The sequence below is a fragment of the Ceratotherium simum genome, chromosome 3 (assembly GCF_057802395.1).
Source record: "Ceratotherium simum simum isolate JZ-2026a chromosome 3, ASM5780239v1, whole genome shotgun sequence".
NCBI classification, from domain to species: Eukaryota; Metazoa; Chordata; class Mammalia; order Perissodactyla; family Rhinocerotidae; genus Ceratotherium; species Ceratotherium simum.
In genome coordinates, this window is record NC_141902.1 from 71,060,164 (window position 1) to 71,132,252 (window position 72,089).

Genomic DNA, 72,089 nt, shown 5'->3' on the forward strand with positions numbered 1-72,089 from the left:
ATTGAAACATCTCCTTGATGCCTGCAAAGCCAAAGGGAAGGAGGTGATTATTATAACAACAGATAAATCATCTTCAGGCACCAAGACCACCAAACAGTATCTTAATATCCCTCCTTCACCCAAAGTAGAAGACAGACAGTCGCCTCCACTGTGTGCGTCTCCCTCGGATATTGAACTGAAGGCTACAGGCCTGGGCTCTCCACCCAGTGAGAAGGAAGATGACTTCTTCAGCCTCCAAACAGGGCACCCAAGTGGTTGCAACACCTCTAAAGCTCTTAATGAGCCCGGGTCACCCACCAGGAAAGCTGGGAACCTCAAAAGGGCCCGTCTGCCCCAACTGAAGAGGCTCCAGTCTGAACCCTGGGGCCTGATCGCACCCTCCGTGCTGGCAGCCTTCATGCGTCAGGATGAGACCCACAGTGCCAGCAATGACCATGAGGTCATCAAGAGCATTAGTGATGTGTCCTTCCCCAAAAGGGGGCCCCTTTCCAGAACCAACAGTATTGATGGCAAAGACCCCACCCTCTTCCCCACAGTCACGGAGCAGGTTCTGAAGATTTCAGCCTCTTCGGCATGCTGGAAGGCAGCCTATGAGAAAGGTCAGGCTTCCCACCCACGTCTGACCAGAAGAGGAACTCTCCCTGTTGACCAAGAGAAGGGTGGTGTCAGTCCATCTGGTCCCTCTGCACTCAAAGATGCAGCATCTCTCAAACGGCTGGAAAATGACCTCTACGATTTAGATTTGCAGCCAGGGGCTGACCCACCCAACTCCACTTCCCTTGAATCAGGTAAAGCACCCTTAGACAGAAAGAAGCTCAACAGCTCCCACTTGTCTCTTTTTCATGGCTCTCGGGAGTCCCTGGATGCCGTGCCCAGCACATCTCCCAGCTCAGCACGCCGCAGACCACCACATCTTCTAGAAAGACGAGGTTCTGGAACTTTGCTACTAGACCGAATTTCTCACACTAGGCCTGGCTTCCTTCCACCTTTAAATATCAATCTGAACCCACCTATCCCAGATATTAGATCTTGCAGCAAACCTTCCTCTCCACTTGCTAGTGGCTTAAAATCCATGGTTCCTGTTGCTCCAAGTTCACCAAAGAGAGTTGACTTGAGAAGTAAAAAGAAGCTCCTCAGACGGCATTCTATGCAAGTCGAACAAATGAAGCAGCTGTCTGATTTTGAAGATAGCATGACCTAGAAGCTTTGAGGGAAGGTGTTTTGTTTCTTTGGTTTTTTTTTTAATCTATATAGTTTATGAATGGTACCATACTCTAGACCAACACAGCCATGCTGATTCTCTGCATCCTGATCATTCCTTAATGTGGGAGTAAGGCTGCTTCAGAAGATAAGGAAACAAGATGCTGCTTCCCTTCAGAAATAATCTCTGGGTTTTTATAGGCCTGTTTGAAAACAGCTCAGGATAATTGGATTTTGAAGATTAAATTACAAAAAAAATTCTCCAAAGGAAAAAAACCTTTGGAGTTTGAAAGTAGCACAGCAAGTACAATGATCTAAGCTGTTGACATCAGTTATTTTCTATCAGACAAACAGGAATTTAAACCACAAGATGGTATTTGAAGTATGTCATTTGTAATAAATCTACAAAGTGCCTACGAAGAAAATGAGGCTTTAACATTTGTTAGAATGTGCAAAAGCTCAAAACCAACCCTAAGTTATGAAATCTGGGATTCTGAGTTACATTTGAAGGAGTGGAAACCGAATTTCCCCATCAGGAAGGTTCTGGCGTGTGGGTCCTGCCTCTTACCGTGTCATGGGGCACTGTCTAGAATGACATGGTTGAGATCTTCCAGAACTCCAGTAACATACTTTGCTCACACAGTAATTTGGATGTGCTATGATTCCCCAAATATCACATCTATACGTCCCCCAAATTCTCATGTGTCACAGTAGTGGTGCCACAGAGATGCATCTTGCCCCCAAAATGAAACTTGCCTCAGCCTTCTGTCCCGACACAGGCTCTGTAAAACAGTCGGGGTCTGTTAACTAATCTGGAGTTGAACGTGACACAATTTATAGAATAGACCTGTAAGAGGTGTTTCCTGATTATTCTTAAGAAAACTTGATGAGATTTCCCCAAACCAGAATGATAAATGATGATGGGATGTGCACGGATTAAAAGGTAAAGTGGATGGTTCTTAGGCCAGAAGTAGTGGGGACCATTTAATTTTGTAGCCTGAAAATTTTAGGGGATGCCAACAGTCATTTCTCCTTCGCTTAGCTAGGTAATTCAAGAAAAATCTGGTTTCCTCTTTGCCTGAATTATCCAGGAAATGGGAGATTTGTAGAAATAAACTGCACAACCCTTTTAACCACTTTGCACAAACCCAAGAAGGGACGCAGAGACTTAGCACATTTGGTATAATGTAGCCACATTTTAGATGAAGTTATTTTCCCATCTATTTTTCCTTTCATGCTGCTTAGATATATTTGCTCTATGGTTAAAAAAATTCAGCAGTCCTTGGGGATAACATCATGTAGAGGAAAGAGTAACGGCTCTGAGATTTGGGTTTGCATCTCAGTTTCATCATATACCTGCTGTGTGACCTTGAGGAAGTAGCTTAACTTCTCCAACCCTCCACTTCCTCATCTGTAAAATGGGGTTAGTAATGCTTCACCTTGCAAGGTTGTGTTGAGAACTAAATGAGACAATGTATGAAAGTGCCTGTTACAGTGTCTGGCCGGGGTAGAAGCAATTGGATAAGAAGTAACTAATCTTAATTTAATGATTCAGACCCCAGGAGCCTCAAAATCTCAAATAATACATAATATCCTACACAAAATGTAGCAAAATCTAGCTGAAAATTTCAAGTGTGCCCTTGAGATCCTCAGTGATTCTATAAATACTGAGCCCTATAACTCATTTGTAAGGTAAAATAAATTCTGCCACAGAAGATCTACGTATCACACTATTTCTATAATGACATTTGCTAGAAATTTTTCTGACTATCCCAAACAAAAGTGCTAATGACAGTTATAAATAAACCAAGTGTTTACTTTTTAATAATGCCTTTAGGGCAGGCACATACTCAACCTCAGCACTATTGACATTTTGGGCTGGATAATTCTTTGTTATGGGTGGCTGTTCTGTGCACTGTAGGTTGTTTAGCAGCATCTCTGGCCTCTACCCACCGGATACCAGTAGCATCCTCCTCCTAGTTGTCACAACCGAAAATGTCTCCAGACATGGCCAGACATCTCCTGAGGCAACATTACCTCGGTTGATCACCACTGTTTGACGAGAACAGCTGTGTACACGGTAGAACTATGTCAAGAGCAACAAAGCTGCATGGAGTTGTGGGTCTGGCTGGCTAGTCAGGCTCTCCTATTAACTTAAAGGCAATTCAAACTGTGCTTGAGTCAGATGACTAATTAATTTATAACATGGGCCTTCAGGATTCTTGGTAAACACACAAACATGAGTGCTACTGGCTTCTTGCACTTTGCAGGGAGGGAAGAAAACAAGGGCAGCACATAAGCTAGCGAAAATCCAGGGCTCATGAACTTGGTCTAGTGTGAACAATCTATATGCTTTCCAGAACCATTTAGTCATTCACAATTCTTACCAAGTGGTGTGATTACAGGCAAATAAACAACTCTCTAGTGCATTAAAGAGAGACTCATACAGACAACCATTGTTCTCAGCAGCTCCTTAAGTCCACGCACACTATACATTGTAAGTAGCATTCCAACTGATGTTAGCGCCAGTTAAAACTAACCTCTGCTAGTAATATCTAACTGTGGGGATAGCAAGATACTGCATAGCAGAATTTTTCCAAACCTTTATCTAAGACTTGAAAGCCTAATTTATCATAAGTAGTGAATGTGATACATTCATAGCAATTAGCTTAGGTGAAATACTAAACATGATGTGTTGCCCCTTTGGAATAGCCTGTCCATCACACAAATGCATAACATCAGGTACGCTCATGCCACTCATTGCCTGAATCAGTCAGTTGTGACTTTTCCATTGGCCTTTCTCTAGACAGTCACCAGGGTAGTACCTTATTTCATCACTACTTGGCAATGCATTAGCTGAATTAGACTGCTCCAAACTAATACAACAATCACAATACTTTATCACGGTTAATGCATAAATAGGCAATTTTGTCCGTGTTAACAAACATCACAAGACCACTTTTTTAAAAGCATATTTAGATTCAAACATGCTATCTAGATCAGAGATTAGCTTTTCTTTTTGGAATCTTAGAATCACTACAGAAGATAGCTGCAAACTATAGTTTCAGTAACCCATCTACTTAACACTTTCTAGAATGTTTATCAAAATATATCATAGAATGTGTGTCTGAAGTTTAAAGGTTGGAACTTTGGTTTAATTTCTACACCTTCCAAAGACTTCTTTTGTTTGTTTGTTTAAATCCATTGTCGATTCTCTTAGCGTTTTATCCAGTAAATGGTATCCTGCCAAATGCAGGCTGTCTGACCTTCCTCCTTCGTGTGTGTTGGTACTTCAGATGCATTGTGTGTGGCTTGAACTGGCTCTCTACAGTGTTACATCCTAGTCTCAAGCCGACGATGTGCTCAAGGATGTATCAAGCCCGTGTAATGGAACTATTTAGATATTTCTCATATGTCAATAAAAGATATATTGCAATCCTTCAATAGTGTTTCCCATTTCTCTTAGTGAGATCTCAATTATAAATATTACCTTTTCCTTAAGATGGGATCAACATGACTGCCTAGTGACATCAACCTTAGCAAACACCCAATATCTTATGTACACAAAATTTTAAAAATTAATTTTAGTTACACAACTATTATAGTTTCTCTTCTGGCTAAAAAAAAAGCAAAGAAGGAGAAGGTGCATTGCCACCATAAGAGGCGAGTTTCTTTACTTGACCCATGCTGCTCGGGCTCCCCCAGGGCTGCACCTGCTACCTGCTACAGGTGGGGACTTAATGATCACTGGATGTTCCCCCCTGGGCCCTATTTCTAATGTTGATGAGTGTTAATAATAAGCTGATTTCTCTTAGCTCTTACTCAAGGGCAGGGCAGTAAATATCAAAGGAACCAGCTGGAAGGTATCCCTTGTCTCTTAAACTCTCGAGTTCTGTAATTCAAATCTCATCCAGACTTCCTGATTCTCTGGACAGCTCCACACCTTACCCTATGGCTCTTTCCTAGACTGTTGAAACAAATTATATTGTTTTGTGCCCATCTCAGCCTATCAATAACCAATGTTATGGCTGGACCAGCCCTTGTGGTTCTTATTATGGTTGCAAGATGCCCGCAGCAGTAACCATCAGGAAACGTCAAAAAAAAAAGGTTTATTACTTATAAGTCATGGAAATTACATGGCACACCTGGGGCCACACAGCGAGGTCACAGGTAGGTAGAGAGAGAGAGAGAGAGAGAGAGAGAGAGAGAGAATGCACAAGCCTGGGTTTTGCTTTTATTGGGGTCAAGGGTGGGGCCTCGGGTTTCACAGGCTTACTCTTTATTGATGAAGTTAAAACACAAGAGCAGAAATTGAAAGTGTGGGAAGAGAAAAAACCAGCAGCCCAAATGGTCAGTTACTGAAATCAACCAAGGTCTCTGAAACAAAGGAGGGGGCAAGGCAGAGCCTGGTTCTTTATCTAGTTGTGTGGCTGGCAACGTGTTTATTTGAGATATCTATCTTTGAAGTGAATGCCTCTTTGTAGTGGATGCCTGGCAATCAAAAGCTAAGTCAGGCACTTGCGTTACAAAAAGAAAAGCCAACTGTCAAGCTTATACTACAGTTAAAAAAAAGAAAAAAAAAAGGACTATTTTCAGCATGTTTGTTCCCCACTTCTATATTCAGAAAAGGGAAGCTAATATTGTTTCCAATTCCTTTGAGGAGAGATTATGAGGGATGCTCCTGGAGAAGGAGAAAACCATGGGGGAGAGGGACAAGTGATGAGGGACAAGGCCAAAGTGGCAGACCTTGAGGGAGGGAGTACATTCCAAGAACGATAGAAGGCTCAAAAGGTTGGGGTCACTTGAGTGCAACTTGCTCCTTTCCAGAGCAAAACTTTGGAGAAGAGTGGCTAGATAGTGCATCTTGGGAAGCGGACCCTGGGTCAAGCTTGGCAGGAGGGCGCCTGAGCTACTTGCCTTGAAGAAATCCTGCCGCTTAGACAGTGAACGCATTAGCATGATGACTGGTGAGCATGAGGATCAAAGGGCTCCCTGAACCTGAATGCTGTGCACTGCTTAAGACCTCCACAGAACGGAGGTGGGAGAGCTCCACCATGCCGGAGATGGATTTTCTTGTCATCTTTGTGAAGGGGACGGAGGGGACTAGAATCAATTTTAATTTGATTTAGAAAAGTAAAGAAATGTGACGTTTCTTACATCCAAAGGTAATGTAGTGAAATTCATATCATTCCATGTATAGTCTGATAGATAAATGGCAAGCAATAGGATATATTGGAGCACATGAGGAAGCCATTTGGTGTAAAACTTTGGCCTGACCTTGTTTTTCCAAAAAGGGGCCTGTGGCCTCTGAACATTCATTGTGTACCTGCTTTAAGCAATTAACATGCCCCAAAGAGAAGAATAAATGTCCTAAGATAAGGATGCAACTTCCCCCACATTTGCATTTCCTTAAGGATAAGCATTTCTCCCTAGGCTAGGATCTGATTGCTGCACTCATCCTGTGACCAACCATCCAACACGAGACAATAGACCTGCCACCAGCCACGCCCATCGAGACAGCAGACCTGCTACCACTGTATCCATCAATAGCTATTCTGGCAGGGCAATCTGGCAGGGCGATCTTGTGGCTATTATAAAAGGGACACTGCAATGATATGTGATACATGCTCTTTGATGGTATATAACTGTTCTGTACACCCCACTTCTTTGGTGCCCTTCCTTCCTTAGGGAAGAAAGGCCCCAGGCTATGGTCCTCAAAAGTTGGCTCATAATAAAGTCACCCCAATTTTGATTTATAGATTGATTATGGATTATTTACATCTACAAGTGCAAGTTACAAAATGGTATGCATACAGTAGGAAGGAAAGAGCCTGCATCACACTTGGAATTTAGCTGGGGAAGACATCAAGAATAGGGTGTGGGTCTTAGGAAGTGAAAGGAGGTAAGTGTTTTACAGCTATAACGTAGTCATGTGTCACTTAGCAATGGAGATATGTTCCCAGAAATGCGTCATTAGGCGATTTCATCCTTGTGTGAACATCATAGAGTGTACTTACACAAACCTAGATGATATAGCCTACTACACACCTAGGCTATATGGTACTAATCTTATGGGGCCACTGTTGTGTATGTGGTCTTGTTACCGGATACCTACCCAGGTTCTTTACCCGCCACATAAGAGGGGCCAAATAAAACTGGAACACCAGGCTTATGGCAAGGAAGGAGTTTTTATTTTGGGTGACGTCGGCCGGGAGATGAGAGCTCTCAAACTTGTCCCATCTCCTTGAAAGATGGGAGGCAAGGGGTTTTAAAGGTTGTGAGGAATATAGCTGCTTGTAGGGAGGGAGAGCCTGTGGCCTTGCTGGTCAGCACTTTCCCATCAGCCTGCTTTTGGTCTTGTGAGGCTGCTGGCAGGGAGGACGATGGCGAGACAAGGGAATTGCAGGTGGGTGCCCTTCAACCATCTCTATCTCCATGGTGGATGGTGGATTCTGGTGCCAGGAAGCCAAGGAGTTGAGGTCTGAGAAGCTTTAGCTTCTTGATACCCATTTCCCTGTAACAAACCTCAAGAACTGGTAATTAGCCAGAACTTCGGTGTGTAACAATTCATTACCTCCATTTGCCTTGTGGAATTCAGGGATACAAAGGCTAAAACAACCAATATCTACATGTGAACGGACCTTCGAGAAGCAATGTAGGGAATGAGTGCTTTTTGGTTTTTAACCCCATATATGCTGGGTTTAATGTAGGGGAACTGATACCAGCGCCAGCATCAGTCTGTTGTTGATCAAAACATCATTATGCAGCACGTGACCGTAATACCTGATCAAGTCAACAAAGAAAAAAGTGTCTGGCAATTCTCACTGGGATGCCTTAGCTGAAGGTGATTTTGTGGTACAATTCCAGCAGACTGATTGTGGAAGTGGGTCTTTTGAAATTATAGAGTTAAAATCTAGTGACATTTATCGGAGAAAAGGGTCATCATTATGCGTGATTGGGGGAAAGTGGAAGAAGAGAGAAAGAAGGAGTGAAAGGATAGAAGAGGTCAAGGTCTTGCCAGTATGAACCAGTCCAAATAACAGCCTGATGAGAGAAGATCACTTGAATCTCCCTTCTGGAGTCCCCTGCTTCCCCTGTGATGATGGACCCAGAATCACAGACACTCCTGATCCAGGGCAAAAAGAACTTCTCATATGATGAGAGGTGAGGGTCTAAATTAATTTTTTAATTATCCCATTACAATTTGATAACTATTTAATCCTTTCTTCACTGCGGTAGGCACTGTTGGTTGCCTACCCAGTTTTTTTTTTTTTTTTTTTTTTTTTTTTTTTAAAGATTTTATTTATTCAGTTTTTTCCCCCCAAAGCCCCAGTAGATAGTTGTATGTCATAGGTTCACATCCTTCTAGTTGCTGTACGTGGGACTCGGCCTCACGTTGGATGGAGAAGTGGTGCCTCGGGGCGCTCCCGGGATCCGAACCCGGGCCGCCAGCATCAGAGCGCGCACACTTAACCGCTAAGCCACGGAGCCGGCCCTGCCTACCCAGTTTGATTTATCCCTTCTCCTTTCTATTAAATCTTGACTTTGTTCATGTAGCCACCCAAATCCTTGCAGCCCTTTTGACTCAAGGAAAGTTGACTTCATCCCCAGCTCTAAGGGAAGTCCTGATTGCTCTGAGTTAATTATGACAATCCCATTCTTCTTATCCGTGATTGGCTAAGGGATCCAGCCTAAGCCAATCAGCATATGGCTTTCTCCTTGTCAGTGACTTTTATCCAGAGATGAGTACATGACCTAAGTTGGACCAACTGGATTGAAGGAAAGGACATACATCCTATGACTGAAGAAAAGATTTTATCTTCCTTCCACTCTACATGACCAAATACACATGTTGTCTCAAGGTTATTTGTTTGGTTTGACAACCTTCTTGTGACAATGAGAGAATAGAGCCTAATTATAAAGCCAACGTGCAGAGGAGGGCAGAGCTAAGAGAAGAGCAGGGAAACGGACTGGAGCCCTGATCATGCTCTGCCTGGAGCCCACATCACCTCTGAACTTTCTGCTATAGGAAATAATATATTCTTGGATATATATGTTATGAATAATACATTCTAGAATTCTATATTCTGTTTAATATAGATTAAATATATATCATTTAATCTAGTTGGAGTTTTTTTCATTTATATGAAAATGATAGCATTCTGATCTCATTCACTGATTTGAAATGTCATCTTTATAATATGCTAAATTCTTTCCTTTAAAATTCTTGAGTATGTTTCTGAACTCCTTCGTTTCATCCCATCCCATCCCATCCCTTCCCATTTCATTCCATTCCATTCTACTCTGTTCCATTCTATTACATTCCATTGATGTATTTGTCTTTCTGTACCATATCACAGCACTCTATTTTAATTATTGTAGAGTTTTAAGTCACTTTCACATATGGTGGATCAAGTCCCTTCTCAATTCTCTTACATTGGACAAATTATTTCTTAAAATAATTTTATTGTGTTAAAAAATGTACTGGGACTATGATTGGGATTCTTTGATATTTAGTTATTTTGGTGCAAATTATCATCTTAAAAGATTAAATTTCCCAGTTCAGACACATGGATTGTTACTCTAAAAATCCAAAACTTCATTTTTTATCCTTCACTTATACTTAAAGTGTTTAGTTTTCTTCATAGGGCTCTTATACATTTCTTTTTCATCCTATTATTACATATTTTTGTGGCTTTTGTGAATATGATATTTTTTCCCACACTGGTGGATATTGCTGGTATGTAGCAAAACTAGGTTTTCTTTAATGTGATTACAATGAAAATACTCACAGGACTTTTACATTAAAAATGACAAAACCATTCTATAATTCATATGGAAGAACAAAGAGCTGAAAATAGCTAAGAAAATTTCAAAGAATAATAATAAGATTGGGAGGATTATAGTACCAGATGACAAGATTTAAAAAGTTGTAATAATTAAAACAGTGTGATAGCATGCAGTCATAAATAAACTGACCCACAAAAGCAGAAGAAAGGACCTAGACACAGACTCTCGCATAGATGGAAAATTTAGGTATGATAGAGGTGGCATTGCAGATTGATAAACGGTGCTTGGACAATTTGTTTTCCATATAGAACAAAAATGAAATTGGATTCTTATTTCATAGCATTTCAAATTGGAAAGGAAGAAGTGAAACTGTCACTATTTGCAGATGACATGATTTTATATATAGAAAACCCTAAAGAATCCACCAGAAAACTTTTAGAAGTAATAAACCAATATGGTAAAGTTGCAGGATACAAAATCAACATACAAAAATCAGTTGCATTTCTATACACTAACAACGAAGTAGCAGAAAGAGAAATTAAGAATACCATCCCATTTACAATTGCAACAAAAAGAATAAAATACCTAGGAATAAACTTAACCAAAGAGGTGAAAGATCTGTACACCGAAAACTATAAAACATTTCTGAAAGAAATTGAAGAAGACACAAAGAAATGGAAAGATATTCCGTGCTCTTGGATTGGAAGAATTAACATAGTTAAGATGTCCATACTTCCTAAAGCCATCTATAGATTCAATGCAATCCCTATCAAAGTTCCAGCAACATTTTTCACAGAAATAGAACAAAGAATCCTAAAATTTATATGGAACAACAAAAGACCCCGAATAGCTAAAGGAATCCTGAGAAAAAAGAACAAAGCCGGAGGTATCACACTCCCTGATTTCAAAATATACTACAAAGCTATAATAACCAAAACAGCATGGTACTGGCACAAAAACAGACACACAAATCAATGGAATAGAATCGAAAGCCCAGAAATAAACCCACACATCTATGGACAGCTAATCTTTGACAAAGGAGCCAAGAACATACAATGGGGAAAAGAAAGTCTCTTCAACAAATGGTGTTGGGAAAACTGGATAGCCATATGCAAAAAAATGAAAGTAGACCCTTACCTTACACCATACACAAAAATTAACTCCAAATGGATTAAAGACTTGAATGTAAGACCTGAAACTGTGAAACTTCTAGAAGAAAACATAGGCAGTACGCTCTTTGACATCGGTCTTAGCAACATCTTTTCAAACACCACATCTGACCAGGCAAGAGAAACAATAGAAAAAATAAACAAATGGGACTACATCAAACTAAAAAGCTTCTGCACAGCAAAGGAAACCATCAACAAAACGAAAAGACAACCTAACAATTGGGAGAAGATATTTGCAAACCATACTTCTGATAAGGGCTTAATCTCCAAAATATATAAAGAACACATGCATCTCACCACCAAAAATCTACCAACCCAATTAAAAAATGGGCAAAAGACCTGAACAGACATTTCTCCAAAGAAGATATACAGATGGCCAACAGACACATGAAAAGATGTTCAAAATCACTAACTATCAGGGAAATGCAAATCAAAACTACAATGAGATATCACCTCACGCCCGTCAGAATGGCTATAATTAACAAGACAGGAAACAACATGTGTTGGAGAGGATGTGGAGAGAAGGGAACTCTCATACACTGCTGGTGGGAGTGCAAACTGGTGCAGCCACTATGGAAAACAATATGGAAATTCCTCAAAAAATCAAGGATAGAACTACCATATGATCCAGCTATTCCACTGTTGGGTATTTATCCAAAGAACTTGAAAACACCTATTTGCAAAGGTACATGCACCCCTGTGTTCATTGCAGCGTTATTCACAATAGCCAAGACTTGGAAGTAACCTAAGTGCCCATCAAGGGACGAATGGATAAAGAAGCTGTGGTATATATACACGATGGAATACTACTCAGCCATAAGAAACGATGAAATCCAGCCATTTGTGACAACAAGGATGGACATTGAGGGTATAATGCAAAGTGAAATAAGTCAGAGGGAGAAGGTCAAATCCCGTATGATTTCCTTCATTAAGTAGTAGATAATAACAACAATAAACAAACACATAGGGACAGAGATTGGATTGGTGGTTACCAGAGGGGAAGGGGGGAGGGAGGAGGGTGAAAGGGATAATTTGGTACATGTGTGTGGTGATGGGTTGTAATTAGTATTTTGGTGGTGAACATGATGTAATCTATGCAGAAATAGAAGTACAATGATGTACACCTGAAATTTTTACAATGTTATAAACCAATGTTACTGCAATAAACAAAAAATTTAAAAAAAAAGAGAAAATAAAAAAATAAAATAAAAAAATAAAAACTTAAATGAAAAGAACAAGACTAATCTTTTGATTATGATTTTTTTGTATTTGTGTTCATAAACAAGATTGGATAGAGATAGTATAAATATATAGACAAATAGATCAACGAAACTGATTAGAGAGACCAGAAATAAACCCATACATATGTGGGCAATAGAATATTGCTCAGCAATAAAAATTGGTGAGCTATTGACATACGCTACAACATGAATGCCTTTTAAAATAATTATGCTGAGTTTAAGGAGCTATACTAAAATGAGTGTTCTTTTATGATTTCATTTATACAAAATCTAGAAAACGCTAATGAATGTATACTTATACGAAGAATATCAGTGGTTGTGGGGATAGAGGAGGAGGTTGGGGAGGCACAAGAAGGAGGGATTATACAGGTACCCAACTTTGGGGAGATGAATATGTTCGGTATCATGATTATGATGATGGTTTCACAGGTGTATACATATGTGAAAACTTATCAGACTGTACACTTCAAATAGATGTAACTTATTGTATGTTAATTATACCCCAATTTTAGCAAAGTAGCATAAGGAGCTCCCCTGATACAGAAGAATCAAAGAATGATTATATAAAGGGAGAAGGCAAGGCAACATAGATTGTAAGAGGAGTGTGTTAGGTTCTCCAGAGAAACAGACCAATAGAAGATATATACGGAATTATATATATTATATATGGAATACATAGGATATATATGATATGTATGAGGCATATAACTATATATATATGAAAAGATTTATTTTAAGGAATTGGCTCACACAATTATGGAGTCTAGTAAGTCCAAGATCTGCAGGGTGAGCTGGCAGGCTTGGAGAACCAAGAGAGCTGATGTTCCAGTTCAAGTCTGAAAGCTGTCTGCTGGAAAATTCCTCTTGTTTGGGGGAAGGTCAGACATTTGCTCTATTTAGGCCTTTAACTGATTGATGAGGCCCACCCACATTATGGAGGGCACTCTGCTCTACTCAAAGTCCACCGATTTAAATGTTAATCTCATCCAGAAATATGCCACAGAAACACCCAGAATAACGTTTGACCAAATATCTGGGCACCCTGTGGCCCAGCCACACTGACGCATAAAATTAACCAGCACAAGTAGGTAGAGGTTTTGTGGAAGGCGTGTGGGATAGGGTCTTCAGATGGAGTTGGCAGATCCTCCCAGGCACAGAAACAACACAAGCAAAGTTGTGGACTTGGAAATGACAGTCATAGTACGTGGGCTCCAAATGCAGACTGTGGAATTTACTAGATCAGAGGTGATGATCAGGACCGATTGGTATGAGTAGTGTGAGGAGGGATCGTGATGCTTCTGCGAAGTCATGAGTTTGAGTGGAATGTGGTCAGTGCAGGTAATGCTTGGCAGTTTCTGAGCAGGAGAGGGACATGATGAGCACCCAACCCCCTCCTTCAGGCTCTGTTTTCTGTCCACTCTCCCTGGATGGCAGTAAAAATGAAAATTCAAAATTTTCAGGATTGGCAAATGCCCTAATGGGAAAAGTAACATTTGGGAATACCTCCCTCTCTAGGTTACTGCTTTCCCTTCAATTTTGGTAGTTCTTTGCAATCTTGTCAGGTCTTTGATGCTTTCTAGAAAACATTTTTAAAGTTGTATTTTTAGGTGTTTTCAGAGGGAACTTAGTTTCAAATAATCTAACCAGCCTTTACCAGAAACTGTAAGTTTTTGTTATGTTTTTTATTATTGTTCGTTTACTGTAATGTGATAGATATAAATAGTATTCACCAGTATTCAGTTCTCCTCTCCTTTTGGACACGTGGAAGATAAATCTTCCCATTCACCCTGTGACTGAGCAGAGCCCTGAGGTTAATGGAGGAAAATGAGCTGTGTGTGGAAGTAGTGTATGTGTCTCTCTTCTGTGCTACAAACATAACACATTTGAGAAAAGCTATTTCAAAGCATCTTCCTGATCACGTGCTTCTACAACACATAACTATACAGCCAGTTTATCAATAATCATAAAACAGATTATTTATACTCTAAGCATTGCCTTCAAGAGGTACTTTGTGGAATTTCCCATTCCTTCTTGATATTTTGGGCAAATGCTTTGGTTTTCTAGCTGCTTTGGGGGTACTGAAAAATCTAGTCCAATTCCATTTAAGTGCAAAAATCTCCAACTCTATAGAACCAATGAGAAGAATGGAAATAGACTCACAAAAGGGGCAGGATTTCAGAAAGGCTAAGTAGCCAAGTCCACTGCCAAAATCATGCCAGAGGAACCCTCTGCTCAAGATGCAGGGGCTGGCACTTCCCCTCTTGGGCACTGGTTCTCACACCACTGAACTCCCCATCCTACCACTGCCATAGGTAATCTCTGACATCCTCATGTCTTTGGAAAACTCCCTCAAGATTCAGATACAAGAGCATCCAGTTGATAGAGCCTGGGACACTTGTCCACATATCTTGGGACCTGGAAGCAGAGAGAGAGGGAATATTTGGCCCTTTTTGGTGCTGTGATGAGAGGTAGGCTGGCCTCCCACCGAGTTTGGGATTCCCCTGACAGGAAGGATGGTTAAACGCCGGACACCAACAAAAACAATTGTTCTGGAGAAGTTGGTAAGTCTCAAGAGGGCAGTGTGTGTTACCTTCCTCTGGTTTGTTTGTACGGGGAAAGCCTGGTATTGATCATAGCTCCATGGTAATGCTAAGGGGTTTGCAAACTTTCTATTCGCCTTAGTCAATCCATAGACAGTGGCTACGTTGCTTGCTTCCCTCACCATCAATTACACGCATGAGGCTTGGATAAGTACTGATTTTCTTTCAAATCCCAATAGCACGGCGGGGAGTGCTCTTGTTGCATGGGACAATTAAAAGTCCTGCTTCAGGCACAGATGGGTCCGCCTTAGACTACCTATCTCACTATAATACACTCACTTTTTAAAAGTTTTAAATTGTGAAATAAAATACACATTCAGAGAAGTCATAGGACGTAAATGCGCAGTTCAACAGAGTCGTAGTGTGAACACTAGTGAGTCCTCCTTGGGCACCCCTCCCAATCGGCTGCCTCCTTCGTTGCCTTAGAGACAAAGGCTAATCTGACTTTTACATTCCCACTTCCTATTCTCTTATTTCTTTGTCCTGCCTTACTTTACTGCCTAGAATTCCTGGAACAATGTCGAATAGCAATTGTGATACAGGCTTTCATATCTTATTCCCATTTTCAAAGGGAAAGATTTTAATGTTTTGTCATTGATCATGAAGTTTGCTCTAATTTTTTTATAGATGATTTTATGACATTACGGAAATTATCTATTATTTTTGGTTTGTTAAGAGTTTTAATGGTGAATGGATGTTGAATTTTATCACATGCTTTTTCTGCATCTATTAAGATACTCATTTTTATTTACTGTTTTAAAAGGGCTTCACAGAAGCCAGCCCAAGACTAAAGTGGACAGGTGACATTTTTGTTTTTTTTCCCAAGTTCTCCTACTTTTAGTACCTCCTACCATATATCATGGAATGCAAAATTGCAAGGAACCTTAGAGGTCCTCAGCCATTACAATCCATTGCTCAGTTCACAAATCATCTCTACGTCACCCCAGGCGATTGATTATTTATCCAGTCTCTGCTTGAATATTTTAAAGGATGAAAAAAATCACTACCTCTGTTCATTAATTTTTGGAAAGCTCTAGTTGCCAGAAAGTCATTTCTTATGTTGAATAAAAGTGTACCTCAGTGTCAGATTCATGCTTTATCTCAAGTTATGCCAGATGGAACATGCCGGACAGATGTACACCACGGTATGGACAGAGACAGTGTATTTTGGGGGAAGCAGGTGGCCTTTAGAATTAGGCAGATCTGGGTTCAATTGCTGGCTTAGCCATTAATAAGCTGAGTGAGCTTGGGCACTCTTGCAGATTGTTTAATGGCCACAAACTCCCGCCATCTAAGTATGCTTCTCCTGTGAACGTGACTTTGCAGCTCCTCCCATCCAGAGATGGAGTCTATTTCTTCACCTTGAATGTGGGCTGGGCTGAGGATTTGCTTTGGCCAATAGAATGTGGCAAAAGTGATACTGGGCAAACTCTAGAGTGCAGTTCTCAGGGGGCCTTGCTGTTTCTGCCTTGGTTCTCTTGGGATGCTGCCCTGAGTCTGCCACATGAGGAAATCATCTAGCCTACAGGAGGTGAGAGGGTGCATGGAGGCGAACTGAGGTGCCCCAGCCAACTGCCTGCATCAGCTGCCAGACATGTGAGTGGGACCATCTTGGAACTCTCAGCCCAGAAGACCCTCCAGCTGAAGGTGGCTGTGAGAGCAAGCCCAAGCAAAGGCAGCCAAAGAACACCCAGCCAACTCATAAAATCATGAGAAATTATTAGTCATCATTGGTTTAAGCCACTGAACACTTTGTTACACAGCAAAGGCTAACAGAAACAGAAATGTTATTTAATGAAACATCCTGAGCTTCTGTTTCTTCCTTGTCAAAGGGAAAAAAATAGTTTTTTGCATGATTGTTAGGATTAATTAATGTAAAATACGTAAAGTGTATAAGTAGCTAGCGCTGTGACGGGTACATTGTAAGTGCTAAATACAGCCATATCTTGTTTTATTGTGCTTTGCTTTATTGTGCTTCGCAGATACTTGTTTTTACAAATCGAAGGTTGTGGCAACTCTGCATGAACAAATCCATCAGCGCCATTTTTCCAAAGCATTCCCTCACTTCGTGTCTCTGTGTCACATTTTGGTAATTCTCACAATATTTCAAACTTTTTTGTTATTATTATATTTGTTATGGTGATCTGTGATCAGTGATCTTTGATGTTACTATTGTAATTGACCTGGGATGCCACGAACTGTGCCCACATAAGATGGCAAACTTAATCAAAAAATGTCGTGTGTGTTCTGACTGCTCCACTGATCGGCTGTTCCCCATCGCTCTCTCTCTCCTCAGCCTCCCTATTCCCTGAGACAAAACAATATTGAAATTAGGCCAATTAGTAACCCTACAATGACTTCTAAGTGTTCAAGTGCAAGGAAGAGTCACATGTCTCTCACTTTAAATCAAAAGCTAGAAATGATGAAGCTTAGTGAGGAAGGCATGTTGAAAGCTGAGACAGGCCTAAAGCCAGGCCTCTTGTGCCAAACAGTCAGCCAGGCTGTGAACGCAAAGGAAAAGTTCTTGAAGGAAATTAAAAGTGCTACTGCAGTGAACACACGAATGATAAGAAAGCAAGACAGCCTTATTGCCGATATGGAGAAAGTGTTAGTGATCTGGACAGAAGATCAAACCAGCCACAACATTCCCTTAAGCCAAAGCCTAATCCAGAGCAAGGTTCTATCTCTCTTCAATTCTATGAGGGCTGAGAGAGGTGAGAAAGCTGCAGAAGAAAGGTTTGAAGCTAGCAGAGGTTGGTGCATGATGTTTAAGGAAAGAAGCCATCTCCATAACATAACAGTGTGAGATGAAGCAGCAAGTGCTGATGTAGAAGCTCCCCAGAAGATCTAGCTAAGATAATTAGTGAAGGTGGCTACACTGAACAACAGATTTTCAATGTGGACAAAACATCCTTATATTGGAAGAAGATGCCGTTTAGGACTTTCCTAGCTACAGAGAAGTCAATGCCTGGGTTCAAAGCTTCAAAGGACAGGTTGGCTCTCTTGTTAGGGGCTAATGCAGCTGGTGACTTTAAGTTGAGGCCAATGCTTATTCATCATTCCAAAAGTCCTAGGGCTCTTAAGAATTATGCTAAATGTATTCTGCCTGTGCTCTATAAATGGAACAACAAAGCCTGCATGACAGCACATCTATTTAAAACACGCTTTACAGAATATTTTAAGTCCATTGTTGAGACCTACTGTTCAGGAAAAAAAAAAGATTCATTTCAGAATATTATTGCTCATTGACTATGCACCTGGTCATCCAAGAGCTCTTATGGAGATATACAAAGAGATTAATGTTGTTTTCATGCCTGTTAACACAACATCCAGCAGCCCATGGATCAAGGAGTAATTTTGACTTTCAAGTCTTATTATTTAAGAAATACATTTTGGAAGGCTATTGCTTCCATAGATAGTGATTCTTCTGATGGATCTGGGCAAAGTAAATAGAAAACTTTCTGGAAAGGATTCATCATTCTAGATGCCATGAAGGACATTTGCGATTCATGGGAAGAGGTCAAAATATCAACATTAACAGGAGTTTGGCAGAAATTGATTCCAACTTTCTGGATGACTTTGAGGGGGTCAAGACTTCAGTGGAGGAAGTAACTGCAGATGTGGTGGAAATAGCAAGAGAACTAGAATTAGAAATGGAGCCTGAAGATGTGACTGAATAGCTGCAATCTCATGATAAACTTTAACGGATGAGGGGTTGCTTCTTATGGATGAGCAAAGAAAGTGGTTTCTTAAGATGAAATCTACTCCTGGTGAAGATGCTGTGAAGATTGTTGAAATGACAACAAAGGATTTAGAATATTACATAAACTTAGTTGATAAAGCAGCAGCAAGGTTTGAGAGGATTGACTCCAGTTTTGAAGGAAGTTCTACTGTGGGTAAAATGCTATCATACAGCATTGCACGCCACAGGGAAATCGTTTGTGAAAGGAAGAGTCCATTGATGGGCCAAAGTTCATTGTTGTCTTATTTTAAGAAATTGCCACAGCCGCCCCCATCTTCAGCAACCACCACCCTGATCAGTCAGCAGCCATCAATAATGAGGCAAGACCCTCCACCAGCAAAAAGATTACGACTTGCTGAAGGCTCAGATGATGGTTAACATATTTAGCAGTAAAGTATTTGTTAAATAAGGTATGCACATTGTTTTTTTAGACATAATGCTATGGCATCCTTAATAACTTAATAGCCTACAGTAGAGTGTAAACATAACTTTTTTTTTTCCTGAGGAAGATTCACGCTGTGCTAACATCCATGCCAATCTTCCTCTATATTTTAGTATGTGGGCCACCAGCACAGCACGGCCGCTAAGAGAGTGGCGTAGTTCCGTGCCCGGGAACTGAACCCGGGCTGCCGAAGTGGAGTGCTGAACTTAAACACCAGGCCACCAGGGCTGGCCCTAAAACATAACTTTTGTATGCACCGGGAAACCAAAAAAAATGTGACTCGCTTTATTGCAAATTCACTTTATTGCCATGGTCTGGAACCAAATCCGTAATATCTCTGAGGTATGCCTATAGATGGTAGCTGTTATGATTGCTGTTATGCAAACTTTTAAAGCTAACTCTCTCTTCATCCTTAGTTTTTACTCTTCCAGGTTAAATCCTGTTTCCTTTGACTTTACCTTGTTTGAAAAGCCTTCCTATCAGTTTATTATACCAGTCCCCTCCTAATTACCTCCTGTGACTATTCCCCCTATTTTACTAATGTCCTTCCTAAAAGAGTACAATAGATGTGATCTGATCATTGTCTGTTACAGCCCAACAGTTACTTTCAGTAATAGTACCTTCCACACAATAGGTGCTAAAATAATCCTGTTCTTTTGTTAACCCAGTCCAAGGCAGGGTTCCTTTTTTAGTCCACCCATTTCTATTGTCTTATATTCAGCTAACAGTTGGTTATCAGTCTTTGCATGCTCTGACTCGAGCTATTGCCAAGTCAGGCTTCCCGCCCTTGAGCTTATGCAGGTGTTTTCTTGGAACTTAAACGGAGGACTTAACATTTAACCTGGCCAGATTTCCTTTTGTTAGTCTTAGCCTAGCACTCCAGCCAGCAAGGCAATCTTGGTCTTACCTCTGTCATGATTCTCCACTTGGTGCATCCCGATTAGATGATTATTAGTCACATGCTTTCTATCACTTACTGAAAAATAATGTTCAACAGACAGAGCCAGGGAAAGAGTCTCAAGGAACACCATGACATACCTTCTCCAAGTCTGGTACAGAGCCAGTAAATATTACTAATAACTACATTATGCATGTATGTTATTTCACAGCCTATAGCTAGCTTTCACATACATTAGCACATTAATCCACGGTCAAATGTGCCCAGTGGCAGGCAGTACATTTCAGTCTTACCCACGTGGAAACCTATATGGGCAGTAAAATGCTTTGCTGAAATCAAGACACACCGCATCTAATAACGCTCTCCTGAAAAAATTCTTTACTGAGTAGCGAGACCACAACCAGTGTCATTTCTCTTCGTTTTATCCGATCATAGGGATTATAAAACCCTATAGTAATGATTATACAAAATATCTTCTTAGGTCAATGGTAATGGATAAGACAGTAAATCAATTTAACTGCTTTCAGCGCTTTTAAGAAACCAAAGGGGAAAAAATGATTATTATGCCCCAGAAGAATCTTCAACTTGTCCTGACAGCCAAAACATACCTGAAATCGCTGAGTGAGAGACCTGTATTCTCATCTTCCTGAGGGTGTGTGTGTGTGAGCTTGTCTGTTTCCCTCAGAGCCTATGTGATTATAAGGTGTTACTTACTCTCACCACCCCACCTGCCACCCACAGTGCACCTTTTCACCTTGGGAAGGGGAGGGAATGAGGAAGGGAGTGTTCACTGGGTTCCCAGCGTTCTCATATCCTTTCTTGTAGCCCTCTTAAGTACTGTATCTGGTAGGTTCGGGTACACGCATTTCTAGACAAGGCGAGAAGTGTGAGACTTAAGTTACAGAGCCAGTCAAAAGCAGAGCCTGTACGGAGTATAAACCCCCATGCTTCGTGCTGCTGCAGCCAGTGTGGACCTAGGGGATGCTCAACCCTGTGGCCCCGGAGGCTGCAGAAAAACGTCCGTCGCGACTCTCGGCAAGGAGCCCTTCTGGATACGGGCGCGCTGGAGGAACCGCCTCCCCTTGGCAGAGATCCACCAACAGAGCAGGGTGGGCGGAGGAGGGGTCGTGTACCCTTCCCCAGCCCAGCCAGCGCGCACGCGCAGCATGCTGAAGAGGCCTGGGAGGCCGCGTCGCGCTGGGGCCTTGGTCCTGGGCCCACCCCGAAGCGCGCGGCTGCGCACTGAGGTGCCCGCCCTCCCGGAAGCGCGGCGCGCGGCTCGTGCCACGTCTGTCCCAGCGCGTCTTGCCAGGTCCCGCAGCCGCCGCCCCGAGCCGCAGCGCACGGGACTGGACCGGGAGTATCATGGGCAGCGCGGCCCCGCGCTCCACCTCCGCGCTGCTCCTGCTGCTGCTGCTGCTGCTGCTCCGGGCCGAGCGGACGCGGGGCGCCGAGCTCACTTTCGAGCTGCCCGACAGCGCCAGGCAGTGTTTCCACGAGGACGTGGAGCAGGGCGTGAAGTTCTCCCTGGATTACCAGGTGAGGCCCGGGCGCCCGGCAGTGCCTCCGCTCTCTCCCGCTTCCAGGTCTCGCCTGGGCACTGGCGCGCCCTGACCGGAGTGGCCGGAATTAACCAAAGAGGCTGCGGGGGCTGGGAATGACCGGAGTCCAGTTGACATCCCCGTGAGGAGGAACGTTTTGATCAGTCTGAGTCCACTCAGAGACGGGCCGGCTGGCCCGGGAGGTAGCGCAGCAGGTGTGTGCGGGGGATGGCGATGCCTGGGGGCGGGTCCTGGATCCCGTGGAGTTGGCCTGAATGGCCTCCTGCAGGCCCCTTGACGCAAAGGAATGCCAGCTCTGATCAGTGGACCACGGGCTGTCTGCCCCAAGTCTCTTGGACTGCTTTGTCCCCGCGTGTACTGAAAAATGGCAGCGAGAGGAGGTGGGTTCATGGTTTTATTTTACCCCCCTCTCCAGCGTTTAAAGCCCGAGGCAGAGTGAGCGCAGTAGTGGTGACAACGGGCGCTTTGGAAAGGAGGGCTCAGCGCAGCTTTGAGTCCTGGCATTGTTTACAAGGAATGGTGTTGTGGTTGCGAGATTCAGCGGTTGCCATATGGCTCAGGAAGGCTCCCAGCTCTTGCGCTCCAGGCTGCTTTGACAGATCTCATGGCTCACAGTCGTGGGGAGCAGGTCTTGGAAGAGGGATCTGCCCCCCAGGTTTAGTGAGCAGATCCAGGTTGGGTGGGGAGGCTGAGTGGGAATCACACCCAGACAGCAGTCTGCTTGTGGACGCATGCTGGGCGGCATTCCACAGGTGGCACAGGCAGCAGGAGTGAGGGCAGGCCATTTGATGGCCCCTCTCTTATCAAAGCCACTAAAAGAGGCTTGTGCTTGGGGACAGTGTCATGTGTGATGGCCTCTGAGTCACTGATTTGGCTGCTTTTCACATCTCTGTGGACAGTGTACAAATTGTGGCTGGGTTAACAGGGACAACCTAGGTAAAGGCACCAAAAAAGTGATCATTGTGAGGCTGGAGGGGCCTGAGAGGTCATCTGGTCACTGCTAGATGGGGAATCCTGCCCAGGGGTGTTCAGCATGGGTTTAAGCACCTCCAGCATCAGGAAGTTCATTAATTACGAAGAAAATTTTATCTACACAATAAGGAAATTTTAAAGTTTGGGAGCAGATGGAGGCAGTTGACTGTGTCCTCTGATGGGCCTTGGTTATGGCGTTGACCACCTGTGTGATTTAGTGCTCTGTAGGTCTTACCTTTCTGTGTTTACAAAGAGAGTTTAAACTGAATGATTCCTGATGACTCTCCTTCCTCTGATAGTTGCTGATTCTATGAACGCTTCTGTCTATATTTGCCTTCTCCTTGCGTTCCATCGGTAATATTTACTAGACCTGTTCAGCAATTTACTTAACCTTGGAACCTCGGTTTCCTCTTCTGTAAAATGGGAAGGATTAGGCTCATTGCACTCTTGCAGAGCAAAACCTTTGGATTCAGGCAGACATGGATTCAAATCGTAGTCCTGTCACTTTCAAGCAGTGTGATCATGGCCAATGGACTTAACCTCTCTCATCCTCAATTTCATCCTCTGTAAAATGGGGAGTGTCAGAGCACCTGCTTTAGAAGGTTGTGAAGACTAGATGAAAAAAGTATTTGTAAAGACTAATCACAGTGCCTGGTTGGCATTTAGTAAGTAGTGGTTGTCCCTCTGGTAACAGCAGACTGTGCGTGTCTTTGTGGTTGTCAGGTCATCACTGGAGGCCACTACGATGTTGACTGCTACGTGGAGGACCCCCTGGGAAACACCATCTACAGGGAAACCAAGAAGCAGTATGACAGCTTCACGCACCGGGCGGAGGTCAAGGGCGTTTATCAGTTTTGCTTCAGTAATGAGTTTTCCACCTTCTCTCACAAGACCGTCTACTTTGACTTTCAAGTGGGCGACGAGCCCCCCATTCTCCCAGACATGGGGAACAGGGTTACCGCTCTCACACAGGTGAGTAGACCTTAACAGTGACAGGCTGGGCTGACCACCCCCAGCCTGTTCTTCCTCTTCTGACCCCGTCTTGGCTGATGAGCAGAGGCACTGTCCACCCAGCTCCCAGTCTGACGTTTCAGTGTTGGCTTTGCCTCTCTTTCCACATCCAGTCCCAAAGGACAGGATGTTCTCCTGATCTTCCTCTCCATTCTTTAACCAGATCCCTGCACTGCTTTCCTCTGGTATTCCTGCGTTCCCATTCAGTCTTTCATGCAGCACCACTTTCGAAGTACCTATCGCTTGTGCCTCTCTGCTTATATGATGTGTCTACATCATAAAGACCAAAGTCCTGCTTTTTATGGTGTATTAGTTAAGGTAACACAAGCTGCTGCAACAAATAAACCCCAAATATCAATGGCTTAACAGAGTAGAAGTTTTTTCTCACTCAAATAATAATCTAGAGAGTGGGGGGGAGGGGTGGAGAGCTTTCCTCCATGGAGTGAGTGACTCAGGAATCCAGGCTCTTTCTTTCTTGTCATCTTTCTGCTGTCCCTTAGGGCTTCAGAGCCCTCTGCTTCTGGCCACCAGAAGAAGGAGAGAATGAGAAAGCCCCAGCTGCATCTTAAAAGTCCTGGCCCAGAAGTAACACACATCACTTCTGCTCATATCTCATTGTTGAAAAATAGTTATGTGGACAGTCAGGATGAAATGAGGGCTGACAGATACAGTCCTGGTTAGGCATTCAACTCCTAGCAACACTCTGGAAGAGAAATGGTGACATTTTTAGAGGACAGATAGTCATCTGTGTCACCCCTGGCTCTCAAGGTTAATTATAATCTGATCCCAGCCTCCTTCATCAGTCTTCGCTCATGCTATTTAAGTTCCTCCCTCTCTCCCATACGCACGCTCTGTGCTTCCCCAGGCTGGAACTCTGTGTTATTTACTCCACCCAGAGCCCCTGTGGGATGTGGCACAGAATAGGAGCTCACCAAATACTTGTCAAGTGACTAAGTGGCAGAGCCCAGGGAAACCTGCAAGACAGGAATGAACATCCATGGCTGCACTTGTTCCAGAAGCAAAGCCAGAGCATCTGAGTCTCCAGTGAGGCCAGATTACCGGTGGGGCTGCCCTGCAAGGTGACCACATGGTCCATTCCTCTGTGGCTTTGACCATGAGTTCATTCGCCCAGTTTCGCCCAGTCTTCCACCCTCCCTAAAAACAGTTGGAGGTTAGTGCTGCACTCTCCAATACAGTAACCACTCTCCACATATGGCTACTTAAGTTGAAATCAATTAAAATTAAGTTAAAATTCACTTCCTCATTTGCTCTATAGCAATATTGCGGTGTTCAACAGTCGTGAGTGGTGGGTGGCCACACATACCGAGTTCCGTTGGACAACACTGGGTTTGAATGTGGCAGTGTGGCTGCTGATGGAAGATCTGGCCCCGGGTGTGTATTGTGTGTAAGATCTTTCACAACCTATACTCTTGAGAGTTCTGTTGGGCACTGATGAAACAGCCTCCCTTTTGAAGATTTTGTAAGTGTCCCAAAGCTCAGCTGAAGGACTTCCCTCTCCAACCAGTGGAAAAATTGGTAGAGAAAAAGCTTAATGGATTAGTGCAATAGAGAAATTCTTTCCTGGAGCCTTAGAATTAGAGTTTGATTTTGTTGCAGTAAAGAGTGATTTGCACTTCCCCTCTTCTGTGTCTCAGAACCTCATCATTCTTCCTGCCCAGCCTCAAAAGAGGTATTTCTTTCCACTTCTGTGCCTCTGACCCCTCTGCCTTGAATCGGGGTCCGTCTGGGCCTCCGAGAGCTCTCACATGCCTGTGGCGGGCATTTACTCAGTCTGCACACTGTGCCAGGTGGTGGAAGGTCGAGGATGAATGGTGCTCTCCCTGCCATCGGGAGCTCTGCATGGAACATGACCCTGTAAACCACTTAGCCACAGGCCGCTGGGATCAGGGCTGTGATTTAAGGGTGAAGGTTCTCAGGGTAGTGATTGATGGATTCTTCCAGGAGAGTCAGGGAAGTCCTTCACAGGGAGAGTTTTAGCTTAAAAATGCAAATGTGGGTGGTTGCCTAGGAGTTTGTTTGGCCCCGGGAGGAGGAACGCAGGTGCAAATATACGGGGCCTGACTTGTACTTTCCTCCCTAGCACTTTTTTTTTTTTTTTTTTTGTGAGGAAGATCAGCCTTGAGCTAACATCCGTGCTAATCCTCCTCTTTTTGCTGAGGAAGACCGGCTCTGAGCTAACGTCTATTGCCAATCCTCCTCCCTTTTTTTCCCCCAAAGCCCCAGTAGATAGCTGTATGTCATAGTTGCACATCCTTCTGGTTGCTATATGTGGGACGTGGCCTCAGCATGGTCGGACAAGTGGTGCGTCGGTGCGCGCCCGGGATCCAAACCCAGGCCGCCAGTAGCGGAGCGTGTGCACTTAACCGCTAAGCCACAGGGCCGGCCCCCTAGCACTTGTTTTATTTTGCATGGCATGGATCCTCCTTCAGCCAGCAACTGTCTTCTTGCTCCCCCTCAGACTTCTTCCAGCACAGGGGTGGGCCAGAGGCCATGTTTTCGGGCACCAAAATCAATATTAGACTGAAAGAACAGGATCCAGAGTGACCAAGGCTCAGGCCAGGCCTTCAGGCCAGAGAGACTTGTCTCAGGCCTGAGTTCTAGGATGACTAGGCTCCTAGGAGAGGCCATGGGCTAGGAGAATGCTACTTAGGGGGCCAAGCTTGAGGTGCTCTGGGCTTCCTGAGAGTCTAGGCAGATCCTAGCAGAGGCTGAAGGTTTCTGACAGAGGTCAAAGGCCAGGGGCTACCTCAGTGGTGGTCTAGGGAAGGTTAAAGGTTTTCCTGACTCTGCTCTGAGGCCAGCTCATGTTTCCCTGCCTTTGAGTTCTTGAAGAATATAAGGAACCAAGTACTTCTGTCCATGGAGGCCCTGATGAGGTGAGGGCTAAAGGAATTTGCTGGTGGCTGCAGACTGGAGACCTGAGCATCAGCAGGTGGTAGAGATGGGATGGGGCAATGGTGTGGGAATGGAGAGAGGGGATGGCCCTGAAAGTGGGACAGGCCAGCGTGTCTCCAGACACTGACTGTCCTGATGGAGCAGTGACCAGAATCCCTTTGAGGGTCCAGGATGCTGGAAACCAGCCATGGGTGGTGGTCTTGGCGGGGCTGAAGTTCACACTCCAGGAAAGCTGAGGACCCACGGCCCTGGAAAAACAGGGCTCTTGGAAGCAGAAGGGGTTCTGCTGGCTTCTTCCTGGGCAGGAAGCGTGCTGGACTGGTTGCCTAACTGAAATTTTGTGGTAACAGGCTGAAGAGGTGTCTTTTAGACCAGCACCAACGGAAGATCCCATTGGGTGGGGAAGTAGCACGTTTTTATGGTAAGGGGGTGCTTCTGGGTATCTGAATCTCGGTGGTGTGTTGGTTTGAGGTCTCCTGTGGGGCCTATGCCAAGCCCTAAAGGTGTCTGCTGGTTTTTAGATGCCAGGAAAGCTGTAGAGTGCCACCTATTGCTCTGTACCCTCCAGACCTGGGACCTGGCCTCCTTCCCTGTCTATCACTGATCTGACCCGAGATTGTCCCTTTAAAGGCCGCTATTGCCCTCTTCGTAGAATTGCTGTGCTGGTCTCTGGCCTCTGGCATGTGATCCAGGCCTTTAAAGTGATGCCTCGCGTGACGTGTTTGACGTATCCTCTGCCTGGGGCATCTGCACCCGTGACTTCTGTGTCCTCCCTCCATTTTTCTTCCTCTTCCCTCCCTCCTTCTCGAGTGATTCTGGACCCTGGGGGAAGGCTGGAGATGCCACCCTGTACTGCTGAACTCCTGGGCCAGGGCCCGGGGTTCAAGGAGCTCTCCATTCAAGTGAGTCCAATGTACACTTTGAGTTTCTGAATGAGCTTGTGACAGAAATAAATTTGGAGAATGAAATTCTAGCCTGGAAAACCAAATGAGCCCTTTCCTAATGTTTAAAAACAAAGTTTCTGTGTATTTCTACACACTAAAAGTATTTGTGTTTACGTATATGTATACACATGCATATATGGGTGTGTATACAAACACATGTGCACACATATGTATGTGCATATACATGTGTGTGTATCTCCATTCATCCCACTGATTTCAAGAATGATCTGCCTAGTTACCAAGTCCTCTTATTTCAGGGCCCTAAATCTCCCAAATCCACTCTTCTTCCCCTACTTGGCAACCTTCGTAATTGAGGTCCTCGTCTTTTCTTGCCAGCAGAATTGCAGCAAGGTGGTTTCCCTGCCTCTAGACTGGTTCTCACCAGTCCCTCGCTACATCAGGGCTAGCAGAGGGTTCTCTTAAAGTGGGATTCTTATCTTGCCGTTATTCTGCTCACAGAGCTACCTGATAAAGTCTTGATCCTCAAGGCCTTTACTGTGAGCTTCCACCTACCCATGTCTTCTTCCCCACACACCCCTGATCCCAGGCCGGGCCCTGCACGTGCTCTTTGCCCATGCTTCTGCTGTTCTGCTACCCGGATGCCTTCGCCTCATCCTCTGCCTGGTGACATCCTGCCTCTCCTCAAGGCTCAGCTGGTCACTTCCTGTGTCAAGTACTCCTCCATCTCCCCTGGCAGGATTAGCAGCTTTCTCCTGGGTGTTCTGCACACCCAGAGGTGTAACCGCACACACCTCTGTTGTTGGCTCTTTTCTCATTGCATTAAGTTGATTATGTTTTCCTGTAAATTGAGAACGTTTTGAGATTCAGGACTATGTCTGACTCTGATCCATCTTGCAATTCCCTGGGCCTAGCACAATGCCTGGAAGAGGAGTAGGCATTTAATAAATATACATGTGAATGAATGAATTCGTGGAAGTTTGGGCGATAAAAGAAACCCAGCGTGATTTGAAATTCTTGCCTCTCATTTTTACTGGTATCTCTCCTGAGTCCCCAGGCCCCACCTTCAGTAATTTTAGTCTTCCAGAGATCCTATAAATATAGAACTAATTTGACTTGCCACTTCTTCCTGTGTCATGGTCATAGGGAATGACAGGAAGGGAGCACTAGGGAGGCTTCTAGAAATGCCATATCTTGAGTCAAGTTTTACACAGGTTTACATAGGTTAAGCCTGACTCCACACTACGACATCTTTCCTAGTTCCTTCCTGGTTTAGTCCCCTGTTTCATCTCTGTGACAGTGGACATGCCTTCGTGAGCTCTGGAAGCATTACCAGGAGAGCTAGGAGGAGCAGGCCGGCAAATGCCAGCATTGCCTCCAGCGCAGAGATCTGTACTCTGAGAGGTCTCTTCTGGTGGTTGGCATTTGAAGCCAGTTGGCGCTTGAAAGTCCCCCTTTGGAATCAAGTTCTGGATGTCAGGAACCCTTCTCAGGATCATTTGTCCATTTCTCAACATCAAATATCTGTAGGAACAGCCTACTTACCAAACGTGGGACAGGTGAAGAAGCCCAGCAGTGACTACACTCGAGTCACAAGAGAAGATGCCCAAGATAATAGGGCATGCTGGATGTCACTGAGAAAGCTGGACAAAGGTGCTGCTTAGGGGACAAACTGAGGCACAAACAGGCTTGTTCTTTACTGTGGATTCTGCCCCTTGATCTGCTGCTGATTGAGCTCCACTAATTCTGGCTGGTACAGATTTCCCCACCGTGTAACATTTTCCCATCCCTGTAACATTTCACTGCCTCTTGCCCGTGGATCAGAATGAGAGGGTTGGCCCACATGTGCGGGGGTAACCCACAGCCCTGGGAGGTAGACCAGTTGTCAGGTAGAAGATGCTGCCTTATAAATTTAGAGGCTAAAGGGAAGCTTTTGTCTTTCTCCATATAGTTTAGTTGCTAGAATGGCCCAGAGTAAAGAATATCCAATAAGCCAACACCATTCTTTGTCCATAGTCTCCCATTTGCCTTCCAGAAACTGTTCAATTTGTGAGATAAATGAGGGTTTTGGGGGGTCAGTCAAGGTGGTTCTACAATAGTTCAGTCTCTTCCAGCTTCTTTTTTTCGTTTTTTTAATTTTTTGTTTATTGCAGTAACATTGGTTTATAACATTGTATAAATTTCTTATACTGTATTTTATAAATAGCTCACCTTTGGAGTTTGGGAACCAAAGCAAATGTCTGTTGGATGCTTTATGAACTTCTCTAGCCTGAGAACTCACTGTTGGGATAGAATTTTCTAGATCTTGGATAAAATGATGTTTTAGAGGTTGCCTATGAGTAAGAACTCATGTTCTTTCACAGACATAATGTATTAGTTTTCTATTGCTGAGTGACTAATTACCACAAATCTGATGGCTGAAAACAACACACATTTATTATCTTACAGTTCTTTATACTGTAAGTTTGGGCAGGCTTAGCTGTGTTCTCTGCTCAGGGTCTCAAGGCTGAAATCAAGGTGTCGGTTGGGTTGGACTCTTATCTGGTGGGTGTGGAGAAGAATCTGCTTTCACACTCATTCAGCTTGTTGGCAGAATTGAGTTCCTTGCAGTTGTAGGACTGAGGTTCTCTTTCCTTGTTGGCTGTTGTGCTCTCAGCTCCTAGAAGCCTTTCTCTGGTCCTTGCACATGACCTTCCCTATCTTCAAAGCCAGCATTGGTACACTGAATTCTTCCTGTGCATCCAGTCTCTCTGACTTCTGCTTCAGCCACCAGCTGGAGAAAGCTTCTCTCTGCTTTGAAGATCAGGCCCACTGGATCATCTCCCTGTCTTAAGGTCAACTGTGCCATATAACATAATCACAGGAGTGATAGCTCGTCGTACTCACAGGTTCCTGGAATTAGGGCAGGGAATCTCGGTTGTGGTGGGACATTTTCCGAATTCTGCCTAGCACACCTAATATTTTAGCAGGTAAAGGAAGTCGTGAGGTAGTGTGTGTTACATGGGAGCATGTTACATGTGCATGTTTATATGTACATGTGTCTGTGTCTTTGCCCGTGTTTGTGTGTGTGCATGGGTTTCTGTACATGAGAAATGTCTATCTTCATGTGTTTGTGTGTATACATAAAACAGTAGGCAGCGATTATACATTAGAATGAGCGGTGGCTTCAGAGTCCAAGACAGTTGTGATTTACTTCACACTCTGCTGTTTATTAGCTGTGTGACCTTGGGCAAGTCATGTGGCCTCTTTGAGTCTCAATTTCTTCATCAATATATGGAGTAAATGATCAGTCAGCCCTCCTTACCAATGGGGGTGATGACCCCTGCCCACCAGGGGTATTATGGGTATTAAATAAGAGAACACAGGGCAGTGTTTGAAAGTCTAGGCTCAGGACGCAGAGAGTTGAGTTCAAATCCTGACTCTGCCATCTACTAACTGTGTGACTCTGGGCAAATTACTTAACCTCTCTGAGCCTCAATTAGGCCTATTATGAGGATTAAATAAAACCCTTAGCACAGACACATAGTTAGCGTTCAGTAGAAGTTACCTAGGATGTTGGTGACAGCATTAGCTGCAGGTGGGATTCCGTTCTTCTTTTCCCAGGCTTAGCGATGTGACTGCTTTTCTCTTCCTGCCCAGATGGAGTCCGCCTGTGTGACCATTCACGAGGCTCTGAAGACGGTTATTGACTCCCAGACGCATTACCGGCTCCGGGAGGCCCAGGACCGGGCCCGGGCCGAAGACCTGAATACCCGAGTCTCTTACTGGTCTATCGGTGAGACGATCGCCCTGTTCGTGGTCAGCTTCAGCCAGGTGCTGCTGCTGAAAAGCTTCTTCACAGAGAAACGACCCGTCAGCAGGGCGGTCCACTCCTAGTCGAGGAGTGTGCTCCAGGGCCCCTCACACCCCAGGATGGAGCCACTCTCCTAGGTCACAGGCTCCTGCTGGGCTGCTGGGTGCAACCCAGGGCAGGGGCAGAGCTGCCTGGAGAAGAGCACGGGGTGACATGCTCTCACCTCGCCTTCTCCTCAGGTGCTTAATCCTTGTACTCCAGCAGCCAAAACTCAGAGCCCAGTAATCGGAAGGCATCCAGTGCATTATGTGACACAATGAAAAAGGTTTACCATCAGGTGAGGGATTGGCCACTGTGGGAGGGCAGGGGGGCAGCAGTCCAGGCCTGGCTGGTAGGGAGAACCCCTTGTGCCCAGGCCTCCGGGGGGCAGCCCAGGGCTCTCCTCTGCTCTGTGAGGCATCGGTCATTGGCTTGTGTGTGTCCTACCGGTGCGGAGAAGAAGGGGCCCCTCAGTCTGACCTTCCCTCACGGAGCTCTCTGTATCTGAGGAAACCAGGCCCTGACGTGGCTCTGCAGAATTTCCCACCCCAGGTGAGCAGTGGTATCAGCCAATCCAGCAGGAGCAAAACGGTGACTGGGTGCCCTTGGTTAGCTGTGTATCTCCTAGGAGGTGGAACTCGGGCTAATAAAAACTAAGTGTAAGCGCCATGGAGACTTGTGCCTTTATTTATTTGCCCTAAAGGAGCTCACAGCTTAGTGGGGAGCTGTCTTGACATGAGTACAGCCATGTTTAGCCGCTCCATTGACCTACAGCCACCAGCACAAAAAAGAAATACAAGGCTGCTTTCTGCGTGGTGGGAACTGGCCCTTCTCTCACGGAGGGAGTTGCAAGTTGTAACATTTCAAGGCTCTTGGAGCGTCATAGCACGGGATGGACTGGCCATCTATGCCGGGCTGGGACAATAACCAAAGAGAACAATGCACGTACGCAACTACTGGGCTGGGACGTTAGCCAGGGGGCTCAATGCATGTACGCCACTGATAACCATTTGTGCATGGGAACACTAAATGCTTGCTCTGCAAACTCTGTAATTGCTTACTCTGAAAATTACTGATGATATAAAAACTGCTGGAAACTGAGACCGAATGAGAGTTCCACCTGTGGAAGGGACACCTTGCCCAGGACATATGATCCTTGCCCAGCCGCGTCAATTGACAGGGCTCTCCCGGCAGTGGGGCATAAATGTTATGAATAACTGATTTGATATGAAGTAATTGATTTGATGTGTTCTCTTTTCGGTTAACCTGGTGTTTCTCTTTCCGGTTGATTTGTGTCATTTCTCTTCAGCCGATGTGGATGTTTTCCCTTTCCAGTCGGGCTGATGTTTTTTCCTCTTAATATTTGACCTATTTGATCTGTTTGCAGACTGTCACCTTTACTATCCTCTATATAATAAAATATACCTTCAGCCCATTTGTTTGGAGTGGAAAGTGTCTTTTACGTCTCCGATCGAATCCCCGAACCTCTGATAACATAATTGGCGCTGTGAGCAGGATTCGATTAAGGAGATGCCTTTCCTATTCAAACGAAAGGTAACTGAAGCCAAAGTGGAAGAAATTCCAGGATGGGAGGACCCTCCCTTTTGCACTCTGGCTGGGGAGTGGGCTCATAGGTCAGGGTTATGTGAAGCTTGGGATGCTCATCTGCGACAATTTGAACTGTTGGATGTGACCAAAGCTTTGCAGACGGTGGAAAAGAAAAAGAAAGATGATGTTTCTTTTTTGGCACGACGAGGTTGATATTTGTTGACTGCTTATCGTCGGGCTATAAAAAATAGGGATAAGATACAGAAAGAGAAGGCACTCTTAGAAAAAGAGAATTCAGATTTGCAGTCTCGCTTGGCTATGATTCAATGTCAATATCATGCACTGGGAGATCAGGCTCATAACTACCAAGCTATAGCAGAAAAGGCTGCTATAAGAGTTGCCAAATATAAATATAGAAAGAGGAGAGGAAAAATAAATGAACGAAAAGTTCATATGGCCATAGCATCGGCCGGTCCTAAGTGGGACCCAGACACATAAGATGATGATATCTGGGATGATGATTCTGAAACTGATTATGAGGAAGAGGAAAAACCACCCAAACGCACAGAGGCACGTCCTCTTCGCCGTCGGCGGATGGAAATGGATAATAATCATCCTGTAAGGAAAGATATAATTGAGGATTTTAACCAACAAGAAATTTCTGACATTTTAGCCCGGGCTACACAAAAGCCTGGAGAAGCCATCATAACCTGGCTTGTTCGCCTATATGATATGGGCACTACAGAAATTAATCTGGATGCAAGAGATGCTTTTAAATTTGTAATTTTGTCCAATGATCCAGTAATACGGGGAGCTTTCAAAGATTGAAACATGAATGCTCACCCCCCAAATGATCATGGACAAGACACTGATGGTACGACTTTATTGGCTCTTGCAGTAAAAGGAGCTCAAGATAAATACCCCACGGATGATATGTGGCCAAACACTAATAGACCCTGGTATACTTTAAAAGATTGTGTTCAAAAGATGAGAGAAGAAACCATGAAGCGGGCTATGTTTCTGGGGTGTGATGAAGCTTTAAATGAAATGACTTTAAGTGTCCAGGTGCGAAACAGGTTGATAAAAACTGCACCTCCGGCATACAAACAAATAATTACAACCCTTCTCATGAATGAAACTGAAAGCCCTATATCCACACTTGCAGATAAGATTATACAGCTAGCAGACTTGGGAGACTGGCAGACAACTGAAAACTCTCCAAGAAGAGAAAAAAGAAAAACATTCTTTAAAAAAGATAAAATAACTCGAGATGATATGTTTTTGGCCCTACTCCAGGCAGGAGTACCTAAAGACCAGATTGATGGAGTTGACACTAGAGAATTATGAAAACTATATAAAGAAAAAGGGCTGAATATAAAACAAGTGAACAGAAGGGACAATATAAAGAATGCTTCCAACCCAGTGCCTACTGCACCTAATGCACCACCTCCTCCCTTGGATCCTCTTCTTGCTGACTTATGTGATTGAGGGGAAGGCCAAACCTCTGTATCGATTAGTGCCACTATAAGAAAAGATATTAGACCACATGTACCAATTAAAATATTTTGGAAGAATGAATCTACAACTAGTGTGAAGGCACTTGTGGATACAGGGGCAAAAGCCACCCTTATCTATGGGAATCCAACTAAGTTTCAAGGTACATCAATTCTGATAACTGGATTGGGAGGAAAAGAAATCCAGGCAGTTACCACTAATCCCTCTATGCAAATTGGGCAACTACCCCGGCGCACATATCTAATTATGATTGTACCAATACCAGAATATATAATTGGGATTGATATTCTAAAAGGATTGACATTAAATTTGGCTGATGGACAATACCAATTTGCTATTAGAGCTTTGTCTTTTCATATTAATGCTGTAATTGTGGGATGTTTACATCATGAAGTAGAAATTCCACCTGCCACGCAAGTGATCAATCAAAGACAGTATCGCATCCCTGGAGGACAACAAGAAATATCTGAGACCATAGAAGATTATTTGGCTGTAAAAGTCCTTCGCAGAGTAACTACAACCTGAAATAATCCTATCTGGCCTGTTAAAAAAGGTGATGGGACATGAAAAATGACTGTAGATTACAGAGAACTAAACAAAGTGACTCCAGCTATTCAAGCGGCCGTCCCTGATTTGATTACGCTTATAGAAAAAGTGCAATGTTATCCAGGCACTTGATATACAATCATAGACTTGGCTAATGCCTTTTTCACCATACCTATACCTAAAAGTGTCCAAGAACAGTTTGCTTTCACGTGGCTGGGACAACAATATACCTTTACTAGACTTCCTCAGGGATATATACATAGTCCCACTATCTGCCATCGACAGGTTGCTAAAACCTTGGCAAAGGTACCTACTTCTGATGATGTCCAAATAGTACATTATATAGATGATATTATGATCCAAGGAAATGAAGAAGAAAAGATACAACAACAGTTAGAAAAAGTAATGAACATACTTGAGGAGGATGAATGGAAAACTAATCCAGCTAAAATTCAGGGCCCGAGTTCAAATGTTAAATTTTTGGGAGTACTTTGGAATAATGGAAAACAAGAAATTTTACCTAAAGCTAGACAAAAGATATTAGATTTTGCAACACCTCGTAACAAAAAGGAAGCACAAAAATTTATTGGATTATTTGGATTTTAGAGGGCACATATTCCACATTTAAGTCGGCTCCTTGCACCTTTATATAAAGTTACCAGGAAAAAATATGAATTTGAATGGGGAATGGAACAAAAAGAAGCTTTTGAAGCAGCCAAGCATGCTATTCAGACTGCTTTAGATCTATGGCCAATTAAACCGGGACCCATTGAGTTACAGGTAGATGTCATTGATCAGTATGCCAGCTGGAGTCTATGGCAAAAACAAGGTGCCCGACGTTATCCTCTGGGATTTTGGAGTCGCAAGCTTCCCTGTTCCAGTGAAAGATATAGTCCTTTTGAAAAACAGTTGTTAGCCTGCTACTGGGCTCTAATAGACTCAGAAAGCCTTACCCTGGGACATGAAATAATTATACGACCCCAAATACCCATCATGCAATGGATTCATAGCACGCCTGTTACTCCTAAAATTGGACAAGCACAAGAATTTAATATTATCAAATGGAAATGATATATTCAAGACCGGGCCAAACCTGGCCCAAAGGGGTTGTCTCTATTGCATGAACAAGTGTCTCAATATAGCAATGAACCAACTGTGTCACCTAAGACTGATATAACAGAATCTCCTGTTAAATGGGGTGTCTCATATGATCAATTGACTGAAGAACAACAAAACCATACGTGGTTTACAGATGGTTCTGCCAAAATGATATCAAGCTCACGGAAATGGAAAGCAGTTGCCTATAACCCATCCACCCAACAAACAATTGTCACCACCGGAGATAATATGAATAACCAATATGCTGAACTCTATGCGATGTATCAGGCACTTCAACAAGAACAGGGGCAACAATGTCATATATATACTGATTCGTGGGCAATGACACAAGGTTTGGCAACGTGGATGCCACAATGGAAAAAACATGATTGGAAAATTAATGATAAAGAAATATGGGGAAAGAAATTATGGGAAGACATATGGTTATGATGTCAAAATACAATTGTTACTGTATTTCATGTTGATGCTCACAGTTCTTTAATTTCTGCAGAACAAAAGCATAATTCTCATGCTAATCAGCTGGTGCAGATTCATGCAACGCACAACCCAGGCTTAACACAATGGGTCCACGAAAAGAGTGGACACTTGGGAGAACAAACTTCATACAGATGGGCACAACAAAGGGGAATCCTTATCACCCATGATGATATTGCCACTGCAGTACAACAATGTCAGTTATGCCAACAGTTAAATAAACGGGGAGTTCCACACCCCTACCAAGGTCATATCCAAAAGGGATTATTTCCCGCCCATACCTGGCAAATAGATTTTATTGGACCATTGCCAAATTCTTGTGGATATACTTATGCCTGCACTGCTGTTGATACATATTCTGGTTATTTATTGGCTATACCAGCTAAAGTGGCCACCCAACAGAGTGCCATAAAATTATTAGATATAATCAAGTTATATTATGGAACACCAAGGCAAATTCAGAGTGACAACGGTTCCCACTTTACAGGTAAATTGATTCAAACCTATACCAAGGAAAATTATATAGAATGGATTTATCATATACCTTATTACCCCCAAGCTGCAGGCCTCATAGAACGAATGAATGGATTGCTTAAACAACAATTGAAGAAACTTGGTCATGGCTCATTAAAAGGGTGGCACAACCATCTAAGTACTGCTCTAAATGTGTTAAATAACAGGCCACTAGGCCCTAATGAGACTCCTCTGTCAAGGTTGTTACCAACAAAGATTACAGAAGTGGCAGCCACCACCCATGAGTTTATGACCTTAACCTATTGGCCCCTGACTCAGTCTACTAAACCGCCTTTTCGTGCCACGGCCGAAACGGCTGAATTGGATTTATCTACTGTTCATTCTATTCAATTGCCCCCTAAGAAGCAGTCTATAGTCCCTACTGGGATAGGGGTACAATTTCCCAAAAATACCTTTGGTTTGTTAAAAGGACGCTCTGGACTGGCAACAAAAGGTATTGATGTACTAGGAGGAGTTATTAATCCAAATTATCAAGGAGAAATAAAATTTATATTATATAATGGTAGTGACACAATACTAACTGTAGAGTCTGGGGAACAAATGGGACAATTATTGATGCTTCCCCTCCTGACTCCAAATGTGTCACAAGGACAACCTCCAAGTGAATTAACTAAAAGAGGAATGCAAGGATTTGGGTCTACAGATGGATGGAAACCTGGAGCAAAGGTGTGGGTGACACATCCACCCAATGCGGCTCCACGTGCCACAGAAGTAGTGGCCCAAGGGCCCACTGCAACGCTCATAATAATGTATCCAGGAAATGAACAATTATATCATGTTCCTAAAAATTCTGTTTCTTTGCGTGAATAGATATTCCTGCTATATTTGCTATGCTATGCTGCACTTCCATGTCTGCTGCAGACCTACATGCCAACTAATGTCTCCGTAGGACAACCTTTGACCCTGCACTGCTGGACCAACTGCTCTACACCAGTGGGACCTATGACCTGGACTATGAATGGCCGAAAAATTTGGTCTCAGAAACATCAAACAATCTCTCAGTATAAGCCTATATCTGACCAGTCACAAAGAACTGATTATAATTTCTCTATTACCCTGCCTTCTGCTACCCTCTGTGATGGGGGCTGGTCTGAACTTCTGCAAGCTAATTTGTTAGGCCTAAGTGTTATCTTATCTAATGTTATCTTTGATGCTATACATGATTTGCAAGATCAAGTTAATAACATTTCATATTCTAAGGGGTTATTTAATTGGTTACCTTGGGGTTTAGGTCCTTTATTGCGAGATAGTTTTATAATTATTGTAGTCATTGGATTTTGGATTCTTGGATGTGCCTTATGTACTTGCGTACGAAGTTCATTGTCTGTGCGTATGGTGTCTTATGGTTAATGGAGACGGCCACGGCCGAATATGTCTTGACATGAGTACAGCCATGTTTGGCCGCTCCATTGACCTACAGCCACCAGCACAAAAAAGAAATACAAGGCTGCTTTCTGCATGGTGGGAACTGGCCCTTCTCTCACGGAGGGAGTTACAAGTTGTAACATTTCAAGGCTCTTGGAGCGTCATAGCACGGGATGGACTGGCCATCTATGCCGGGCTGGGACAATAACCAAAGAGAACAATGCACGTACGCAACTACTGGGCTGGGACATTAACCAAGGGGCTCAATGCACGTACGCCACTGATAACCATTTGTGCATGGGAACACTAAATGCTTGCTCTGCAAACTCTGTAATTGCTTACTCTGAAAATTACTGATGATATAAAAACTGCTGGAAACTGAGACCGAATGAGAGTTCCACCTGTGGAAGGGACACCTTACCCAGGACATATGATCCTTGCCCAGCCGCGTCAATTGACAGGGCTCTCCCGGCAATGAGACATAAATGTTATGAATAACTGATTTGATATGAAGTAATTGATTTGATGTGTTCTCTTTTCGGTTAACCTGGTGTTTCTCTTTCCGGTTGATTTGTGTCATTTCTCTTCAGCCGATGTGAATGTTTTCCCTTTCCAGTCGGGCTGATGTTTTTTCCTCTTAATATTTGACCTATTTGATCTGTTTGCAGACTGTCACCTTTACTATCCTCTATATAATAAAATATACCTTCAGCCCATTTGTTTGGAGTGGAAAGTGTCTTTTACGTCTCCGATCGAATCCCCGAACCTCTGATAACAGGAGCACTGGTATGTATATAACTAATTAGAGTGCAGTAGAGCACGTGGTGCCCTGGGATGTCTACAAGCTGCTGGGTGTAGACACTTGTGGTGGGGAAGAAGTTACTCTCCTCTCAGCTGAATGAAAGCAGTCCAACAGGGAGTAGTTATCTTGTGGTCTCAGATTCCAGAGATCACTGTCAACAACCGAATCATCATTTAATCCAAATATGGGGGTTGAAAACAGAACATGAAGAGACCGAGCAATAACGAGTGGCTGTCCTGAGTGCCATTTACACAGCAGCCACAGAAGTCTCTTTAAAACTTAAGTCAGACCGCGTGACTCCTGGTCAAAACCTTCCTGTGGCTCTGCATGTCATTCAGTTCATGGCTAAGTCCTCACTGTGGATGATAAAGTCCTGTGTCATCTGGTGCACCTGCCTCTTGCCCCTGTCATCTCCTGCCCCACTCCCCCTCACTCAACCCGAGTCCTACTGGTCTCCTTGCTGTTCCTATCACACACCAGGCCATGCTTCTGCCTCAGGGCCTTTGCATATCTAGTTTCCTCTACTGAAACACTGTCTCCCTGATATCTGCTCCATCACTTCCTCCTGATCAAATGTCACGTCATCAGTGAGGTCTCCACTAACCACTCTATTCAAGATGGCACCATCTCACCTGCCCTCAGCCCTCCTTGCCTCTCTGTTCCTGTTTTACTTCACTCAGTGTCACTTATCACCATTCACAGATATGTTTAGTTGTCTGTTTATTGTCTTTCTTACCCCGTTAAGATGTAAACTCCATGAAGGCAGGGACTTTGTTTGCTGCTGTATTCCTAGTGTTTAGAATAATGCCTGATACATAGTAATGTCTTAATATGTGTTAGTTACTGTATGACTAGCCTTGCCCATTAGTGAGAGATTAAGGCATGCTGATCAAGTGTCTGTGTAGTGAGTCTTAAGGGAAGATGTGATATCTGCCTTAAGTAAACCCTACCAAGAAATCTGAAATCCCCAGCTGTCTGGCAAGTGTTAATAATGCATTGTAGGCCAGGGAGCAAAATAAATAATCCCATTAGAAAGAAACTCCATAAGCCTTACTTAGCTTGATTGAAAGATAAATACTGCTTACCTGCTTATCTGTTTTTGATGCTATTTCTTCTCTCTTGCTTTAAAATTAAGTACTGAGTATATATAAAAGATTATTTATGAAATATTTCTGGAGTGTAGTGAAGAACAATACAACACATCTGTGTGTAGCACCTCTTGGATTAAGGAGCAGAATGTGATTGTTACCTCTAGAAGCTCCCTGACTGCCTTTCACCATCACCTTCTCTCCCACCCTCTGAGGGGATTGCCAGCCTGGCCTGAGTGCTGCACAGCACTGAGAAGGAGTTCAGAGAAATGAGGACGTGGCTCTACTAAAACTCCTTGCATCTTCCACTTTCTTATGGGAACAAGGTCCTTTGGTGCTTACAACCTTAAAAAAAAATAGAATTGCTGGTGGTCCCTATTTTATTTATATGACTGTGTAATCATTCATCCATAAATATGTGGTCTGATTGGGGGGAAAAAGCCCTGCCCCATTCATCTAATGAGGAGATGATATTTGCAATAAAATTTACTTTTCATGTTTAATATTTATCAAATGTTTATATTTTGACCAACTATGTGCTAATATCAATGTAATAATTACCCAGTCCAGAAGAAATGCTTTTTAACACTTAGAGCTTTACAGTTACAGAACATGAAAGAAATTTTAAAATTTCAATGTGTAATCACGTATTTTTTGGTATAGAGAAATATAATAGGATGCTCAACATAAGAATTAAAACATAAGAGGATATAATTTCCTTTTTCATGTTAGTGCTGTCAAGTCCATTCCATCTCCTAGTGACCCCGTGTACAGCAGAGAGGAACCCTGCCTGTCTTTTTGCGCCATCCTCTCACCTTCCGGCTATATCAGACAATACTCCGCTGCTATTCATAGGGTTTTGATGGCCAATTTTTTCAGAAGTGTGTGGTCAGGTCCTTTTTCCTAGTCTTCTCTTGGTCTGGAAGCTCCGCTGAAACCTGTCCAACATGGGTGACTCTACAGGTATTTGAAATAGCGGTGGCACAGCTTTCAACATCGTAGCAACTCGCAGCCACCACAGTATGACAACCAGTAGACAGCAGGTATGGTTCTCTGACCGGGAAATGAACCGAAATCTTAACCACTAGACCACCAGGGCTGGCTTCCGTAGCAGAGGTGAAATGGAAATATGAAGGAAAGGGAAAGATGGAAAATTTCTGAGCATGTATTTTTGGATGATGAGGGGGTTAAGTCATGGTAATTAGAATCCATTGGATACATTTAAAATAGTGATGTAACTTAAAAAAAAATTGTTTAAAATATGCCAGAAATCATCTCCTTTGTGACTATTTAAATTCATGGTGAAAAATTTTAAATGTCAGCTTAAAAATATATGAGGCTTTTATAGTTTCTCAAGTTCTCTTAGAGGATGCCAAAGAAAAAGGAATTGAATACACTGCTTCACATTGCACCCGGATTCCCTAGGGAGACTCTCTCTCCTTGTCACCTCGGTGGACAAGGGTATGCAGCGTTGGCGAGTAGAGAGAGTACTGGCTTGGGGCTGATCCTTCTGGATTTGAATATGCCACGTGCCAGTTGTGTCATCTTGGCCAAGGCACTGAACTTCTCTGAACTTTAGTTTCCTCATCTGTAAAATGGGCAAAGGATATTTTGCCTGGGCGAGGCCGTGGGCTGATGTGTCATTGGTGAGCAGAACTGGGATTCACCCTGTCCTAGTAGAATCCATTTGAATTTGAGGCCTGGATGCAACTGAACTGACACATTTATACAGAGTTGCAACATAGCTCAAAGACAGGGAAAGCCTAGAATCAGGTGGCCTGGAGGGGTGTCCAGAAATGCATAGTTTTTTATTAAAACAAATTTTTTCCTACAACATGGCAAAGGGCTGAACTGTCATACTACCCGGGGAGTGGCAGTGATTTCCAGTTTAATTGACAACAAGACCGGCTGTTCCGTCTTCTCTCTGGTTGCATAAAGGCCCATCCCTTGGCTTCTGTTGGCCTGGGAGGGAGCAGCTTTCAGCTGTTGCTAGTCTTGGGGCTTCATCTTAACCCTTCACTTGTTGCTTTCCTTAACCCTGCCAACCTTTGGGAGGAGTCCCTCCATTGAACTCTCCTCAACTTAAAATAAGAAGGAAGGAAAGAGGGGGGGCAGGAGGGAAGAAGGAAGGAAGAGCCAGTTGTTGCAGACTCGAGGAAGCGAGGAGGATTAGAACAAAGCTGTGAATACATAAAACCACCCCCGGGGAGGGCAACTCTGGGGAAGGCTGAATGTTCTAATTGTACAAGTGGGTCCTCGGAGCATAGAGATGTGTGCACTCAGTGTATTTCTTCCAGCCCTGCTGTTTGATCACGTATGTGAATGTGCCTAGCACAGCACTGGTCTAAAACAAATGCCAATTTCCTGCTGGTTACGCACATTCACCAAACAAAACACTCATAAATAAACCAGAGGTAACGGTACCTGAGAGGGTTTGAACATCTAAGTCCACTCATGAGAGCTTGTGGTCAGACATTCATGCTATTCCTTATTGAAACTTACGGTTCAACAGCTTTTATTTGCTTCTCGCCAGAGTTTCAGTGTCCATGTGCTATACTCGTTTGAGGGATGGTTCATTTAGCTTTATCCTAAACAAGGCTTTCAAAATAAAACTAACCCGAAGGTTAGTTTTCCTTCGGGTTAGTTAGGGTGGCAGCGCCCATCCAATGGCCATACCTTTTCCTAGGAAGATTCTATGTATTTGGGGGGGCTTGTGTAAGAATCCTGAGAGCTATAGAAATAAAAATCATAGTTATGAACTCCCAAATGGTATATGAAGTGTTGGAGTCTGTTCTGTTGTTCATAGAAAATGAAGCTGATACAGCACCAGCTCTCCAATGAAGGCCAAAGTGTATTAATTTCTCTTGGAATGTGATTCAACATTACTTTTAAAAAGTCACCTTTCTTGTTAGTAGTCTGCATTGCAAAACAAAAGAGGCACGAGTGGGCCGGGTGGCTTGTGTAATACAGGAGGAAGAAAAAGCCATGCCTTTGCCTGTAGGATCGCCAGGCAACCTTCTGATTGTAATCTGGCTTCTCATGTAGTCTGCTTTCAAGAGGAGAGTATATTTGGGTTGCATTTTTAATTGCAAAAATATTAAAGGCAAATTCTTATTGTAGTTTATGAAGTCATATTTCAGGCAATTAAAATATTAACTAGAGTTTGCCTATTCCCCCACCCCCTACGCAAGGCAGCTCATCCTAACAGGACTGGTCCTCAGGCAGGTCTGAAGCCTGAGCGGGCTACACCTGGGAAATGACCTTGGTTTATCCATTCTCTCAGCTGACACTCAGGAGTGTGCTGGGTTGGTATTGCACTCGGTGACAGGCAGCTAGAGGCTGCAGAACAGTGGAGTGTGTGTGTGTGTGTGTGTGTGTGTGTGTGTGTGTGTTGGGAAGACGTGTGTGGGGGGAATAAGTGTACAAGGATCCCATGTCATCTTCAGGGTGGTGAGCTGGCAAGGTGACCATCCTCCAAATCCAGCAATCCAGCCTGGAGAAACTACCGAAGCAAGAGGGAAGCCTGCATCTGAGGACCTCTCCCCTACACACAACTCTGAGGACCTGGAACAGCAGGTGTACAGAGAGGCGAGAGGGCCCTGTGGCCCCGGGCAGCGGGCCCAGCCAGCAGGAGACTGAATTACACCCTGTGCCTGCCTCTCCGGCATATTTGCCTTGAGGCTGCCACGGCCTCCCGCTTCACCTGAGTCCAGGCTGCTGGTGTCTGTGGGACAACGTCAGGACAGATCAAGGGCCCGGCTCCAGGGTGGTGGGCAGTTGATGAAAACGGGGACAAGCTGACCAGCTGTCCCAGGGCATCTGCTCTTCCCTGTCCTCCCTTCCGTTATACCCAGGAGTGGTGGATTAAAAACTGAGGCCACTCTCTTCATTCCAGTGCTGTTCTTTCTGGTTGTTTAAATTGAACTTTGGACAAAGTTGCCAAGTATTAGCAAATGGGGGTTATCCATTGTGATTCTCCATCCTGGGGCTCCCTCCTTCCCCTCTCCTTAAACTCTCAAGAGAGACACCAACCAGGTGTCTTTAGCCCTTGTTAACACACATTCCCAGACCCCAGGGTAGCATGAACACACAGGCCAATCAACCAGACCCCAGAGGATACTGTGAAAGAAATACAACACTGAGCACGATACATTATTTGAAGCAAAATTATTGGAACATGTGGACCAAAATTTTTGAATAACATGATAAATATACTCTAAAAGAGAGGAGATTTTAATAATATTTTGCTGTAACAAGAAGTCTTAAAAAAGAACCAAGTGGAAATGTTATGTATGAGAAATATAAAAGTAGACATGAAGACTAGCCCAGAGGAGATACAAGGCAGCATGAAATATGGCTGATCTGTTGGAAGAACCCTCCCAGACAGCAGCAGGAAGGAAAGGAGAAAATATACAAAAGAAAAGCTAAGTGATATGGAAAGTGGAAGTAAAAATGGTAAGAGATGGATAATAGCTGTATCAGAAGTAGGAAAACAAAGATTTGAAGAAATAATGAAAATAAATGTCTCAGGATTAAAGATGAAAGATCTCAGATCAAAAGGGCTCATGGAGTGACAAACAGGATTGAGAACTCACATGGTTACCTCCCCCCACCATGGGTACATTATAATGACGTGTAAGGATACCAAATGCCTCCAGAGAGAAAGAGCAAATCCCCTGCCAATCAAGCTGAAATTGGATTTCTCAATGGCAACATTGCATGCAAGAAGAAAATGAGGTCATATTTTTAAATTAGAAAAGCCAAAACATCTCCCTAAATTTAGAAATTTTTGTCTAGCCAAATTGTAAATATGAAAGCCCACTAAAAATCTTCTCAGGCACACAGGGCCACAGCGGGGGAGAAGAGAAATAAACCTCAGAGGCAGCTGTAAGACATACGAGAACTAACAGTTATTAAGTACCTTAGTGATGCTGTGGTTGTCTAAACAATCTAGAATCAGAGAAGAGGAAGAATGAAAATACACACATGACAACCAAGAACTACCATTCTGAACAAGGTCCACAGGTTTACAGATGCGGGTAGAGAGACCAAGGGGCGTGAGGGTGTTCTAAAAGTTCTTGTCTTGTTTGGGAAAAGATATTGATATTGATGAGTTTAAGAAATCAATACCGGTAAGTAAATATGAATTTGGGCCTTAAGAGCAACCACCATGAGAACAAATTAGAAAAAATAGTTTTGAAATCAGTCAAAGAAAACTTGATCTATTCAATGAAAAACTGAAAAGAAGCAAAAAAGCACAGGAAGTGAAAATAGAAAAAAAAAAGTAGAAACACATATATATTTCTAATAAAAGAATAATTACAAAAATGTAACCAATGGGAAAGACTCTTAGATTAATAAAAAATATAAGATCCAATAATATGTTTTCCTTAAGAGACACAGTTAAAAAGACGCAAAAACGTTGAAAATAAAAGGATGAAAAAGACTCTCCAGGAAAATATCAACCAAATGAAAAGTGAGGTAATGATCATAGCATCTGACAAAATAGAATTCAAGGCAAATTATCATACTAAGCATGAGCATTACATACTAATTGTGAAATAATGAGAAATATATTTATTGGTTCCTGCCCCACCCCTTGTAAATAGGGGTGCTAAGAGAATCTTTTGTTCTAACATTTAGTCTTTGACCTCAGTTCCGGGCACAGAGATCCTAAAACTTTTGTAATTTCCTAAGTGATAAGATCACTAGGAGCATCTCTTGTTCTAGCATTTGATCTTGACCCTGACACAGGGCTCCTAAATCTCTTGGGATTTCCTGGTGATAGGAGCATCTTTTGTTCTAATGAGGTGACTCTGGGTGGGCTCCTGGATGGCTCCTGGTTCGGGGATGGTCGCCAGAAAGACCAAGCCGTGATTAGAAGCTTGGAATTTTCAGCCCCGCCCCCATTCTCCAGAGAAACGAGAGAGGCTGGAAATAGAGTTAATGATGAGTCATGGCTATGTGATGAAGCCTCCATAAAATCCAAAAGTAAGAGGTTCAGAGAGCTTCTGGGTTGGTGAACACGTGGAGGTGTACTGGGAGAGTGGTGTGCTCAGAGAGGGCTTGGAAGCTCTGCACCCTTCTCACATACATTGCCCTGTGCATTTCTTCCATCTGGCTGTTCATCTGATCCTTTATCATATCCTTTTTATAATAAACTGGTAAACAGTAAGTAAACTGTTTTCCTAAATTCTATGAGCCGCTGGAGCAAGTTCATTGAACCCAAGGATGGCATTGTAGGAACCTCCGACTTATAGTAGGTTGGTCAGAAGCACAGACCTGGACTTGTGATTGGCATCTGAAGTGGGGGAGGGGGCAGTGTTATAGGACTGAACTCTTAACCTGTGGGATCTGACGCTATCTGCAGGTAGATAGTGTCAGAAGTGACTTAAATTGTAGGACACCCAGCTGGTGTCGCAGAATTGCTTGGTGTGTGAAAACCCCCGCACATCTGCTGTCAGAGTGTTGTGAGTGTGGCAGCTGTGTGAGAGTAAAGGAGAAACACAGAGGAGGAAGACTGAGTTTTTCCTACTCACTGGTGTTAAAGGAAGCAAGGAATGATAGACGAGGTGGACGTCACCACCATCAATGAATGCCGCTGAGTAACAGCACAGAAGTACATAAAGCCACAGACACAATTGCAAGGACTTGTGAGGCTCAGAAGGAGGAAATCCCACGCAATTCCTGTCCCAGCCTTCAGACAGCATGAGGCCTCACTCCCACGCTCCACCCCGGTCAAGCAAGGTGGATGAGTTAGCAGCGGGAGTGGAGGGGAGTTAGGACACATAGAAGCTGTTATTTTACCAGAATCTTCATCCCTCTGAGACGTTTTCAAAGGGTTGATTTTTCTCTTAAGGACAGCCCTCCGTTTTTATGCCCAGATATGGACGGTCATAGTTCAATAGTTCACCTTGGTCAGGAATACATTTCCTTCCAAGAGCCTTGCCTTGGTACCTGGGGCGAGATGGACAACTTTCCAGACAAGTCAGAACCTGCAGCCTCATTCCCAGTTGTCGCTGAGCTGTAAGGGTAATGCTTGCCTCCTTCCAGGCCCAGGGACCTGGTTGTAATTTCCCGTGGGTTAATATCTTTCTCCTGGAACAGTTGGGTGACGTTCTGAACAAAAGCAGTCTGATCGAGTATTTACGATGTTTTATTATGGGCTTTAATATTGTATGATATAGAACATGGAGTCTAGAAATTTAATTTCCTTATTTTCACAGTTTCAGGTCTATCTTCTTTCTGGCCATAGGGAAAAATATGGCTGAGGTGAAGTCCATGGGCCCAGACTGCACTGGAATGAATGGCCACTGACTGCCCAGGGTCCTATCTCCCCTTGATTTGCTTCCTCTGTGCTTTAACATTTGTGTAACTCCTACCTCGTGCTCTCTATTCCAACTACATGGTTACCAGGAGGTGGTCTTTAAACTTTATATATTCTGGGAGCATAAGCATCTCTGGAGAGCCACAAGCCAGCGTGCATAGATGCTGGGACTTTACCTGGAGCGGATCTACTAGGAAGACCATTCCCCTGTGACATTCTTTAGGCAAAATTTAAGAATGCAGATGGAACCTTCTTGGCCAGACTCACACGCCAGCACAATCTAACACAGTTGAATGACAGGTTATGGAACAAGTTTGGGGAGAGCCTGTTTTCCTAGCTCTGGTGGCAGGCTGTAGTTAGCCCCTCCCTGCTCGCTGTGGACCTGCAAATTGGAACTTGTGGGTTACATGGAAAGCAATCATCTTTCACTTATTGTAACTCTAGACATAAGCCGTTTTATACCCTGAAAACTACCGAGTCATTATAATTTTGAATTCCAACACAGTTTTATGCTATTTTCCTTCTGCTGGTTTGTGTTTCTCAGTCCAATATTTGACTATAGGAGAAAATAGCCTTCACATATGGCTTGCTTCTTCATCAGTAACTATTTTTACACTTTCTATCGTGGGGAAATCATCCAAGAACTTGATAAGACTGTTTACATCATTTGTAGGTCTATTTTTGGCTCTCAATAGTGTGTAGGAAACAGTTTTAGCTCAGCTGACTGTTCAGTGTAAACTCCGGGTTACTGAGGCTCATATACCCCGGTATTTAAAACTCCTGGGAGAATCGGGATGAGCAGGAAAGGGCCCCTCAACGACAATGTAACATTTTGTAATGAAGTACAACAGGGTGCTACTCAGGTAGCTTTTCCTTCAAATATGGTTTGAATTGAAACCAATCTGGTTAATTCATATGCACTGACATAAACTATAACAAACCGGAGAAATGTATGCCCCTGAGCATTTGTGGTTTGATGTGATTATCACAAATCAGGAGTAGCCTCACAGACACCGGAAACCCTTAATAGAAATAATAGCTTAACAGTAACTGCTCTAAAATGATTATCTTGGACTTCTGATATAAAAAGGAAGACTACCTCCTCTCCCCACCACCCCAGTTCCCTGAGATCAACCCAAGCAAATAACTGTAAAATAGAATTTAAATTACTGAAACCACGGAGGGTCACAATCACAAATCACTCACTATGAGGAGTGGCTGTCAAATTCGGTGACATTGGAAGCAAAGGGAGGGAGCTGCCTAGAGCAGTTCTGGAGGGTTAAGACTTTTCTAAAAGAAGGATGTATTATCCTGAAGAGTCAAGCAGCGGAGCTTGGAATGGTGGCATCTGGGGGCCATGTGGGAGCAGCAGAGGTGACCCCTACTCTATTCCCCATCTCAGCATGGCAGCGGAGGGGGTGCTGGAGGAGAAGCTTGTTATACAGGTGGGCAGGAGATGTGGCAGGTGGTGGAGGGGTGGAAAGCAATCAGCTTTGTAGCCCTGATCACACCAAACTTTTCCCCGGAAGGGCTATGGCTGGTAGGGTGCCACTGAAAACTGCTGTTTTCTTGGTCACCCTGAAGACTGAGAGATTTCCCAGCAGAACCTGTCCTCAGTGGTGCCCAGGAGAGCAGATGGGAAAGTGTCTGGAGGCAGCACACCTAACTCGAAGACCCCCATCCTCAACTTCTCCAGCACAATTCTTCAGCAAATCAGTGGCCTGGATGACAAAAGGAGTGACAATCCAGGATCAGAAATAAGAGCAAAGTAAGCAAGAGAAGGCAGGCAAGGAACATATTTTGGGAGACTTACTCCAGGAAGCAGAACAGTGCAAACATGCATTTTTCCCCATATTCTTAAAAAAAGAGAAAAAGACAATAAGACTTCAAAAAAGCATTATAAGGAATCGTAGAAGAGGTTGTAATACAACAAAAGAGATGAAAAGGAGCTGTCAAATCTCAGGGAATATGTGGCAGAGGGAAAAAACCATTACGGAAATAATAGTCAATTTGAAGATGCCAAAAAGAGAACAGATTCTGCTGAAATCACAGGCAGGGACACTAAAGAAAAGCATGAGAAAAGTGTCCAAAATAAAGTGGAAAAAGACCAAAGCGCTGGAAGTTATTAGGGAGAAACTGAGCGATTTGTACCATAAAGGACATCCATCACGCAGATAATGGTGTTCCCGAAGAAGGAAAGAGAACCACCACCACAAGTTCCAAGATATGAAAACGAAAGCTTTAATAAAAATAAAGGAAGACCTAAATCCTCAGTTTAAAAGGGTACCTTGCATATCAGGAAAAACTGAAGCAGAACGATCAACACAGATATGTCCTGGTGAAGTTAATGGGCTTCAAGGAAAGATAAAGAAACTTCGACATCTAAGTAAACATTTTGTCCGTTTTGTAAACATAACGGACAAAAAAGTCATCTTCAAGAAAAAGAAATCATGTGATTTCAACTTTTCCGTGCCATTTACTGTGAGAAGACGGCAGAGTCATATCGACAGGGACGCAGGTAGAGAGTAGACCCAAGAAGGTTATAAACTGCCAACTTGTCATTCAAGTACAGAGGCAACAGGGGACCATTCTAAACCTGGGAGGAGCTCGGGACAGAGCACTCACGAGCCATTCTTGAATCAGCTGCCCCAGGAAAAGCTCTAGGGAACCAGGAAGAGAAAGAAGCTATCATAAAAAGGCAGATGGGCAGCAAGCATTTCATCCACTAAAATATACAACTGAGACTAGACAACTCTGGAAAATCTAGTTACAATAAATTTTATAACTCCTAATAATTTAAAAATAACAGTATAACAAATTGAAATTGGAGACGAGGGGGTGAGGGAAGATAGGAGAAAGTGTAAATGCTAACTCTCTTATTTTTCCTGATAGGAATTTATGAGATAATACTAATTATCACAACTACAAAGGAAATTATTTTGAACTCTTACCAAGTGCCAACCATAGTTCTAAATGCTTTTTGTGTGTCATTTCATTTAACTCTCAACAGGTCTATGACACGAGAACCATTAATATTCCCATTTTACAGGTGAGGAACCTGAGGCACAGAGAATTTAATCAGCTTTTCCCAAAGCCATACAGCTAGTAAGTGTAAAATGAGGAAAGCTATTTGATCATCTCAAGAGGCTCTGAAAGATAAGTTAATAAGATTAATAAAATCCATTTCTGATGAAAACATTTGATAAAAAAATTGGTCAGGGATACGTAGAGGTGGCAGCTGGAGTGTGGCTGTGGGCTGCAGCTACTGATTCTGTCCTTTGTGATTCTGGTGCCACTGAGGTGAGGCATTTCTTCTAGACCGGTGTATGAATAATCATGGTTTCTGGAGAAACAGAACCAATAGGATATACATAGATAAATATAAAGAGACTTATTATAGGAATTGGCTCCCATGGTTATGGAGGCTGAGAAGTCCCAGGATCTGCTGTCTGCAAACTGGAAGACCAGGAAAGCCGGTGGTGTAGTTCAGTCTGAGTCCAAAGGCCTGAGACCTAGGGAGCCAATGGCGTAAGTCGCAATCTGAGTCTGAGAGGCCCAAGAACAAGGAGGGCTGATGTCCAAGGGCAGGAGAAGATGGATGTCCCAGCTCAAGGAGAGAGAGCAAATTCACCCTTCCTCTGCCTTTTTGTTCTATTCAGGCTCTCAACAGGCTGGGTGATGCAATCTTCTTTACTCAGTCTACAGATTCAAATGCTACTCTCTTCCAGAGACATCCTCACAGACACACCCAGAAATGGTGTTTACCAGCTATCTGGGTACCCCTTAGCCCTGTCAAGTTGACACATAAAATTAACCATCACACGTGGGTTGGAAATTTCCCCTTCTCCGAAGTTCTGTGACTCTAGCAGGCAGATGTGGAAACGTCACAAAGAAAGATAGGACCCCACAGGCTGGCTAGTCACCTGGACCTGCAGGGCTTCCTGCGCCTTGGTAGAGCCATCAGCAAAGCACACTGTCACTCTATATACAATACTCGAGGTGGACCGGATCCTGAAAACTCTACCCACCAGAGCTGAGTGATTGATTTACAAAATTGAGAGACATGGACATTTCCAGGACCTGAAATACTTAGTACTCTTCTATGCCCCAACTTTCGAGTATGAAGGTACAAATAGTGATCATTGAAAGTTGCTCTGGGAGTCTGTCATCAGAGCAGGGGGCTGGAAAGCTCCGTTAGATACTCCATATGGGCTGTGGAGGACCCTGGAGGACCACATCTTACTACTGCCAGGCCCATATCTGGACTGACTGGAGTCCAAAGTATATCCCCACTTTAGCTGCTTGCTCTTGCAAGGTGTATTAGTTTGTTAGGGGTGCCGTCACAAATACAACAGACTGTGGGGCTCAAACAACAGAGATTTATCTTCTCACAGTTCTGGAGGCTGACGTCTGAGATGAAGGTGGTAGCAGGGTTGGTTCCTTCTAGGCCTTTCATGTCTTGTAGATGGTCATCTTCTCCTGTGTCTTCACATGGCCCTGCCTCTGTGCACATCTGTGTGCTAATTTCCTCTTCTTATAAGGACACCAGTCATGTTGGATTAGGGCCCACCCTAACGACCTCATTTTAGCTTAATTATCTCTTTAAAGACCTTATCTCCAAATAGAGTCACATTCTTCCCAGAGGTTAGGACTTCACTATGAATTCTGGGGGGACATGATTCAGCCCATAACAGACGGTATGGGATAAATGCCACCCAACTCTTTTATGCTGTTTTTAAAAAAAGTTAAATTATATTCTATCCAAAACAACCATTTCGTCAAGATTAGATACATTTCATAGCTTGAATTAACCACTTTTTTCTGGCCTCTTTTATGAGATATTGGTCATACGCCAGCCTCAGCAGGCACATGCACAAAAGACGCCTGGAGTACGGAACAGTTGGGTAGCGATGAAATCTGCCACCTGGGAGCTGTGTGAGGATGGGCAAATCACACCATCTCCCCCCTCCCGGCCTCAGCTTCCTCATTTGTGATAATATGTGATATTAAGGGACACATATAATGATGTTCACTGCAGCACTGTGTGTGGTGATAAAACATTGAATATAACCCAGATGCCCATCAGCAGGAGAATCGATAAACAAAGTGTAGTATCATTATATGTGGGAATACTTTATAGCAGTTAGAAATAAAGGGAATAGCTCCCTATACAGCAACATGAAATAGTGTTGAAAACATACTGTTGGAAAAAAAGTTGCAAAATGTTTCAGTGTGATACCATTTATATTTCACTAAAACACACACAGGAATCAGTATTTTGTATAGCTTATGGAAACATGTAAATATGTGTGTGTATTAAGTATGCTATAAATTTATACACTAAAATCATAAGAACACAGATTGGATACACAAAGTTGTGAAAAATGTTACCTCTGGGAATGGAGGATGAGAAATGGGAATGGGAGGGATACAAAGGAGACTCCCAATTTATCTGTGGAGTATTCCTTTTTCCTTTTTTCAATAAAAATCTGAAGTATATATGTCAAAATATTAGCATTCGTTAACTCTGAGTGGCAGATATGTGGGTGTTTGTTATGTTACCTTTTGTACTTTTCTGTATTAAAAATTTCAAAAGCAAATAAAAGGATGGTAATAGCACTCATCTCACATCTTAAGGCTATTGCAAGGTTTCAATAATATTTGTGCAAGTTCTTTGCAAAATGAAAAGCTTTGTGCAAATATTAGGTTTTATAGCTAATCTATTCCATTTTCTGTTGATTTATTAACTTCCATTTCAGAAGTTCACATTATCTGCTCCAAAAATTTGGTGTTGGCAGTGATCATGGGAGTGGTCATGACAGAGGTAACAGTGATGGTGGTGCTGCTGCTGCTAGTGGGTAGTGGTGGTGGCATTGTTGGTGACGGTGATGGTGATTGTGGCAATGGTGGTGGTGGTGATGGTGATGGTGGCGGAGGTGGTGGTGACGGTAGTGAAGGTGATATGTATAAGGAGTAGGGACTCAAACCTTTGATCTGGCTCTGTGCCACACCGTGCACTACCACATAATACAATATACCTCTGGGCTGAGTGTCTTACTTCTACAAGACTAAACTCTCCCAAGGCAAATTGCATAAATGTGTATCTCCAACTACTTCTGGTAAACACTGTTTAAAGTACTGCATTTAGTACTGTAATTAGTTTTTTCTCTAAATGCCCAGTGAATTTCATCTTTTTCTTGGAACTGCAGCAATATGAGAAATGCCCACAAGGGGACAGTAGAGAAACATCAATGAAGCTCAATTTTGCCTTGAGGGTTGGGGTGGTACAAACCGCAGTCGCTGCTTCTGAGCAGAGAGAAATGTGTCCCTGCAGAGAAACTCAGTTTGTGGGCATTATTCAGGGTTATTCCATGTATCACAGAACATCATGGAATTTAAGAGTTGTTGAGAACCTTCTAGTTCAAACTTCTCAGCCCCAGCTAACATCTTCTCTACAGCTTCATGCAAGACCCTGAGCCAGAACCACCCAGTTAAGTCACTCTTGAATTCCTGACACTTTGAAACTGCAATAATATGTGTTTGTTGTTGCAAACTGCTAAATTTTAGAATAATTTGTTATGCAGCAATAGATAACTAAGACACCAGACATAGTCAACAGTCAGTGAGTTAGCTATAATTGTTGTTCAGGTGACTACTAAATGCAAAGAAAGTCATTTTTCTGGGTTTTTCTCAGTAAGTATAATTGTTTTTCTACATTTATCTCAATTTGGTGTAACTTGGAAGTGACATCGCTCATTCATTCATTCATTCATTCATTTTTCAATAAGCCAAACAGCTGGCCAGGATGACATCAATGAGAAAAAATAAATCATTCATTCGTGCATCCACTCACTAATTCATCTATTTATCAAGCATGCATTCTGACGGAGGTCCAGGGTCAAGGCAGGGCATGGCCAATTGAATGGGAGGGGTCAGAGGTGGCTTGTTGGAAGAGGTGATTCCTTGGATAAAAGCCAGCGAGGAACTAAGAGAGCAGGTGATGAAAAGCAGCATGAGGCACAGAGGTTTTGTGTGGCCTTGAGCGTGCAGGGGAAGCAAGGACTAGGACTTTGGCGTGGTTGGAGCATGGGAGGAGAGGGGAGGTGGGAACAGGTGTGTGGTGAGCACTGAAGATGGAGGAGCGGGAAGGGCCAGCTACAGAGTCTTGATTACCATAACAGGGAGCTTGGGCTTCGTCCCTTGGAGGGATTTAGGAGTAGGCTTCCAGAAGAGCGCTGTGGCTGCTGTGAGGGAGGCAGATGGAGGAGAGAGACTGCGCTGGGAGTAGCTCAACAGCTGCCAAGCCCAGGAGGCTGGGGAGAAGTAGAGGTTACAGGAGCTCATTTACTCCCTCACCCTGTGCCACAAGGAAGATTCCTGCTTGACTGCAGCATGGGCTCATCCCCACACAAGCAGAGTTCACCTTTCTCAGAGACGAGCAACCAAAAGGAAGGAGCATGTGGTCTATACCAGAGGTTCTCAGCCAGGAATGATTTTGCCCCTCAGGCGACATTTGAATGTCTGGAGATAGTTTTGGTTGTCACAACTGGGGAGGAGGCAACTAGTGGGCGGGGTCCAGGAATGCTGCTGAACATTGTGCAATGCACAGGACAGCCCCCACAGCAAAGATGTATACGGTCCAAAATGCCAGTGGTGCCTCGGTTGAGAAGCCCTGGTCTATCCAAAGATATAACAAAATGAAAGGGAGGAAACACTAGGAAAAACACCTTGAAAATGAAAAACACTTGCCAAAAATGTTGGCATGGGGCAGATGAAAATTATGACCAAATATGTCATTATCAATCTAAAAATAATGAAGTAATTGCTTTTACAAAGGAAGAGTTTCAAGCAGAGATATAAGCTATAAAAATAGCATAAAAGAACTAAAACACCTAGCATATCTGACATATAGATAAATGTAAATGGGCTAAACTCACGTGTTTGAAGACAAAGGGTTGGATCACAAAGCAAAACCCAATTTTATGTTGTATACAACATATACAAGATGTGGTGTGCAAAAAACACAGTTAAGACAAAGTTATCCAGTGAGCTCCACAATAGAAGGGTTGGCAAAGGTATACCATGTAAATAAAAACAAGAAGAAAAAGAAAACAGTGGTCACGACTCCAAGATCAGAAAAAATTATCTCTGCTTCATACTTTATGCCAAATAATTTTCAGATAAATAAAAAGTTTAACCACTAAAAAGAAAAAATTGAAATACTGGAAGAAAAAATTTTAAAATAATCTTGGCCTAGGGGAGGTCCTTCTAAATATGATACAATATCCAGAAGAAGAGTTAAAAAAGTCCAATTACATGAAGTTTTAAAAACTGTTGTATGGTAAAACCTGCGCACGCACACACACACACGGGATAAACAAAACTAAAAGACAAACTGGGAAACATTCATATTGCAACTCATATCACAAAAGGCCAGTAGTCTTAATTAAATAATTTTCTAACCATTTATTGAGTGTCTACTGTGTGCTGGGCACTGCTAAGCACAGGGGAGATAACAACCTATAAACCAAGTTCCTGCCCTTGTGAAACTTACATTCTATGGAACGATCATGATAAACTGATAACCCAGTGAGTATATGATGTTAGGTAGTGATAAGTGCTGTGAAGACAGATGAGGTTGTGTGGGGGGATAGAGAATGAGATAGAGTGAGAAAAGGTATTAATGGGAGTAAGGGTGGTCTTACTGATGAGATGCTGTTTGAGTAGGGAACATTCCAGCTAGAAGGAAGAGCAAGTGCAAAGGTCCTGGATGGGACTTTCAGGGCACATGTGAGGAACCTCAGGAGGGTAAGAATAGGTGCAGCAGTGAGCAAGGGGGACGGTGGCAAAAGTGATGCTCAAGAGGTAGCCGTGGGCCAGCTCATGTAGAGTGTCCAGGCCCTGGTAAGACTATACACTTTATTTCATGCAAAATTGAGATGGGAAGCCAGCAGAGGGTTAAGATGTGATAGTCAAGTTGTGTTTCTAAAGTTTTACTTTCTTAATGTTTTTATTTTGAAATGATTATAAGTTCACAGAAAGTTTCAAAAGTAGGACAGAACACCCATTAGACTGGCCATATTGGGAACACTGACGACAACAAATGCTGGCGACGACATGGAGCCTCAGGAACTCTCATTCACTGCTGGTGGGGATGCAAAATGGTGCAGCCACTTTCGAAGACAGTTTGGTGGTTTCTTACAAAACTAAACCTACTTTCACCATACAATCTAGCATTTGTATTCCTTGGTATTGACAGAAAGGAGCTAAAAAGTTCCATCCATGCAAAAACCTGCACATGAAAGTCTATAGCAGCTTTATTCATAATTGCCAAAACTTGGAAGCAGCCAAGCAATCAAGGTCCAGAACTATTCTATCACTGTAAATATCTCCCTCATGATAGCCCTTTATAATCTTACCCATCGCCCTCCCCTCCACCATTCCTAACCTCTGGCAACAGCTAATCTGTTCTCCATCTCTATGATTTTGCATTTTGATGATGCTATATAAATGGAATCATGCAGTATGTGACCTATTGAGATTGGTCTTTTCATTTAGCATAATGCCCTTGAGATCCTTCTAGGTTGCAGTGTGTCTTAATAGCTTATTCCTTTTTATGGCTGTGTAGTATTCCATGGTATGGATGTACCTCTGTTTAACAATTTGCCCCCTGAAGGACATTTGGATTGTTTCTAATTTTGGGCTATTATGAATAGAGCTGCTACAAAAATTTGTGTTTGTGTTGAATGGTATTTCAAAAGATCACTATGGCTGCTCTGTGGGTAATAGTCTGTAGGGATAAGAGTGGATGCTGAGAGTGAGGAGCTACTGCAATAGTCCAGGCAGAGATGACAATGGCTTCAACCAGGTGGAATGGTGGGAGATGAGGGACAGGCTCTTGCGTTGAATATGAGATGTGAAAGAAAGAAAGGAGTCAAGGACAACTTTGTGATTTTGAACTATGGGTGAAAGGTAGTCTTATTTACCGAGATGGGCCTGCTGTGGGAAGGAGAGTTTTCAGGATGGGGGTGGGGGCAGATCCAGCATTTTGTTTTGGCCGTGTTAAATTTGACATCCTTGTTATATATCCAGTGGAGATGTCAACTTGACAGCCATATCAGGGTGTAGGTTGGGCTGGAGAGAAAACTTTGGGATTCCATAAATATGTAGATAGATTATAAAATGAAAACTGTGTGCCAACCCAGGTCATCATGGAAGTGAGTATAGAGAGAAAAGCAGGTCTGAATCCTAAGGACCTCCCACTTACAGCGGTTGAGGGGATCGAAACAAAAGAAAATGAGAGTGAGCAGCTGGGGAGAGAGAAGGAAAGCCCAGAGGAGTGCCTTTCCAGCCCACACACAAATCTATTATGATAGTAGTTTTCTAATTAGTTAGCAATACTGTATCTGCTTGTTGAAAAGATGGAAAAAATCTTTAATCACTAGTGCTTCAAAATAGATTCCTTCTCCTCTCTTTCCAAAAAAAAAAAAAAAAAAAAAATTTCACAAAATGAAATGGGAAAATTGAGTTTAAATATCCCTTTTTGACACAGTTATGTGGCACAGATCTTTGGTTCCATTTTCTGACAATCAATAGACCTTCCCTTGACCCTCCTTCACCCTCATTCCCAGGCTCTCCAGAAGGTACCCGGGAAGGTCGGCGTTCCAATCGTGCTGTGGTCCCTGGTGAACATCAAGCCTCTGCCCTCACCTGCCACGAGTCTATGGCCATTTTTCAGGAGACAAACTCTGCCCAGCACCAGAATGCGGAGTGTCCTGTGGTCAGTCCCGAATGGGGCTGTCAATATGGTTTCAGATGCAACAAAGCTGGGGAATGCTTAAGATATTTACTCACGCACTTTCAAAAACTGATTTTACTTTCTGCACTTAAGTCCCCAAAAGAAAAGAAAAGAAAAGTCATAATTTAAAAAAAGCAAAATAATCTTTATTTGTAACCAAGATGATTCTCGATGTGGAAAACCCAAGGTAATTCACTAAACATCTGTTAGAACTAACAGGGGTACAGTAAGGAGGCTGGTTAAAAGTATACAAAATCAGCATTTTCTTACAAACTAACAATAGCTGGTTAGAAAAGTTAATGGAAGAAAGATTCCAACTACTATTACAACAAAATTGTATCTATTTACCCCTAGAGGAAAAAGGTTTTTTAAATGTGCAGGAAGCTTATGAAGAAAATAACTATCTTGAGAGCCAAAAAGAAGGTTATAAAACATTATGCATAGCATGTTCCCATTTGGGGTTAAAAATATACATACACATGCACGCACAAACACACACACACGCACATACGTTTTTGGAGATAAAAATCCAGAAAGAGTATCATCAAAACATCACCAAAAAATCACAAATGGTTTTTTCTTGATGGCAGATAAAGTGTGATTTGTAGATTTTGTTTTGATTTTTGCTGATCTATGTTTTTTTTATAATTTTATTTATTTATTTATTTATTCCCCCAAAGCCCCAGTAGATAGTTGTATGTCATAGCTGCACATCCTTCCAGTTGCCGTATGTGGGATGCGGCCCCAGCATGGCCAGAGAAGCGGTGCGTCAGTGCGCACCCAGATCCGAACCCGGGCCGCCAGCAGTGGAGCGCGCACACTCAACCGCCAAGCTACCGGACCGGCCCTGATCTATGTTTTCTACTTTTTAAAAAATGAACACATTATTGTATAATAAGACAAAATCTAAAAAAGAAAGAAATAATATACAGTACCTTTAGCAAAGTCCAATGATGCCACTCCCTTCCTTTGCCTGTTTCTATATTCACACATTGTCATTTGCTTCTTCTTGTTGTGTGGCTGTTGACTTCTTGGGGAGAACTGAGTGACCCCAGCTTTCCTGTCAAAAGCAAGGCTTTGGTCCTGGAGATTCTGGAATTTCAAATCGGACACCCACCATGACCAGTTATCTGACACGGCTTGATGACTCTAAGCATCCATGCCTGGCTTGGCAAACACAGTGCAGCCCTCACCAAGGGGACAGCCAGATTTGAGAGTGTGAGAAGAAGAGGCACCAATCATCACCCTTTGGCTCAGGCCTGGTCAGGGTCTGGGGTGTATGGGCCGGCAGGTGTGAGCCATCGTGAAATCCAGCTTGGAGGATCCAGCCGTGACCCTTACCTACATGGCTTGTCCTCCCTTTCTCTGAGCCCACCCATCACCTTTTCCAACAGTGGTCATCCGCTGCCCTCATTACAGCTAGTTTTTCATGGATTAACCGACTGAATGTTTAAGAAAATGCAGTTTACTTTTAAAATTATAAGTGAGCGGGGCTGGCCTGGTGGCGCAAGTGGTTAAGTGTGCGCCCTCCACTGTGGCGGCCCGGGGTTCACTGGTTCGGATCCTGGGAGCGCACTGACGCAATGCTTGGCAAGCCATGCTGCTGTGGTGGTGTCCCATATAAAAAGGAGGAAGATGGGCACGGATATTAGCCCAGGGCCAGTCTTCCTCAGCCAAAAAAAAAAAAAAAAAGGAGGATTGGCAGATGTTAGCACAGGGCTGATCTCCTCATCAAAAAAAAAAAAAAAAGATAAGTGAGAGGTTTAATTTTAGATGTTTTGGCCAAATTAAACATTATTATAAATTAAATGTCAGAGATGTCAGCAAAATAACAATCTTCTTATCCAGCTCTTCCTTATTTTTGGGAGAATTGGCCTTAATGGAACATTCTGATGATCTCTTTGCTCATCTTCTAGCACATGTCCCCTGTGGCAAAGTCCACATGAAGAGACCACCTCTAGACCTAGAGTCGATATGGGTCTGTGGGGTGCTTTCCTGCAGGGATGGGGCGACTCAACAGAATTTTGTCAGATGGCAGAAGAAAAAGTTTGAAGAGTTCAAAGTGTTTTCCAGCCTCAAACATCCCCACATTAGAACAAGCCTTCCATTCACTCAAGAACAGGGGGGCATTTTTCTCTGTTTTCATTAGTGCTATATTCCCAGTGCTTAGAGCAGTGTTGGCACATAACACTGTTAATATTATTTATACATAATATTTAGTGAATGACTTCAGGAATAAATGAATGAAAAAATGTTTATTTAACACTGACTATGTGCTAGACACTGTCCTAGGACCTGAATTGTACCAGTGAACAGCTGCAGCAGTGACTGACAGTTTCCAGATGGAGAAGATGAGTGATAAACAAATAAATAAATACATTCTGTCTCAGATGGTGACGAGTGCTGCGGAGAGCAAAGAGCAGGGTAAAGGGATGGGGAGTGTCAGGGTGGGGGAGGCTAGAAGCAGAGGTCAGGAAAGGCCACTCTAAAACATACAGTGTAAAGTGCTCACCCCCTTTAACTTGCATTTCTGTTTTTAGGAATTTATCCTGCAGAATCTTAGCAGCACACAAAGATCCATATGAAGATTTTCAGTGCAGCATTATTGATAACTGCCCCAAACTGGAAACAACTCAAATATTCATCAATAACTTCAATGTTATGGTATAGCAACACTACAGATTACTATGCAGACATTAAGAAAAGAGGGACATTTACAGGTGTTGACATAGACAAAATGTGCTCAATATATTAAGTGAAAAAAAGAAAAGTAAATTGCAGAGCAGAATGTATAATATGAGCCCATTTTTATGAAAAAAGATATGTATATATGTACGTGCATTTATAAATAAACATACAAAGAAGTGTATGTTTAGATATGTATAAAAATGTTTGAAAGGATACACCAGCTTAATAGCAAGTACCTCTGGGGAAGGGAGATTTATTTTCCATGTAATACTCTTTTTTTTTTTTTCTGATGAGGAAGATTGGCCCTGAGCTAACACCTGTACCAAAATTCCTCTGTTTTTTGTATGTGGGACGCCTCCACAGCATGGCTTGATGAACAGTGCGTAGGTCCACAATTGGGATCTGAACCCCGGGCCGCCGAAGCAGAGTGCGCAAGCTGAACCACTGCGCCAGTGGGCTGGTCCCCATGTAATACTCTTTTATACTTTTTAAAAAAATAACAAGCATGTATTAATTTTAGAATTTAAAAAATTTTTTTAAAACAAAAACCAAAACCTACTCTCGAACTTATGTTATACCTCCTTCTCCTTAGGGGCCTGCTATCTGTAAATGTATCCTTACCCGCTCCCAGGGAACTGTCGTGACGGGGCATTCCGAGTCTTCTCTGCTTCAGTTGATGTCCCAGGCAGTTGGAAGAACACTGGCCTGAAAACCAGGAACCCTAGGCTCTACTTCTTCTCAATGACTGAAAAGCATTGCAAAAGTCACTTTCCCTTTCTGAGCCTCAGATTTCCCCATCTGGGAAATGGATGTGTTGGTCTATAGCATTGTTGAAGTCCCTCCATGCTGTCATACCCTAAGATTCTTTGGTCCTGTGATTCTAAGTCTCTAATTATCATCTGAAAATTCTGTATCACTATCCTTCTTGGGAGATATAACACTTTATTAACCCACTGGTCCCAAGCTTTCACATGAGCACAGATTCGTTTATTAACCAGACAGCAGATCCCTAAGAGAATGGCTACTGAAGGGTGCCTGTTTATGTCATGAGAGGAAGCCCAGAGTGTGGTGGACAGACCTGGGGGAACGGACTTGCCGATTGTTCTCCACCGGAGGCCCAGGGCACTGGTGTGCTGGTGAAGGGAACCAGGCTGGGAGGAGGCTCTGCCGCGGGAGGCCTCCGCTGGCCTGTCTGTCTCAGAACCCCCGTGAACAGCCAGCAGAAGAGAGCTACAAGGTGAGGAGGCAGCGTGGCATGGTGCACAGAGGCCAGGACTTGTGCTGGGACCCTTGGGTGTGATACCCATTTGGCCACTTCAAAGCATAAGACTTTAGGTGACTCACTCTTTATTTCTGGAGCTTCGGGTACCAGACCTCCAGGGTGTGTATAGGCAAAGGGTCCACAGATGGGGCTGACTGAAGACAGCTCAACTTTATTGGCCATGAATTTGCAGCCTAGACGGAGCAGGCTGAGAGTGACCAGTACCTGGCTGTGGTGGATGGTGGCAGGGATGGAATGTATCTTTTATGACAGCCACCTGTAGGATCCAGCTTCAAGGTCAGGAGGTCGAGGACAAAGGCAGACCCCAGCCTGGCCCAGAAGGAGGTCATGGGTCCAGCCCAGACCCTCTGACCACTGCCTCCCTGGTCAACAGGGTTTCCATCAGTTATATTCAGCTAAGAAGAATTACTTCCAAAGATCCCAATATTTCAAAAGGATGTTCCTGAAGTGTAAGAAAGATACTGGCTCTGTGTGGCTCTAAGGGCAGAAGAAAAGGGGCAATAGCTACTACAGAGGGTGTTTGATTTTCCGGGCATTATAATAAGGGCTTTACATGTATTTTCTCATTTATTCCTCACAATAATATGCTGTGGTATAACACTGTGACATGGACATCTTTCCATATCATTAAATCAGAGCATCCCCACCGCAATGCCTTAAATGGCTTACAGATGTCCTGAGCTATAGGTCTCCAGAGGAGGCCAGGCTAGTTGTCTGCTTAACCCCTGTGCCATACAATATTATCATTTTCTCTGTGTGCCGTGAGGTGAAAAACAGTGGAGAAGCACTGAATTGGACAGTATTCTGTAGAATCACATAAACTAAATGTGTAATATTGCATATGATATATGTAGTTGATATTTTTAACCAATCCTCTGCATTCAAGTTTCAATTCTGCCATTTGCCAGTGGTGTGGATTCAGCCTGAGTTGCTTCATCTCTAAAAGAAGTATACTAAATGTTATCTCATCATTTTTGTGAGAATTAAATGAGGTAATTCAGCTGAAAGCATGGAATTTTAAATTGTAAAATTATTTAAACATTCAATATTATAATTTATACATGTTTTGCCCCAATAGCTATTAAATTGATGACCTCAACTTATCTCAAGAGAATCAAATGAAACACTTAGAACTAACATGAGATTTCAGAATGTGTCTTATTGTAAAATAAATACAGGAAATTTATTTTCCTTCGTAAGAGCATTAATCACTTGGAGTGTTAATATAACGAATAAAAAAATCTCATTAATTATTGAAAAATAAGGTGCCATAGGAATTAATAAAACTGTTTAGGGTCGATGAGAAGGAAACCAAACTGCTGAGGTCATGAACTCTGACTTGAAGGGGTGGAAAGGCACTATCTATAGTTCCTGGATAGCAAGTTTGATATGGCAAACCAGTCAACTTATCAGAATTAGTTATTACAGTTAATATAATCCCAATGAGATTTTTTTGAGGGGGAACCTTACCAAACTATTTGAAGTTAATATAGAAGATTTATTTATTCATATAAATAGTTGTAGACATTAAAATAAAAAAGGGACAACGTGTAATACAGAAAACATAAAATTTCAAACTTACAGTATGAAAATTGTGTGATCAGGTACAGATTGATCAATAAAACCAAACGGTCCAGACCCAGATGCAGATGTATATGAGAACTCATTAGGTGAGAAAAGTAGCACTTTATGTCAGAGAGAAAGGATGGCTTGGTCAATAAATAGATTAGGAATAATCAGATAACTATCTGAAAGAATAGATTTTGTGTCCCGTATCATATATTTACATAAATTCCAAGTGAATTTAAATGCAAAAAAAAAAACCCACAAAACCCCCCCAAAAAAAAAAGAACCCCACAAAACCCAAACAAACCCATAAAATCATTGGAAGGAAATATAGATAATTATTTACATAACTATTATTTTAGAAAGGACTTTCTAATCATAAAACAAGGGTAGAAATTATCAGAGAAAAGATTGATAGATCCAACTAACTTCTACAACTTTTGTATATCAAATATCAAAAATGGCAAAGAGCAAACCAGGAAAAATGCTTGCAAACTGTATCACAAAGAAATGGCCAATAACTCTAACATGTAAGGACTGCTTGCAATTTGCCTTTTTTTTTCCTTTTTTTTTCTTTTTATTACTGTGAAATTTTTGTTGTACATTACTGTTTATCAGTCACCATATAAGTGCATCCCTCCACCCCTTGTGCCCACCTCCCACCCCCCTAGCCCCTGGTAACCACCAAACAATTCTATCTGTGCGTGTGTTGGTTTATCTTCCACATATGAGTGAAATCATGCCATGTTTGTCTTTCTCTTTCTGGCTTATTTCACTTAACATAATACCCTCCAGGTCCATCCATGTTGCTGCAAATGTACAATTTGCTTTTTAAAACTCCAAGTGATAAATGATGGCAAAAGGCAGAAAAAAATTGTTCAAAAAATACAAATCGCCAATAGACATATAAAAATGATTTTACCCTAATAATATGTAATATTTATACTTAAACAATAAGGTAGTTTACAACTGAGCAGCAAAAACAACACTTTAAAAAGCAAGGGCCGGCCTGGTGGCACAGTGGTTAAGTTCGTGCACTCTGCTTTGGCGGCCCGGGGTTCGCTGGTTTGAATCCCGGGCATGGATCTATGCACCGCTCATCAAGGCATACTGAGGTGGTGTCCCACATACAGCAACTAGAAGAACGTACAACTGTGATATACAACTACCTACTGGGGCTTTGGGGAGGGGGGAAAAAAAGCCAACTCTCAATTTTCTTTAGTTCTAATGTAAAGCAAAAGCACGTGTGACTATTTTTGTACTCTGAGCTCTTTCCCATTACCCACATCTTTGGGAAGCCTAGTCATTTAGATCCCAAAGCTAAGCACGAGGTGGCAGCTACTTGAATGGTAGGCACAGAGTGTGGGGCGGCAGCTACTTGAATGGTAGGCACAGAGTCTGGGGCTGGCTTCGAAAATCTAATGCTCCAAGGTGATGGTTAATGTCATGTTGGCTGTGTGACTGGGAGGAAGGAGTCACAGGACCCTTGGCACTTCTCAGTGAGCCAGCAGCCCTTTGTGTATTTATTTATTATTTATTTGTTTGTTTTGTGAGGAAGATCGGCCCTGAGCTAACATCTGCCAATCTTCCTCTTTTTGCTGAGGAAGACTGGCCCTGGGCTAACATCTGTGCCCATCTTCCTCTACTTTATATGGGACGCCGCCACAGCATGGCTTGACAAGCAGTGCATCGGTGCGCGCCCGGGATCCGAACCGGCGAACCCCGGGCCACCGCAGTGGAGCACGCGCACTTAACCGCTTGCACCACCGGGCTGGCCCCCGCTTTGTGTATTTAATGGGCTGTACTTCAAGATGCTTTTTTTTTCTTTCGTTAATCTCCAAGTGACTGATCTTGAACTCATAGGATGGTAAGTTCCAAGTCAGTTGCAGAGAATAGTGATGTCTGGAATATTGTTTTCAGAAAGCACAGAACAATCTTGATTCAGATTTGTTTGCTCCCTAAGGATGAATTGATTCTTTAATATTTCCACTAAGGAAAAGTTGGAGATGAATCAGTGCATTGTAAATTGTGGAGAGACAAGTAGAATTGTTCAATGATGACTCCAAGAGCCCTCCTCAGGTTGTCTGGAAGTTGGCTACCTGGGACCGAATGTCACCTGTCACCAACTGAACATGCACTCAGTTTCCCATGGATCTAGAGGCTTCTGTGCACCAGAAGCTAGAACGGCACTTCTCACAATGTCACCAAGTCCTAGCCTCTGGTGTCTAAACTCAGACTGCATGGCACCTGAGCGCTGGCTGTCTTCACTCTGCCTGCCAGACTGCTCTCACGCTGCACTGTAAAGAGGAGAGCAGCAGAGGGAGGGCGTCCCCTCGAGCACAGCCACAGTTTGACCAAATGTGCCCTGGCCCCTGTGCATTTCTCCGTGAATGAGGACAGAGCAGGGGACTGCACGCCTCATCAGACTAGCTTGTATGTTTCCCAATAAAGCTCATTCCTTACACCCATTCTGAGTGACAGGGTGGCCTTTGACCTTACGTCTTTCCACACGAGGGGACCCTCTTTAGGATAGGATAGGCACCCTACCTAGTAAGCCTAGGCACCCTTCACATTTGGAATGGACTCAATGCTTGAATGATTTGCATATTTTAGTTTACAGAGATCATGCTTCTTAAAAGCCATGAGTAGCTGTTGGTCCTCGAGAAAGACATAGGGAGTGTCTTCATGAATATTAATGACATTTGGTAATGATAAAATGAATTATTATTGCTTTCATTTCTGTGTTTGTTGGGTAAGTGGACAAAAGTAAAACCTTCCAGGATGTCAAGTTCCTAGAAAAACCATTTGGTACAGCCTCCTGGCTTTGATCACCTGGTCCAGAGAGCTGAGAGGGAATTTTAATATTGCAGGGTGTGTAGGAGAAAATAATCCCTCATTGGTCCTCAACTTTCCAGGGTTATCCTAGAATTCCAAGGTTCTTTACCTCATTCTGAATTACAAGCTCAAATACTAAACATTCAAAAATAAAGTACATAAATATATAGAACCAGACCCCACTTTCACCTGTTACATTGGAGGGGCAAGTGTTTCATCAGCAGTTTTTGGAATCTGTTAATTCCAAAAACCGACATGACCATGACAGACCTGGGTCAGTGCTGATGTTGGTGACAATGACAAGCAAAAAAATGACATGGGAGAGTTTTTTGGCATGAGGAGTAGCATTGAGAAAGCAGCCAGGAAATGCCCAGGTTTGCACCCAATATAGGGAGGTAAACAACAATAGCAGTTAAGAGTGCTAGAGTGGACATCCATTGTTTTTCCCTAGTTCTGATCACAGCACCTCTAGTTTTTCTTGGGAACCAGCCTTTTCCCTCTCTTAGTCCATGTGATTCAAGTAGAGCTGATTGCAGCCCAAGCTCCATTTTCACCTGGCACGGGCTTCTGGGTCCTGGGTTAGTCATTCAAAATTACAACAAAGAGCTTGCCACTTTTCTCTCTGGGTGAAGGATTTGGGTGGAGACCTAGAGGCATCTGTAACTGAATGCATCTCATCCGGTACCTGTCGAAGTCCAAATTATGCGAGTACTACAGCAGAGCTAGTCAGCAGTTGACTAGATATGATAGAAAATTGAGTTAGTGGAGTGGAAATTATTTCAGCATTCAGACGGAAAGGATAAAGAGATGAAAAACAAGAAAAACTGATGAGAGCAAAGAGGAGAGACAGGGAGGACAGATCCAGGTGATTTAAAACAAGCATTATGTAATTCTCCCTGTCTCCGGACCCCTTTTTTGTAGCATGGTGGTGACACATCAATAAGCTATTAGCCTTGGTTCTCATCCAATGCTTGTTTAATTGCCTAGACTTTGCCAGATATGTGATGACCACAGGATTTTTTGAGCAATTTTTTTGTCACCTTTCCAAGGTGATGATCAGAGTCCAATATCCCTCACTGGCAGCAGATTGCAAGTTGGCAGTGTAAATCCCTCCAGCCAGAGACCACCAGGAACACATGTGTGGTTGAACAGGTTGGGTTTAGTACTTGCTACAGTGAGGGAGAATGCACACCATGGGAACAGGAGGGTGTCTCAGCAAGACAGTGTTAGAAGGAAACCATTATAAGATTTGGGCTTGTGGTAGGTGATTTTAGGGAGAGTTTAAGGAAGAGGAGCTTTCTCTGTGTTAGATGCTGCCAGGAAGCAGGGGGTCATCCAGTGATTGGGTATTTTAACAAATCTAATCTAGAAGGAGGAAGAATAGGGTGAGGCCAAAACTGTCATTGGCAAAGAAACAGCAGTCACTCATAGTAGCCAGAATGGGGGATGTTTGGTCATTCAGTGGTTGCACAGTGTTTAGGTTTTGTCCGTGTTCATACATGATTACAGAGTGGCCTTGTTTTGTCTTGCTCCAGTACGGTACAAGTGAGAGGCCTTGTCTGAGGGTTATGTTATGTGAAATAGTCCATGTTCTCGGGAGAACTCCAATGCCTAGCTGTGCATGCCAGGCCAGCTCCCGGCTGTCAGGGGCTGCTTTTCTCTTTCTCAGAAGGAAGAGGGATGCCTTTTTTTCTCTGCATCTGAAGTCACCTGCGGCGGTGGCAACAGCAGCTCCCAGCCAGTGCGGGCTCCTGGGTTCTGCTAAGCAGGGCAGTTGCAGCAGCAGCAGCAGCAGCATGGAGCTTGGGCTCTCTGCTCCAGCTCGAGCGGCATCTGGTGACCTTAGTCTCCTGGGTTCCTGCAGCTTCCACAGGCGAGCAGACTCCAGCATTCTGCAAACCGGCACAGTCCGTAGCAGGGGCTCCATCAGCCTCAGTGGTGGGCTCTGGGGGAAGACCATTTTTGTTTCCGCTTCCCCAGTCATGGGGATTTAACCTCAGCCTTCTCTTTTTGCTCCTCCGTCCCTTCCAACACTCTGAAATACCTAGAATGGTCTGTTTTCCTAACTGGACACTGATTGATCATTTGCCTTTATAACCAGTCCTGCTATTCAATATCAAATGTCGTCTTCTGCTTCTCTGATCTCATAAGTGACAGATTTTAATTATTAATGAAGTATTTTTCACATGGAGGCCATGGAACCGGAGGAATCCATAGACATCCTCTTGAGTCTGTGAGTTCTTAAATGGGAGGAATGGTGGTGAAGCCCTTTGGCTTATGGTGGCTCTGTGACTGAAACAGTCGGTCTTATGAACATCTTCTGCTTGTGTGGCTGGCTTGGCATGGACACATGTCGGCTTTTCTCCTTTGGGGTTGTCTTCCATCACCTGCGTGTGCCAGCAGGTCCTGCACTGACCAGAGTGTAGCCACAGGGAACGTGGAAGGCATCTGGTTGGAGAGTGTTCCCAGCCAACTTCTCCAGAAAGGTGGATGTGTTATTAATAGTTTGGTGGTAATCAAACTGAGACAATATCCATTGGGCTCTTTTGAAACTGCCGTAAGTTTTGAACTCTAAAACACTTGAGACTGTATTTTGCAATTTACCAAGTGGGCCTTACTTCAAGAAAACCAAATACCCAAAAATGTGTATTCTTAAAGGAATTAATTAGGCTGCATATTTTAAAGGTGAACTTCCTAAGTAGGTTTAGAAGATGATACGGTGAATTAAAATCTTTGGGAGACGTGAATCTGTTAGGGAAATCCATACAAAAAGTCTTCTGTTGATGATGGTCAGAGGCTGGCGACTTTTTGGGTCTCAGTGAGAAGAGGTAGAAATGAAGCATCCTGGGCTCCAGGTGGGTAGACGAATTATGAGGTGAATAGAAGGCTTATTGGCCAGGAGAAAAGGATGAAGGCAGGTGGTGGAGATCTCTGTGAGGGTGGAGAATTTGTGATGTGGGAGTGATTCAGTGAGAGAGGTTGAAGTACAGGTATGTTGAGTTAAATGAAATACTCTTATTGTTTTGGAGGCTCTCACCTTCTCTGTAGAGCTTTCCATAATCCTCCACACCTCTGGGACTTCTGACCCTTCCCTCCCTGACCCTGACTCTGATCTTCAATTCTGAGCTGGGTAATTACAGTTCAGTAGAAGCCTTCAGAATTCCCCATTGTTACCAGTGCCCCTACTGTACCCATAATGTGTTCCAGCCTTTTCAAGTGAAATTTCAGGTTATGTCTGAAAAATGAGCTTTCTCCTGGGCGGGCTGATCAGTTTTAAAGGATGTATCCACTGTTTCTTAATTTCTTTATACAGGATTCTTCAGGACCCAGCTCATGGCTCACCTTAGACCAATCAAATGAGTTGGTGTGGAAGAGAATGGAGCCCTTGTGTTTCTGATGTTAGCAGATTCTCTTTTATTTTCATAACTGTGAACAGGCTTGTACTAGTTGTTCTCTTGCTGCACACTGAATCTGTGTTTTGTAAACATCACTAATCATGCAGATAAGACCAGGCATGGGCTATTTTCTATGTATTTATAGAACCTTGGGGTAAAGGACAGAAAGGGCTGCATTTTCAAAGAGATTATACCGGTCTGGGAGCTTTGTCAAGAACCTTCCATCAAGGCATCTTAAATCTCTTTGGTTTCCCTCTTGGGCTATTTTCTTTGGCGGTTCAATTGTCTTCAACTGCAAAAGGTTATAAATACAGTTTAATGCGAGCAAGCCCATCTTCCAATGAATTTCCCACACATCCCAACAGTACTTAATCATCTATCCCTTTCACTGCTGCAAATGAACAGAAGATTAAGTACCGGTGTGAGGACAAACTTGGCATACAAAGCCAGGGTGGGCAGTCTGTCTGAGCTGCTCTCGCTTTGGGTTTCATGGGCTATATAGTTGGATTGAAACCTTTCCTGCCTGAAGCAAGATGACCTTTTAGGGTGTGTTAGGCAGCTGGAAATTGCTTGAAGTTTAGGTGGATGTAGTTAAAAATTCCCATATGGAAAACTGAATAAAACCAAGATGGAAACTGATGAAATGCAAATACATTCTCTTCTATCCCCAACCTCTCTCTTCCATATGGCTGCCCAGTTACCTGCCTGATTAACAAGGATTTGGGGGGTTAGGGCTATTTCTGGATAATTGTGAGGGCCTTCTTGTTTAGGCTGATTTGCAAATGGCCCAGGGTGGACAGGTGGATCAGACCAACTCTGCTTTGGGCCGTACCTCCCTTTATCAAGCTGTCTACCAGATACTGAGCCCTGAGAAGCAGAGTTTAGGGGGTGCTTCAACCAGACTGATGAACTCTGTTCTTGCAGAGAGCGTATTCTGCGAAACCTTGCCCTTCTCCCTGGCCTGGTTGTATAGCAGGGCAACCAGGCAGATATATGAAGTTCTCTCTTCTCTCTCCTCAAGCCTTCACACCAGATCCAGCCCTGAATTCCTAATCCTATGCCTTCACAATGCTGGACCCACCCAGAGCTTTTTATGATCTTCAGAATTCCATAGTCATGCGAAAAAGTCTCATCCCCAAAGCATCAAAAGCCCACACAAAGGGCCCATATTTGGGGCACAGTAGATGCCAATTAGGCTGACATCCCTCTTGCCTTTTAATCCTTGTCATATCAGATACAACTCCCCAGTCCCCTGGTGCTGGGCCTGAGGACGGAGGAGGAGAGGAGCTGTTTGTCCCACTTTCCCCAGGCCACCAAGTAGCACAATGTCCCACTCTGCTCAGTCTCTTCCTGCCTAGATAACAGCAAACATTCCCTGTGTCTTCCTATCTCTCTTCTTGGTTGATTCCAGGGCCTCTGTCTGTGCTGCTTGAGAAAAGAGGGTAGTGTGTGGGGTCAAGGCCACTACCATCAGGAGAACTTAGGGGACATCCTTTTATGGTAGCAGAAGCCATTCAGAGAAGGAAGGTGGGTGGCTGATTGATTCCCTTTTCTCCCTACATCCAAGGTAGAAGGTAGAGATACAGCAGCCCTGGGATAAATAAGTTTAGAGTTGGGGTTATCTAATCCAACTAGTTGCCCTTCTACCATACCACTTCTGCTTATGTCTTCCAAGTTAGGGGACTCACAATCTTAAAACTTAATTTGTTTAACACAAAATGTTTTCTCACATTAAAGTCTGGCATCCTGTAATTTCTGTAGACCATGCTATGAAGATCAGGACCTCTATTTGATCACTTTTGGAATCCTTGGGTAATTTGAATAACAATAGCAGAGACAGAGGCCGTTTAGAGATAGATTTTATTGGTCTTTTATTGATAGATTTATTGGTCATTTTGCATATTATATTGCAGGGGAGTTATGCACTGTC

General features: G+C 43.2%; 2 protein-coding genes across 3 annotated transcripts in view; both read left to right on the forward strand.

Annotated features, from left to right (window-relative positions):
- The window catches only part of ANKRD34C (ankyrin repeat domain 34C), a 25,499-nt gene extending 20,827 nt beyond the window's left edge, over positions 1 to 4,672 (forward strand). Inside the window, exon 2 of the mRNA XM_087428783.1 lies at positions 1 to 4,672. This exon is cut by the window's left edge and continues 445 nt beyond it. Within this exon, the coding sequence (XP_087284909.1) occupies positions 1 to 1,201 (1,201 nt within the window). The 3' untranslated portion in view covers positions 1,202 to 4,672.
- Positions 4,673 to 21,345: 16,673 nt separating this feature from the next.
- Positions 21,346 to 39,094, forward strand: TMED3 (transmembrane p24 trafficking protein 3). Of its 2 annotated transcripts, XM_087428784.1 has the most exons (4): positions 21,346 to 21,621; positions 23,340 to 23,588; positions 31,085 to 31,220; positions 31,478 to 39,094. In XM_087428784.1, exons 1-4 carry the CDS (start codon positions 21,448 to 21,450, stop codon positions 31,483 to 31,485), a joined length of 567 nt encoding a protein of 188 aa, XP_087284910.1. In that variant the 5' UTR covers positions 21,346 to 21,447; the 3' UTR covers positions 31,486 to 39,094. The 2 variants fall into 2 exon arrangements, with proteins under 2 accessions (XP_087284910.1, XP_004421943.1); XM_004421886.3 differs by having other exon boundaries at positions 21,347 to 21,621; positions 31,085 to 39,094.
- Positions 39,095 to 72,089: the final 32,995 nt, after the last annotated feature.

What these genes read in the sequence shown, in the direction of transcription:
- TMED3 (XM_004421886.3), top strand. Translation starts at nt 21,448, where the DNA reads ATGGGCAGCGCGGCCCCGCGCTCCACCTCCGCGCTGCTCCTGCTGCTG. An exon ending in AGTTCTCCCTGGATTACCAG is followed by an intron (nt 21,622 to 23,339) that starts GTGAGGCCCGGG and finishes TGTGGTTGTCAG; the next exon opens with GTCATCACTGGAGGCCACTA. An exon ending in GGGTTACCGCTCTCACACAG is followed by an intron (nt 23,589 to 31,084) that starts GTGAGTAGACCT and finishes CTTCCTGCCCAG; the next exon opens with ATGGAGTCCGCCTGTGTGAC.